The sequence below is a fragment of the Talpa occidentalis genome, unplaced genomic scaffold, assembly GCF_014898055.3.
Source record: "Talpa occidentalis isolate TD23 unplaced genomic scaffold, MPIMG_talOcc4v2.1 talOcc4.13, whole genome shotgun sequence".
NCBI lineage: Eukaryota > Metazoa > Chordata > Mammalia > Eulipotyphla > Talpidae > Talpa > Talpa occidentalis.
The window spans coordinates 45,286,496-45,350,595 of NW_023601322.1; the positions used below are offsets into that span (position 1 = coordinate 45,286,496).

At 39.8% G+C, this 64,100-nt stretch overlaps 1 long non-coding RNA gene and 1 pseudogene across 1 annotated transcript; both read right to left on the reverse strand.

The window, feature by feature from the left end:
• Positions 1 to 13,791: 13,791 nt before the first annotated feature.
• LOC129145603 (uncharacterized) lies at positions 13,792 to 48,146 on the reverse strand. Its single transcript, XR_008551393.1, has 3 exons — positions 48,071 to 48,146; positions 19,220 to 19,317; positions 13,792 to 13,840 (listed from the first exon to the last, which is right to left on the reverse strand). It is a non-coding gene; the product is annotated as an uncharacterized LOC129145603 (long non-coding RNA).
• Positions 48,147 to 48,752: 606 nt separating this feature from the next.
• Positions 48,753 to 49,850, reverse strand: LOC119242818 (pyruvate dehydrogenase E1 component subunit beta, mitochondrial-like; annotated as a pseudogene).
• Between the last annotated feature and the right edge of the window lie 14,250 nt (positions 49,851 to 64,100).

Genomic DNA, 64,100 nt, shown 5'->3' on the forward strand with positions numbered 1-64,100 from the left:
TGTAGTTTTGATTTGCATTTCCTTGATTACAAGTGATGTTGAACATTTTTTCATATGCCTATTGGCCATTTGCATTTTTTCTTCAGAGAAGTTTCTTTTTAGCTCTTCTGCCCATATTTTGACTGGATTATTTTCTTTGTTTTTGTTGAGTCTCATCAGCTCTTTGTAGATTTTTGTGATCAGTCCTTTATCGTTAGTCTTGTGTGCAAAAATGTTCTCCCAGTTGGTGGGGTTTCTCTTTGTTTTGGTTATTGTCTCTTTTGCTGTGCAGAAGCTCTTTAATTTGTTGTAGTCCCAACTGTTTATCTTTGCCTTCACTATCACTGCTTTGGGTGATGTGTCTGTAAAGACATCTTTGAGGTGCATGTCATGTAGTGTTTTGCCTATATTTTCTTCTACATATTTTATGGTTTCAGGTCTTATGTCTAGTTCTTTAATCCATTTTGAGTTGGTTTTTGTGCATGGTGTGAGGTACTGGTCAAGCTTCATTCTTTTGCATGTAGCGACCCAGTTTTCCCAGCACCATTTATTGAGCAAACTTTCCTTGCTCCAGCGCATATTCTTTGCTCCTTTGTCAAATATTAGTTGACTATAAATCTGTGGGTTTATTTCTGGATTTTCTATTTTATTCCATTGGTCTGTGTGTCTGTTTTTATTCCAAATACCATGCAGTTTTGATTATTATGGCTTTATAGTATAGTTTGAAGTCTGGGGGGTGTGATGCCGCCATTCCCTTCTTTTTTTTTCAGGAGAGCTTTGGCTATTCAGGGTTTTTGGTGATTCCATATAAATTTCATCAATAATTGTTCTATTTCTTTGAAGAATGTCATTGAAATTTTTATTGGAATAGCATTGAATCTGCATATTGCTTTTGGTAGGATGGCCATTTTGATGATGGCATTCTTAACAGGTCTTTTAAAAAAAATCAATACTATATTTAATTTGGAGAAGTTCTTTATAAAATTCTATTGTTTGAAAACAGTATTTAGAATAATTTGAGTTTTCATTGGTTAATGTGCAAATAAAATATAAATTCTTTTAAAAAGAAGAGACATTTAATATGTTCACATTTCCCATTCAAGGGAGCTACACATTTCAAATTTCCTGTTGAAGAGTTATTTATTTACTAATATGTTTGTGTGGTATCTGTAGCAGTCATATACTGCTATAAGGTAGCATTAGAGCAATGTTCAAACAAAAAAGGGTAGCTATTTACATTAGAAGTTTCTGTTATTTTTAAATAAATTTTAAATTTTGGAATACTTTTAGATTTATGGAAAAGTTACAAAGATAGTACAAAGTACTCCTGGAATTTTGGCACCTAGTTTCACCATTGTTAACATCTTGTATTATTATCATACATTGGTTCAAACTAAAAATCTGAACTAAACTCCAGATTTGGATTTCACTCACTCAGGATCCAATCCAGGGAGGATCCCACAGTGTATTTAGCTGTCCTTTTATCTGGTCACCTTTTCTTTGTAAAAAATACTCCATCTTTTCATTTTTTCTTAACCTCTGCAGGTGTTATGTTACCACAGCACATCTACCACCTAACCACCCACAATCCCCCCAGCAAGGCCCATTGGGTCCCACCCTCTTCATTCCCCATCTTAAACCTCCCCCTCTGGTAGCCTTTATTAATTCTTTTTTTTAAAGATTTATTTATTTATGCATATAAGAACTGCGGTATAGGCCAGAGGTGCAGGAGAGGTGAGAGGATTTACCAAAAACATAGTGGGGAACAGAACAGGCAGACTGAAATACACTGCTGAAGGGAGCAGCAGGTGAGACTTAGCTCCCTGGGAGGAGGGGGGGCATGATGGAACTCATGCTGCAGATAGCTTCACAGTGCTGTGCTTAACCCCTTGCACCACCAGGGAAGCCCGCCTTTATTACTTCTAATATCTGAAAGAGTTTTGCAGGGTACATTACTTTGGTTCACAGTGTTTATCTTTAAGTATTTTGAATACATCATTACTTTCTCTCCTTGCTTGTAGGGCCTGATGAGAAATCTGAGTAAACCTGCTAGGAATATCTTTATAAGTTACCTGCTTTTTCTCCATAGTTAATTTCATTATTCTTTCTTTTCTTGAACTATTGATAATCATAATGCTATGAGTCTTGTAAAAAGGCCTCATTTCATTTAGGTAGCCAGGTTTCCTTTTAGCTCATGGATTTTGGTATCAATACCTTCTCTAACATTTAGAATTTTTTCTCTATTATTTCTTTGAATATACTCTCTGTTCCCATCTCTCTTTCTTCCTCTGCTGGGATGCCTGTTAAATTTAGATTCCTTTTCCTAATAGAGTCAGATATTTCCTTAAGTATTTTCTCATATTTTTGATGTTGTATTTCTCTTTAACTCCACCTGGGTCCTTTCTGCAATATAATCTTCACTGTCATTGATTCAATCCGCCATTTGTTCCATTTTACTTCCATAACTTTCTCTAAAAATTTTTATCTTATTTGTTGAATTTTTACTTCCTGGATATGTCCTTTCAATTTTTGTTTTGTGTTTATAATTTTGTTTCTGAGCTCATTGTTTCTGAAATTTGTTTTATCTCTTTGATTAAGTTTTCTGAATTTTCTCATAGCACTTTGACTCACCTTTCTGAGTTCTCTTCTGTTTCTTTGAGCTCCTTTGTTATAGCAATTATGAACACTTATCAGGGAGGTATAATCTTACCTGTCTTTGTGGCTGGATTCCGGAGATTTATCCTGCCTTGTCATGTCATGCTCTCTTGAGGTGTCAAGTTGCCATGTGTTGTACATTTTTTTTTTTTAAACAAGCTTGTCTCTGTTTTTCTTTTCTTTTATTTATTTATTTTTTTAAAGATTTATTTATTTATACAAGCACTGGGTACAGTCAGAAGCGCGGGAGGGTGAGAGAATTCACCAGAGCCAGAGCGGGGAGCAGAGCAGGCAGAAGGACCGAAGTACACTGCTGAGGGGAGCAGCGGGCGGCAGGAGAGGTCTGCGCGCCATGTGGGACCCTCCTCCGGTGGCCGGGGAGCAGCCGGGGATCGAACCGGCGCCGCAGAGGCTGCGGGCAGCCTCGCAACCCAGCGCTCCACTGCTGCGCCACCGGGGAGGCCCTGTTGTACATTTTTTTTAAAGATTTATTTATTTATTTATACAAGCACTGGGTAAAGTCAGAAGTGCAGGAGGGTGAGAGAATTCACCACAGTCAGAGTGGAGAGCAGAGCAGGCAGAATGACAAAGTACACTGCTGAGGGGAGCAGCAGGCGGCAGGAGAGGTCTGTGCACCATGTGGGACCCTCACCAGATGGCCGGGGATTGAACTGGTGCTGCAGAGGCTGCGGGCAGCTTCACAGCCCAGCGCTCAACCGCTGGGCCACCGGGGATGCCCGTGTTGTACATTTTTGTCTGCCCATATTGCTCCTAAAAATATCCCCTTTTTTACCCCAGAAATGTCTAGTAACTTAGAGGGTTGAACTAATTTTACTTTTTGGCATTTTGGCTTTGTTTAATTTTATTTGATTTTTTTTAACTTTGTTGGCTTCTGTGGTTACTGAGACCTGATTTGCTGTTGTTGAGTCAGCAAGGTAGTGACTGGCCTAGCTACTGGTGTAAATAAGTTGGGGTGGGGGGCAGCTTTGCTTGGTGGTGTTGTCGATATCCCTCCCCTCTAGGGTTCACTTGTTAAAGAATAAAGATGTAGGAAATTTAGCTGAGAATAAAGTAGTAGATTGATAAGTACAGGAATAGCAGGTGCAGTGCTAATAATGTTTTAGAAGACAGTCATCGTTACTTTGACAGAAATAAGTACAGAATAACAACTAATGTAAGACACAATGGTTTGTAGGGTTTATTCCATTTCATGTCACGCAGCAAACTGATTTTTAACTTTTGATTTAGAAAGACTGCCAAAGTTTGTTTCAGGTCTTTCAGAGGGAAGGGACTTTCACATGTCTACATTTGAGGAAAGCAAATTGCAAAATATTTGAAATTGAAGACTGAATATTTTCTCTTCTGGCCCCTAACAAGTCTCTACCCCTCAGAGATATCACTTCTCTAGTGGAAACTGCAAAATCCTGGTAATATCTGAAAGTTGAAAATATTTTAGTATCTGAGATTTAAATCAGAAATAATTTTTCTATATCTACTGACAAGAGGGAGATTGTTATCTTCTTAATAGCATAAGGTCTATAGAATGGGGTTTATCTGATAACTTATCTTCATTTTTAAAAAAGATTTATTTTATTTTTATACATATAAAAACTGGGGTCTAGGCCAGAGATGCAGAGAGGTGAGAGGATTCACCAGAGACAGAGTGAGGAGCAGAACAGGCAGATGGACTGAAATACAGTGATGAGGGGAGCAGCAGGAGAAACAGGAGAGGTCTACTGTGCCATGTGGATAGCTCCCTGGTGGGGGATCGAATTTGTGCTGTAGTGACTGCCGATAGCTTTATAGTGCTAAGATTTAATCCCTTGTGCCACAAAGGAGATCCTAAGTTATCTTCAAAAAATCTTCATGTAGAGTGCTGATTAGATTTTGAAATTTAAATCCAGCCAATCGGTATGCACTGATACCATTCAGATTCCATTTTTATTTATTAAATTGATGTAACTTTAAGAGTAGGCAGTCAATAGTAAATAGAAGCAATTACTTAATTTCCTTGTCAATATTTTTATTTATTTATGCTGACTCATACATTTCTTGATATGGTCACATCAAACCAACTCTTCCTTTATTTGCATGCGGTCACAAGAAGGAATTATGACTCTGAAATCACAGCAGGAAAACTCTCTGTTAGCTTTGGTGACTCCATTGATGGCTGGGTTGTCATTTATTCATTTTGCCTGTACTATGTTTTTTCTTCCCACACAAATTGCTTGCCAAATGTTTCTGGAAGTGGCATAGTTGTATTTTCACTTGGAACAACACACTGTTGGATGCTTATATTTCTTCTGCTGTCAAATTCAGAAGTTTGGTCAGAATTGCTATAGCACTAGTCACAAGTAAATGTGAAATTTCTCTCTTTTATTGTTGAGGTGTTAAACGCAATCTATTCTCATAAAATGATTTATTTCCCTCCTGAATAGCAAGGACAATAACCAACTATATCCAAAATCATTATAATCACCACAGCAGCTAAATCAAACTAGAATTTCAGTTATCTCTAGAATCCTTCATGGATCCCAAGTCCCTCCTTTTCTCACACTGTTTGTCTTAGAAAAACATATATTAATTTCAGTTGTTTTAGTTGAGACAGTAATTATGATTTTTTTTGGCACAGTATCATTAAATTAACACTCATATATATATTTCACTTGGGTCCCCTAGAAAACATTGTCAGATTGGCTAGCTGGTATTTTAGAATTGGAGAAACCAAGATTTGAAAGCTAAATGACTTGTACACAATAATGGCCATTCTGATGGTAAGAAATGAGCATGATTTGATATTACATGAGAAAATACAATTTCATACATATATATAAATTTGCAGAAAAACTAATAAACATTCTAAAATATTAAATCATTTCTGAAATCATGGGCAATGGCTTTCTTTTTAATATTTATTTGGAATTTAATGAACATACATTGTATTTATTCTTAGTAAGTTATCAGGTGTGTGTATGAATATACATATACATCCACTTCTAAGACTTCATGATGGGGAAAATCATATTACAGGCAATGTATAATCAGTAAAGGGGGGAGGAAGATTGGGTATCAGGGTGTTACTGAAGATGGGGTTAAGGATAAAGTAAGGCTCCTGTAGAAAGTCACTACCCCACTGTTCACTCCATTTCCCAACATACTGCCCACAAACATTAAAGTTTGAGGAAAATCTCACTGACTTCTATTCTACCACTTGCTTTCCAAAATCCTCCTCCACAAACCACAGAAAGAAAGCTCCAAAAATCGCTGGAGTCCACTCTAGGAATGTAAAATAATTACATGGAGAGGAATGGGAAAAGGTTGAGGAAATTAGTTTAATAACATACTTCAGTATCACTCAGAAATATGTTCAGAATAAAGCCCCATTTGCTAACTTGAAATGAGAGTTCTATCAGGAATGATTAAAAGGATTCACTTTGGAGACATTACAGTGTGCTGGATTTGGATTTTGTGAGAGGGACAACTAGAACTCTGAGGGTCCTAGATTTTCTTCCTTCAGAATTATGTTTCTGCTTCCTGTCATGCAGCATCCCAGTCCCTGTTCAGGTGTACCTATTCTGTGAAAACTACTGAACACCTCACTTTCTTTTTTTAAAGATTTATTTATGCATACAAGAACTGGTACAGGCCAGAGGTGGGGGGAGGGGTGAGCAGATTCACCAGAGACAGAGGGGAGAACAGAACAGGCAGACTGACTGAAATACACTGCTGAGGGAGCAGCAGGTGAGTCAGGAGAGGTCTGCCATGCCATGTGGGTAGCTCCCTGCCTGGGGATCAAACTTGTGCTGCAGTGGCTGCAGATAGCTTCATAGGTTGCATCTTAACCCCTTGTGCCACCAGGGAGGCCCATGAACTCGTCACTTTCTCTGCCACCTGTGGAGCAGATTCTGGCCCAAGGATAATTCCATAGGAGTCCACGGACACAGGGACAGGGAAGGAGAGACACCCGTGAAGTGTGAGCTGAGCACCCTCGCTGTTAGTGAAGGTCATGTTGATGCCATGTTTGAGTTAAGTGGATCCTGAGTAGGGCTGCCTGATAAAAATACAGGATGGCTCTGGGAAATTTGAATTTCAGGTAACTAACACATTTGTATGCAAGTATGCACACTTACACTGAAAATTATTTGCTGTCTGTTGTTATCTGAAATTCAGATTTAACCCAGGATCTTATATTTCATTTGGTAATTTTAGTAACTCTAATCCTGAGTAAGGTGATGATGTCCAACAACAACAAAAAATGGTAATCCACTTCAAACACTGTTGTTATCCTGGTTCTTATAGTCATTTTAAAAGAATTTTTACAGGCCTCTTTAATTTTATTGTTCATTCATATTATTTGAGGATTTGTAACTTTAATGATATCTTTCATTCAGTGTACTAGAAATGATTTTGATAACAATTGTGATCATTTGTATGACATATAATTATAGTTAAGTACTTGAAATATATTCCTCCATATGTAAGTATAATCCATTCAGCAGCAGGTTCTTTCATTTTTCAGAAGTAGCCTAATAACTATTGAGAGAGAATGAAATGTCATTCAATTAAAAAAAGGGGCTGGATCAGGTACATGCTGTTATATTTTCGGCATGTCCATCAAGAAGATAGTGATTAGAATTTCTGTGACATTATCAGCAAGTAGTTTGTCTCTTGCTATTTCACAAAGGCCATAATCTTAGTGATGACTATCTTTTCTCAACAAAGAAGACAAAATCAAGGGGAAATTATTCAAAGTGGGATGAAAGGAATTGGCATTAGAAAGGGCTATATAGTAACTGAAAAAATAGAAAAAGATTTTAAATGTTCTCCATGGTGGGGCACACTGCATCGCTAGCCTGGTCTTTTCTAAAGTTTTCATTTCTATTATGTTAGTGTGGTTATTCCCAATGTCTGTAGAAAGCAGAAAGAGAAAAGTTTTCAAAGTACTAATAGGTAAATCAAGCAGCTCATGTTTGGATGAAGCAACCAGTTACTCAGTATTGGTCAAAAGCAAGGTCAGAGGCAAAGCAAACTTGCCTTATCCAGGTTGGCTAATGATGCTTTCTAGTGATCCACCAAGGAAGTTAGTGCCCAAGGGCAAAAAAAAAGATAGAGGGACAGAAAATCCAGGTGGTGCCATGAAAAAGTCATGGGATTTACAAGTTCTGAATTTTGGACACCACTGCCAGCAACTAGCTTAATTGTGACTTTGGACAAGTTCTTTAGCTTCTCCTCTTAGAGACTGAAGAAGTTGAATAGGACTAAGTTGTAAAACTCTGTGTTTGTCAAAAATGCAAAGAATTCAATTCATTTTTTCAAAACCCTCAATTCCCTCGCCCATCTTTTTCTCTCATATCTGCCTGGCAAAACTCTAACTTTCAATCAACCCAACTATTGATTATCTGAGTTATCACTTTTCTCCCATATCTGGAGATCGAGAAGCATGGGAGAAAGTGACACAACAGAGGTTAATGCCACCCCAGCTCCAGAGCCAGCAGCCTCCACCCAAGAGTCCTCTCCTAACATTAGAGAAAACAGAAAAAGTTTTCAAGACTCTGCCTTCTGCCTGTTATGCAGACCCTCTACCACTGCAATAGTTGGCGTCTTCCTGTCTCAGTAGAAGGATCTTGCCCTAGATGTCATTCCATTGATGATCATTTCTCTAGGGTATAACTTCTATTCTACTGGAGGATTTCCTCAGCCTAAAATGTTTATTAATCTATTGACAAACAGCCCTTTCTTACCTGTCCAAATTGCTGATTCCTTTCTTAAAAGTTTAGTTATTCAAAACAGTGGTCTGTAATGATCAGCTACTCTCTTATGCCAGTTTTACCTTTCAGTCATTCTACTTGGTTTCTGCACCTGCCACTCCAGCAAACACCCCTAAAGTCATCACCTGACTCCTCATTGCTAAAACCAAAGGACACTTTCCAGCCTTCAGTCCTAACTGCATTTGCACTGAATGTCTGCTCTGAAATTTCCTCTCTTGGCACTTAATGACCTCTCCCTTAGGTGCTCATGTGCTATCTCTCACCTTCCCTTCCCTCTCTTCCTCACTCCCTGCTTCCTCCTTTTTCTCTGTCTCTATCTATCCCTTGACTGTTGATGTTCCTTAGGGTAGTATTGTAATATCTCAGGCTCTTCTTTCCAGGTTGGATTTACTTAAAAACTTTCTAACCTGTTTCATTTTTTCAAAACTGAACCAGTATCCTGTATATAACTCACACTCAAATGATTCAACAAAGATGCTGCTATCTTTATATTCTCTGCTTTTTTGATTTTAAGGCTTAATCTCTGATGAATGCATCTATTTCATAGTTGACTTCTTGGAAAAGAAATAAGGTTGAGGTCTTAACCGACACCTATCAACATTATTTGAAGGCTAAAGTTTTCATTTTATTTATGTAAAACAAATGTATTGAGGAAACACTAGTTTACATCACTGTTTGTATTTTGAAAGTATAGGACCACCCCTTCCAGTGACGTTAACAATAGTGCACCACCACTAAACACCCAGAGTCCATTGTGCTCCCTGAGCACTCTGAGCTTGTCCCTTCCTTTACCCTCCCTCTCTGAATGCCTCAGTTCTATAGAAAGCTATATATTTTTTTTAATGACAAGGTAACACATAAGGAGATACAAATAAACTAATGGAAGAAAAAGAAGAGTGTGTAAACAGACTCACATATACGAGGGACCTGATTGACAATGCAGTGGAAAAGAGGGTGCTGGACCAGTTAGATATCTTTACAGAAAGAATGAACTGTGACCTTCATGTCATCAAGTAGGAAAAACAATTCCAGTTGGATTGTACATCTGAGTAAAAATTAAAACAGAGGGAAAAATATCATGGAGCCTCTGGAATATATTATGGAACAATCTACTCAAGATCCTCAAACAGGGCACAAATGTACTATCTTTAAAGGAAAAGACTGTTGAACTGGATTTCATTAAGACTGGATTTCATTGGGAAAGAAATTCATTAAGAACTGGATTTCAGGGCCTCCCTGGTGGCGCAGCGGTTGAGCGCTGGGTTGCGAAGATGCCTGCAGCCTCTGCAGCGCTGGTTCGATCCCCGGCTGCTGGGCGAGGGTCCCACATAGCATGCAGACCTCTCCCGCTGCCTGCTGCTCCTCTCAGCAGTGTACTTCATCAGTCTGCCTGTTCTGCTCCCCGCTCTGGCTCTGGTGAATTCTCTCACCCTCCTGTGCTTCTGACTGTACCCAGTGCTTATATAAATAAATAAACAAATCTTTAAAAAAAAAAAAAAGAACTGGATTTCATTAGGAATTTTTGTGTTAAAATGTAAAAATGCAGGTCTCCCCAGTCGTGCAAGGGGTTAAGCACAGCACTGTGAAGCTGTGCGCAGCTTCTGCAGCACAAGTTCAACTCCCAGCCAGCCAGGGAGCAACCCACATGGTGCAGCAGACCTCTCCTGTCTTGCCCACTGCTCTCCTCAGCAGTGTATTTCAGTCAGTCTGCCTGTTCTGCCCCCTGCTCTGTCTCTGGTGAACCTTCTCACCTCCCGCACCTCTGGCCTGTACCCCAGTTATTGTATGCATGAATAAATAAATCTTTAAAAAACTGTGAAAATATAACACAGAATATAAGAATATATTTATGATACATATACATATGATGAGACTCAACAAAAACAAACATCTGTAAAACATCTGTTTTTAAATATATAAAGACATCATAAGAACAGACAATCTTACAGAAAATTCATGAAGCTGAATAGGTACATCATAAATTAAAGTCTGTGAACAATAAGTATATAAAAATGACAATATCATTAGTCATCAGAGAAATAGAAAACAATCATTAGTCACCAGAGAAACAGAAATAAATAATACTATAACCAGTATTTGGATGTGGAGTAACTGCTTGGTTTTAGTTAGTGATGTTGGGAGTATAAGTTGGTAAAAATACTTTGGCAAACTGTTTGGAAATAAAGATAAACATCAACATACCTTATAAATTAAGCAATTCTGATACTAGATATAGCTCAATAAAAATGCATAAATATGGGTCACCAAAAAAAAATGAACACGATGTTTATCTGAAAAAAAGAATATTTGCTAGACATTATTTGTAATAGCACCAAAAACTGGAAATACACAAATTTCTGTTAATAATAGTAAATATATAAATATGATGATAGAGTGAATATAAATGCAATGGAATATTATACAGCTACATGTAACTAGTAAGGGTGACTCTAACAAATACTATGTTGAATAATAAGGTCTAGATACAAAAGAACATATACTGTATTTTTCAATTTATATAATATTCAAAAAGGTAGCCAATCTAATCTATGGTGGTAGACTTAAAATGCTGCCTACCTTGGGGCAGGCTAATGCATAAGATGGGGCATGAGGTAGGCTTCTGAAAAGCAGGTAATATTTCACGTTTTAATTTGGGTGATGTTTATATTAGCATATTGCTTAATGATAATTCTATGTCGGTGTTTATATATTTTTCTGTATTAATATTTTATTTTAATAAAAATTGTATAGAAACAAATAGTTAAAACAGAATGGAGTCAATCATGGTTCCTTGGAACTGGGGCAGGCTGAACTTACCTTACTATACTTTCATTCATTTAATATAGAAAATTAAGAATAAAATCAGGGTTCTTCCCAAATAGCCAAAGCTCTCCTAAAAAAAAAAAAAAAAAGGAAAGAAATGGAGGTATCATACTCCCAGACTTCAAGCTATACTACAAAGCCATAATAATCAAAACTGCATGGTATTGGAACAAGAAAAGACACACGGACCAATGGAACTGATTAGAAAATCCAGAAATAAACCCACAGATTTACTGGAAACTAATCTTTGACAAAGGAGCAAAGAATATGCAATGGAACAAAGAAAGTTTGTTCAATAAATGGTGCTGGGAAAACTGGGTCACTACATGCAAAAAAATGAAGCTTGACTACTACCTCACACCATACACAAAAACCAACTCAAAATGGATTAAAGAACTAGACATAAGACCTGAAACCATAAAATATATAGAAGGAAATATAGGTGAAACACTACATGACATACACCTCAAAAACATCTGTAAAGACACATTATCCAAAGCAGTGATAGTGAACGCAAAGATAAACAGCTGGGACTACATCAAATTAAAGAGCTTCTGCACAGCAAAAGAGACAATAACCAAAACAAAGAAAAACCCCACCGATTAGGAGAAAATTTTTGTATACAACACTAATGATAAAGGACTGATCACAAAAATCTTCAAAGAGCTGATGAGACTCAACAAAGTAAATAATCCAGTCAAAAATGGGCAGATGATGGGCCTCCCTGGTGGCCCAGGCGGTTGAGTGCCGCACTGTGAAGCTGTCCGCAGCCTGTGCAGAGCTGGTTTGATCCTGGCGGGCCCACGAGGGTCCCACATGGTGGGGCAGACCTCTCCTCTCTCCCCTGCTGCTCCCCTCAGCAGTGTATTTCGTCAGTCTGCCTGTTCTGTTCCCCTCTCTGTCTCTGGTGAATCCTCTCACCCTCCTGCGCTTCTGGTCTGTACCCCAGTTAGTGTATAAAAAATAAATAAATAAATCTTAAAAAAAAAAAAAAGCTAAAAAGAAACTTCTCCAAGGAGGAAATGCAAATGGCCAACAGACCTATGAAAAAATGTTCAACATCACTTGTAATCAGGGAAATGCAAATGAAAACTACAATGAGATACCATCTTACACCAGTGAGAATGGCACATATTAAAAAAACTAGCAACAATGAATGTTGGCGAGGTTGTGGAGAAAAAGGAACTCTCCTGCACTGCTGGTGGGACAGCAAACTGGTCCAACCACTATGGAAAGCTGTGTGGAGATTTCTCAACCTGCTAAAGATGGGTCTACCATATGATCCAGCAATCCCACTCCTGGGTCTTTATCCAAAGGACACAGAAACACTAATTCAAAAGGGCACCTGCCCCTCTATGTTTATAGCAGCACTATTTACAATAGCTAAGCTTTGGAAACAACCCAAATGCCCAAAAATAGATGACTGGATCAAGAAGATGTGGTACATATACACAATGGAATATTACTCAGCAATCAAAAAAGATAAACTCATGCAATTTGCGGCAACATGGATGGAGCTGGAAGGGATTATGCTCAGTGAAATAAGTCAGAAAGAAAAAGAAAAATACCGGATGGTCTCACTCACAGCAGGAATTTAGAAAACCTAAATAAGGGGCCAGGAAAAATACTAATTATAATAAAGTAAAAATCAAAATCAACAAGCAATCATAAACTAGAGACACAATGGAGGGGAGGAATAGGGAGAAAGGAGTAGGATGAAAACAAGGGGGGTGGAAATTGTATGGGGACTATAACCATGACGAAAATGAACACATTGTGCAAAAATAAAAAATTATGTAAAAATATATAAAAAAACAAAAAAATCAGGGTTATGTTTGCAGGGAAGAAGGAGAGAACGGCTGTCAAGTAAACAGCAAATAATGACTGATAAAGCTGTTATTTTAAAAGTAAATAATTTCCATTTTCATTGCTCTGGATGAATATGCACTATGAATTTCAAAGTAAGAAAGATAAGAGACTAATATTCTCATGCTATTAAAAATACCCTTCCTGTATATATACTGTGTTCCCAAAGGCAGGTGGGTGGGATAAATGAGGGGGGAGCAGAGTTTCTTAGGGTTTTTTCCTTTTTGTATTATTGCGCTAACTGGAAGAAGCCTATGCACCTTTGTATTTTTGGAAGTAGAATTTTCCAGGAAGTTTAAATTTAAAAAGGTCAATGACCTAGTACATGAGAAGCTAAGCCACTAGGAATGGGTGAATGAAATATTAATCATTATAGAGTGCATGGCTGTGGAACAGGAATACTTCATAAAGCAGAGTGAGTAGAGAGAGGAATAGTCTTAAGGGCCTGGTGGCAAAATACTCCTTTTTGTTCTTGGCATCTCATTAAGAAAAGCACTGCTTTAGCTGATTGTCCCCTATAAGCCATAGAACTAGATGGCAGGCTCTTTCTAAGTGCTTTTGTTATGTGAGAACCATTTCTAGAGTATAGTTTCAAAATGATTAGCACAAAGACTCTTGAGAAGCAGAATTCTCAGTTGGATTCAATTTCTTTCCGTGTCTTGGGTAGTAAAATCTTGTGGTGAAGAGGAAAGTGGGAAGAAGTTCAATTTTGTCTGGCGACACCCACACCTGCCGGAAGCATTTGTTTCCTGGGAGGAGAAAAGACACCACCACTCTGAACAAAATCAGTTTTCTGCAATCTGGTTCACAGATGTGAAGAACAGGGCATTCACAGAAAGCTTTTTCATTAGCTAGCTGCTATCATTAGCATAATACAATCTAATAAATGCTAATTAATATTGACATGACAGCATCCAATTCACTTTCATACTTTTTCTCATTTATTGAGGTTATTTTAACTTTTTCTATGGTATGAAACAAGTTAAATTGTTAAAGAGCAAGTTAAATAGCAGTAACCAAATTAAATTGGATTGCCCTGGGTTCACTAGTGGAGCTACTCATTTTTGCGTTCTTCTTGACTAGGATTTTATATTAAGCAATGCATAAAACAGGTATGCAAATGTAATTCTTTTTAATGAGTGTTTTTTTTATTATTTTTATATATTTATTTTATTTATTTATACAAGCACTGGGTACAGTCAGAAGCATGGGAGGGTGAGAGAATTCACCAGAGCCAGAGCGGGGAGCAGAACAGGCAGAAGGATCGAGGTACACTGCTGAGGGGAGCAGCAGGCAGCAGGAGAGTTCTGCGCGCCATGTGGGACCCTCCTCCGGTAGCCGGCGAGCAGCTGGGGATCGAACCGGCACTGCAGACGCTGAGGGCAGCTTCACAACCCAGCGCTCAACCGTTGCGCCACCAGGGAGGCCCCAAATGTAATTCTTCATTGTCAAACTTGTGTGTATCTCCTAAGAATGTTTTTATTTTTTAATTTTTTAAGTTTTTTAAAAATTATTAAAAAAATATTTTATTTATTTATACAAGAGCTGGGGTACAGGCCAGAGGTGCAGGAGGGTGAGAGGATTCACCAGAGACAGAGCAGGGAGCAGAACAGGCAGACGGACCAAAAGCACTGCTGACGGGAGCAGCGGGCGAGACAGGAGAGGTCTGCTGCGCCATGTGGGTATCTCCCTGGCTGGCCGGGAATCGAACCCGTGCTGCAGAGGCTGTGGACAGCTTCACAGTGCCAAGCTCAACCTGCTTCGCCACCGGGGAGGCCCTCTAAGAATGTTTTTAAAGGAAACACTTCTGGAATTGTAGGCTTAATATTCCTTGAATTAGAAGTAGGTCCTTTTTTCAAGTTGGTAGGTAATATTGATAAGAATCCAGTTAAGGTCAGTTATTATTTCACTCAAAATTAGAGTCTGCAAGCATGCAGATTGGGGGGTACATCAGGACCCCCAAACTTGTATGACTTAAAGGGACCTGGCCATTTGCGTGCACAAAGACAAAACATATTTAGTGTGAAAGAACATTAATAGAATTAGGGTACATAGAGAGAAAAGAATTTTTCAATAATTTTTCAAAATTTTTCAAAAATATTTTTCAATATTTTTCCAATAACTCACCCAAAGTGAGCCATCCCCTCATGGGTAAATGCCCAGCCAAAGAGGGTTGACCCAAAGCAAGGCCGCTGAGGCCCAAAAACTTGCCGCAGGTCTAAGGCAATTCCTGGCAGGGAACCATAGGAAAGGGGCAGAAGAGGGCTGGCAATTCTGGGATGAAAGCAACGAAGTCAAAGTGCAAATCAAGCTAAAGGCTGCCATACTCAGCTTCCCCATGTCTCTCACCGATGTGTCTCTTTCCAGTGTCTCTACGTGTCTTAGCTCCTCATGTTTCCTTCCAGGACCGCCAAGTGCCTGGTGTGCACAAGTGCTTCTCCACATGTCCACCTCTTGTCTTTCCCGTGTGTGTCTCTTCCCCTGTTCTCTCCCTATCTCCTTTTGCCTCTCTGTTCTATGGCTTTACCTGGACACTTAGCTCCACCACTTATTAGGTGAGGCAGAAGAGATGCATGGAGATATTTAGATTAAGATATTCAAGTGGGCCTCCCTGGTGGCACAATTAGTTACGTTTCAGCACCATGAAGCAATAGGCAGCTTCTGCAGCACATTTCGATCACTAGTCAGGGAGCAAGCCGCATGGCACAGCAGACTTCTCCTAACTCACCCACTACTCCCCTCAGCGTGTATTTCAGTCCTTCTGCCTGTTCTGTTCCCCACTCTGTCTCTGGTGAATCCTCTCACCCCATCCTGCACCTCTGGCCTACACCCCAGTTCTTGTACACATAAATAAATAAAACAAACAAACAAAAAAAAGATATTCAAGTAAGACTTGGACTTGAGTTTGGTTTTAATCTTCAAATTTCAGAATATTTTCCATTGTTACTAGTTTTTGCTATTAGTTTTTTTTACTTTTTATTTATTTATTTTTTAAAGACTTATTTATTTATGCATACAAGAACTGGGGTACAGGCCAGAGTTGTGGAGGGTGAGAGGATTCACCAGAGACAGAGTGGGGAACAGAACAGCAGATTGACTGAAACACACTGCTGAGGGGAGCAGTGGGCGAGACAGGAGAGGTCTGCTGTGCCATGTGGGTACCTCCCTGGCCAGGGATCAAACTCTTGCTGCAGTGGCTATGGATAGCTTCATCAGTTGCGTCTTAACCCCTTGTGCCACCAGGGAGGCCCTTAAGTTTCTACTTTTTAGTGGTTAAACTATGATAAACATAGCAGTTAAAATATATAATGAAAAACATCTTTGTTCCACAGATGTTCCCTTATTCTCCTCCCAAAGGCATCCTCTGACACTAATTTCAAGTACATTCTTTCAGAAAAATTCTATGCATATAAAGTACTCATATCCCTCTTCTCCTAAAAGCCCACAAATGACAGCATATTAGACACACTTGTTCTGTCCCTTCCTATTTTGCTTAATAATATATCTTAAAGATGATCTGATATTAACACAGTGTTTGCATTCTTTATAGTTGCCTAGGATTCAATAATCTCTTTAAATAAAACTCTCAATTATTCCTCAAGGATTTATGATTTTATTTATATGAAAAGTCAACAATAGATAAAAACACCAACATTTTGTTCTTTTGAACAATGCAGCAATTAAAAAAAATCACACATATGTCATTCTGCACGTATATGATTATATCTTTTAAATTACCAGAAGTGAAAGTTTTCACTTTTAATTTTGGTTTATAGGAATTGTTCTTGCTTGTCAAATTTCATACTTATTATTACTATTTAAATATGGAAGTTGAAAAGGAGCAGAAAATAGTCCATCACACAGATTCAATCACTGGTAATATTTCAGTCTGTTTCTTTCCAATCTTGTTTCTTTTTTATGGGTTTTGGAATAAAATAGTCCAAATCTTTGCCCTGTTGATGTTTAGGTGTATGACTTTAGGGAAATTATTTATGATCTCCAATCCTTAGTTTCCTCATCTATAAAAAGGGGAGTATCTACCTGTATTTGTTATGTGAGTAGGTGGGAACACAGGAAATGACAGTATATTAATTTATTATTTTGTATATCATGAAGTTCATACATTTTTTAAAATAAAGAAACCTGCTAGTTGGCTTCAATTTTTTATACCATGTTTTAAAAATATTATTCAAGATTATTTTAACAGCTACAAAATATTTCTTACTTATTTCACCATTCCTCTATTGTTAAGCATTTAATTTATTTCATTTTTTGTTATAAATAATGTAGTAAATATTGTGAATATAACTTTATCTGCACATCTTAAAATTTTCCCAACATAAATCTTTAGCAGTAAAGGTGGAAGTGCATAGTAGTCTCTTTTAGAAACTCATATTTACTAAGGTATAATTTATAATAGTATAAAATTCACAATTTTTTGTATTGAGTTTTAAAATTCCTGATAAACATTCACAACCATGAACCCACCACCATAATCAAGACATACAGAATATCCAGCACTAGGCAATAACTAATCTAACTTTCTTTCTCTGTGGATTTGTCTATTCTCACTCTTTACATAAATAGAATCCTAAAATATGTGGTCTTTTGTGACTGGCTTTTTTTACTTAGCACAAAATTATCAAGATCATCCATATTACATATATCAGTATTTTTCACACACTTCGTTGTAAAGAGATGCTGTATTTTATTATTCCATCAGTTGATGGACACTGGATTGTTCGCACAGTTTGGTTATTATGAGTAACACTGCTATGAATGTTCATGTACAGGTTTTTTTTTGGGGGGGTATGAAGAGACATGATGTCATTGGTTTTGATTGTATAACTAAGAGTAAAATCTCTAGGCCATATAGTAATTTATGTTTAACATTTTAAGGAACTACCAAACTGTTTTTGAAGGCTGCTGAACATTCTCACAAGCAATGTATGAGGGTTCCATTCTTTCTATATCCTTGCTAACATTTGCTATTACCCATCTTTTTATTTATTAATATTATTATTATTATTGTCATCCAAATTGTATCTCACTGTGGTTTTAATTTGTGTTTCTCCAATGACTATGACTGAAGTTACAGGTCTCCCAAGAAACAACCAATAGGATATTGCTATATCTATATATCTACCTATTTATCTCCCTCCCTTCTTATCTATCATCTATCCATATGTCTATCTATCTATCTATCTATCTATCTATCTATCTATCTATCTATCTATCTAAAGATTTTAAAGAATTGGCATACATGATTGTGGGCTGGCAAGTCTGAAATCACCAAGGCAAACTGGGCGGGCTTCAACAGCCTGAAAAAGTTGACACTGCAGACCTGAGTGCAAAGGCAGTCCGAAGGCAGGATTATTTGCCCCTCAAAGACCTCAGTTTTTTCTCTTAAGGCTTTCACTGACTGGGTGAAGTCCACCCACATTGGGAGAATAATTGGCTTTACTCAAGGCCTTTTGATTTATAAGCTAGTCATGTCTCAAAAAATACACTCATAGCAACTTCAAGACTGCTATTTGTCTACAAACAGGGTACTACGTCTTGCCAAGTTGACATATAAAAATAAATACCACAGCCCACCACTTGTCAACATGGCACCCATACTTATTTCTCTAAAGCATTCATCATCTCCAAGTAAAGACAGAGACAGGATCACTCAATCAATTCCCAGTGAACCAGTTTGTAGACTCATAAAACCTAGACTGAAGGATCACTTTGAGGAAGACTCCATTACACTGCCAAATTTTATACTGTTAATCTTTAAGTTATTCTTTCCCCAAAGAGACTTGTTACCTTTTGCCAAGGTGACTGTGCACAGGGGAAAAGGAAATCATCAGAATTTTCAGGGATTATTGAGAACAGGCTCTGATCTGACACTAGTTCCAGGAGACCCAAAATATCAGTGTGATCCACCAATCAGAGGTTGAGTGACCATCCGATGGCTTTTCCCCAACTCCAGAATGCATAATTGCAATGACATTTCAACAAGTTTTACAATTCCCACTTTGGTCTCCTGAGCTGTGAAATGAGGGCAATATAGTAGGAAAAGACAAGTTGAAACTACTAGAAATGTCTCTACTTAGGAAAATAGTAAACTAAAAGCTACATACCTGGAAGAAATATTGTAGAGATTTGTGCCATTATCAAGGATTTGAAGGATGCAGAGGTAGAGATTCTCACCATACCCCACTCAACTCATATTTTCGGCCTGTGCAAGAAACAGATGGATCTTGGAGAATGGCAGTGGATTATTACAAGCTTAACCAGGCATCAACTTTAATTGCAGCTGCAGTACCAGTTGCAACTGAACACTTAATCATGGGCCACTAAGTGATCTTGTGACCTGCACTACCCATCATGAACTGGGCATTGTTTGAACAACCAAGCCATAAAGCAAGGTGTGCAAAGCAGCACCACGTCACCAACTTGAAATGGTCTCGAGTTGAGATTGGTCTCAAGCAGTTCTTGAGGGCACATGTAAGTTACATGTAGAAGTGACCCAAATGCCATAGTCTCCCCACCTTGGCTCACCTCTCTTGGCTTCATGACTCATTTCCTACAATCAGATGACACAAAGAGAGAAAACTTGGGTTTGATTTATGGATGATTCTTGTTAGAGTTTTGATTACTTGGCCCAGAACTCTTCTGCTTATATAGATCAAGTAAGACTGGAGTACTTCCTATCTCTTTCTCTTCTAGGAATGTCATGATAAATTAGTCAATCCTTAGGTCTCTTGAATCAGTCCATTGTGATTCTGCCATGACTCTGTTGTCCCTTGAGGTGACCATGCCTATCTTGCCTTTGGTAAATAAGAGCATCACTTGGCTCTGCTATCCTAGGGCCCAATTAACCCCCACTGCACAATTTGATGGTAGCAGTTCCCCTATAGCAGGACATAATGGATGTGAATTTCCAAATTAAAAAAAATTTTGCTGAAGATATTTTGAAAGTTAAAACTATGTTATCCTACTTCTAGTAGTTAAAGAGCATTCCAATTTGTATTCTTGCTAATGTTTTCTCCTTTTTTTCTAATTAAAAAATTATCCTTTCTGATATGTATATATAATGTATAGTATATGATAGTTTTAATTTGTATTTTCCTATTTATTAATTGTATTCAATATTTTCACATTATCTGTTGGCCATTTGGGTAGACTCTTTCATGGAGTGCCCATTCAAATGCTCTCTCCATTTTTCTTTTTTTTCTTTTTTTAAAGATTTATTTATTTATGCCTACAAGAACTGAGCTACAGGCCACAGGTACCGGGGTTGAGAGGATTCACCACAGACAGAGTAGGGAGCAGACCAGGCAGATTGACTAAAATACACTGCTGAGGGGAGCAGTGCGTGACAGGAGAGGTCTGCTGTGCCATGTAGGTTAACTCCCTGGCCCGGGATCAAACTCGTGTTTGATCATAGTGCTGTGACTTAACCCCTTGTGCCACCAGGGAGGCCATCTTCTCCATTTTTCCTTCTTAAAAATTGACTTGTTAAGATTTAAAATTATATATTCTAATTTGGGGAGACAATTGACTTTACAAATAAGTTTGAGGTGATGAAAATAATGTTTAAATCAACAAGTCAATGGTAAAATAAGAAAGCTTACATTTCAAGCTACACCATACACAAACTTTCTATATACTATTTCTACTGTGTCTTCAGGGCTGTGGGCTTACAGAAAGCATTACATAAAGGACATAGCAATCTTTGTGAAAGTTAGGATTTCAGCACTGAACAATTATATAATTTTGGGCAACATAATAACTGGCAACATAATAACTGGCAATATTAGATAAATACTTTATTTCAGGCATTAATGCTAATGCATTTACTTGTATTACAATCTTCCTGGTCAGTAAGGAAGATGAGGAGATGAGCTGAGAAACATTAAGAAACTATCCTCCATGAAAGATACTAATAATTATAGTTTTGTGATTTAAACATAGATCTCTCTACTTCAAAACTCATGCTTATTAAAAATAAAATTATGTATTCTAAATCCAAGTTCATTCCTACACATGTACATGTTTTTAATAAGTCAATTATCTGTCATCCATACAAGAATAGGACTGGTTGAAGATTCTCTGCCCTATCCCTTTGGTATATTTGGCCATCGTGGCAGAAAAACAAAATGCTGTAGTTTTGTAAGAAATGTCGTTATCAACTAGAGAAAAATCTTCCTGTTATTTTTCTTCAACATTATCCTCAAAATTTTTGGCATCTTGCATTTCCAAATAAAATTTAGAATTAGGTTAAAATTTTCATACAAAGGAAATAAGCTAGCATTATTTATTGAGATTATATTGGAGAGACCGGACTTCCTTAACTTTAATTTTTAATTTGAAGTCCAAGTCTGAAATCTATTAATCCAAGTCTTTAATTATTTATTTAGGTGTCAATAACTTTTCTTTAGATAAGTGAAATAGCTTTGCACATTTTTCATTTGACTTATCCCTAAAAAATTGATGTATTTGATGCTATTTTGAATTAGGTTTTTTTTTTTTTTTTAAGATTTATTTATTTATGCATACAAGCACTGGGGTACAGGCCAGAGGTTCGGGGGGTGAGCGGATTCACCAGGGACAGAGTGGGGAACAGAACAGGCAGATCGACGAGAATACACTACTGAGGGGAGCAGCGGGCGAGACAGGAGAGGTCCGCTGGGCCATGTGGGTTGCTCCCTAGCCGGGGATAGAACTCATGCTGCAGGGGCTGCGGACAGCTTCATAGGTTGCGTCTTAACCTCTGTGCCAGCAGGGAGGCCCTGAATTAGTTTTCTTAAATCATATCTTCTAATGTTTATTGAGGTGTGAAGTAATACATTTGAGTTCCTGATGATTTTGCTAAATTCGAATAGTTTATCTGTTTATCATTTTGGATTTTTGGCATGCATTATTATGTCAGCTGCAAATAACTTTTGTTTTCTTTCCTAATCATTGTACCTTTTCTTTATTTCATTTATTTGTTTGTTGCATTACCATACTGGCTAGAATACTTTACAATGTTAATTTTAAGTGGTTAGGGTGGCTCCTTGTCTGTTTCCCTATCTTAGAAGGATAGAGTTCTTTTACTGTGAAGTATGGTGTTTGCTATAGGATTGTTGGTACTCTTTATTTTTAAAATTTTTTTTTTGTTATATCCAAAAGGCAGGTTTATATAAAAAGGGAGAGGACAGTAAAGTACACTTGTATAGACACAAGCCCTGCAAGAGATGGGTTTGCTAAAAGGGAGGCCTGCATAGGCACAGGCGGGTAGTCTTGGGAAGACAGCTGCCTCTGCTGCTTTGCAAAAGGAGAAGGTCAGTGAAGAGAAGCACCTGCATGGTCGCAGGTGGGCAGGAGGCTGCTGCTGCTGCTGCTGCTTTGCAGCGGTTAGATGCTGGCAACAACGAACACCAACACAGGCACAGGTAGGCAGGAAAGTTGCTGCTGGTACTCTTTATTTTTTTTTTTTTTTTTAATTTTCTAGAGGCATGTCTTATTTATTTATTTATTATTTGTTTGTTTGTTTGGTTTATACATGCACTGGGTACAGTCAGAAGCGCGGGAGGGTGAGAGAATTCACCAGAGCCAGAGCGGGGAGCAGAGCAGGCAGAAGGACAGAAGTACACTGCTGAGGGGAGCAGCGGGCAGCAGGAGAGGTCTGCGCACCATGTGGGACCCTCCTCCGGTGGCCGGGGAGCAGCGGGGATCGAACCGGCTGCAGAGGCTGCAGGCAGCTTCGCAACTCAGCGCTCAACCGCTGCGCCACCGGGGAGGCCCTGGTACTCTTTATTTTATTAAAGAAGTTCTTTTCTGCTAGTAGTTTGCAGAAAGTATTGACCCTGGATACATTTCCCTGTATATTTTCCTATGACTATATGTTTTTCCCCTTTATTATAAAATGAAATGAATTGTTATTACTTTTGAATGTTAAAACAACCTGTGTTCTTGGACTAAAACCAATTGATTTGGAGTGAATTACCATTTTTACATAACTTGGATTTGATTTTTAAACTTTTTTGTTTAGGATTTTTATGTTTTTTATTCTTCTTCTTCTGTGTTTTTTAGAAGTATTGACTATCCATATTACTTGCTTTTATTACAACTTCCCCAGAACAACAATAATTCATTCTTTTTCCTAATAGATCTTTTTGTATGAATGAAAATATTCTCACCAGCAATTCACTGAATTGTATCCCCTCAAATTCCCTCAAAATTCATGTTGAAAGGTCATGTTGAAAGGTCAACCCCCAGAGTGCTGTATGTGGAGAGAGGGTATTTATGAGATAATGAAAATTAAATGAAGTCATAAGAGTGGGGCCTTAATGCAATAGAACTGGTGTCCTTATAAGAAGAGGCATCTTGGGCCTCCCTGATGGTGCAAGGGGTTGAGCACAGCACTATGAAGCTATCCACAGCCTCTGCAGAATGAGTTTGATCCCCCGGCCAGGGAGCTACCCACATGGTACAGCAGACCATTCCTGTCTTGCCTGCTGCTCCCCTTGGCAGTGTACTTCAGTCAGTCTGCCTGTTTTGTTCCCACTCTGTCTCTGGTGAATCCTCTCACCCCCGCCCCCACCCCCACACCTCTGGCCTGTACCCCAGAGCTCTTGTATGCATAAAATAAATAAAAAAAAGAAGAGGAATCTCTGTCTGTCTCTCTTTCCCCCCAGTCCATCTCCCCTGCCCGCTTTGCCTGTACAGAGGAAAGGCCATTTGAGAACAGAGTGACAAACAGCTATCTATAAACCAGGAAGAGAGCTTTCATCAGAGATCGATTTTCTGGCACTTGATGATGAAATTTAGCCTCCAGATCCATGATAAAATAAACGTTTGTTGGTTAAATTACCAAGCCTGTAGTATTTGTTTTGTTATAGCAGCCTGAGCAGACTAAGACATTGCCTATATCCCATGAGGAGTGACATAAAATCCCACCCATTACATATCTTTCTCTGGGTGTTGTTAATTATTTTTCTAGCTAGCTTATTTACAGTCCAACCTGAATATTTTATAATGCAATGACTAAATTATAAAGTTAACAACTATGAAAGTTCTTTATACCAAGTAATAAAGTTAAGGAAGATGATGGAAAAAAAAAATTTAAAAATGTAAATTAATGCACTACATGCATTTGCCTAGCTGCTACAATCCTCATTTCTATTACTGGATGCAAGGCTATAGTTTATACTTATAACTTCATTTTTCCACCTTCCAATTCCATGGTTCCTGGGCTCCCAGCCAGCACCTAAGATAATTGGGAATGCTTATTTGATGGAGTAATCTGAAGTTTATTTCTGAAGGGCCTGAGTTTTTAATGGTTCTGTCATTGTTGGGTTGTAATAGTTTTCTGTTAACCTCTATTAATGAATAGGGAAGTAGTACGAGGTACTCCAGAAAAATCTTCTCACTTCCAGACATTACCTGATGCCATTTCATAACAGAAATATTCCTTCCATTTTCATGGTAAGCAGAATCACATTTCCCAACTAGTACAGTCAAGTGAGGACCCTGAAATGACCAGATGGTAGTCTCAGCTTCCAATATATCCTTTACATGTCTAGTGGTGGAAACATTCTTCCCTTGGGACCTAAAACCATTACCAGCAGAAGTCAAATGTGTAGAAATTTGAAGCAGAAATTCTGGGAATAATTTATCAGGTTTAAGAGTGAGAGAAGTCACTCCTCATCATTTGCTGACCCATTTATTATGACAATTACAGAATTTGGCATCATATATTGGGTACTATCTCAAGGCATATAAAATAGGATAATGTCCAATCTCATACAATTTTGTCTCTTATTGCACCATACTGAATCTTTAGGAGGCTACCCAATAATGTTCTTCAGCTAAATGCTTCTAGGAATAGAGTATATGGTAAGAAGAGTAAATTTTACTACTGCTCTTCCCTTGCTTTTAATAGCTTTTCCTCATCAGAAACAATATTTTGTGGAATACTCTAATATGAATAAGGTGTTTCCTGTTTCCATCAAAAATATTTGTATTTGGGGAAGATAAAGTCAATCAGAAAAGACTGCAGTGGTGATTGCTACTTCAATGTAATGACAGCTATGTAAAGCACATTAAAATTATAGGTAACATGACACCATCAAAGGACCAAAATACTTTTCCAGTAAGTAAACCCAAAGACATGGAAGTCTGTGATTTACCTGATAAAGAATTCAAAATAACTATTTAAAGGAAGCTCATTGAGCAATAGGAAGCAAAGTAAGATTGTTCAATGAAATCAAGAAGTCAATGAGGGCCTCCCCGGTGGCGCAGCAGTTGAGCGATGGGTTGCGAAGCTGCCCGCAGCCTCTGCAGAGCCGGTTCGATCCCCGGCTGCTCCCCGGCCACCAGAGGAGGGTCCCACATGGCGCGCAGACCTCTCCTGCCGCCCACTGCTCCCCTCAGCAGTGTATTTCGTCGGTCTGCCTGTTCTGTTCCCTGCTCTGGCTCTGGTGAATCCTTTCACCCTCCCGCGCTTCTGACTGTACCCAGTGCTTGTATAAATAAATAAATAAATCTAAAAAAAAAAAAAAAAAAACAAGTCAATGAACAAAATAAAAGGTTTATCAAGGAGATAGAAATCATAAAACACACCATAAAAAGAAAACTTGAAGCTGAAAATACTAAGGATAATACTCACTCCTATCTTATAAGGAATTAATATCCAAAATACATTAAGGAACTCATATAATCAATAGCAATTAACCCCCCATCTGATCTTAAAATGGGCAGAGGATCAAAATATTGCTAAAAAAAAAAAAAGGCATCCAAATAGCCAGCAGGTACATGAAAATATGTTCAACATCACTAATCATCAGAGAAATGCAAATTAAAAGCACAATAAGATATCACCTCGCACCTATTATTAGACTAGCTATTATCAAACATTAAGAGATAAATATTGGTGAGGATGTGAAGAAAAGGGAAGTGTTATGCATTGTTAATAGGAATGTAAATTAGTGCAGAAATCAGGGAAAGCAGTATAGAGGTTCCTCAAAAAATTTATTATTTATTTTTTTAATTTTTATTTTTATATTCCCCATACAATTGCAACCCCCTTATTTTGACCCCAATCCCTCCTTTCCCCACCCCACCCCCATAGTGTGTCTCTGGTTCATAGTTGTTTGTTGATTTTGATTTTTTCTTTCTTTTTTTTTTTAATGATTTTTTTTATTTATTATTCAAGCACTGGGTACAGTCAGAAGCGCGGGAGGGTGAGAGAATTCACCAGAGCCAGAGGGGGGAAGAGAACAGATAGACGAAATACACTGCTGAGGGGAGCAACGGGCGTGGCAGGAGAGGTCTGTTGTGCCATGTGGGACCCTCGCTGATAGCCAGGGATAGAACCAGCGCTGGAGAGGCTGCAGGCAGCTTTGCAGCCCAGCACTCAACCACTGTGCCACCAGGGGAGGCCCGATTTTTTCTTATAGTTATTCTTTTTCCTGGTCCCTTATTTGAGTGAGACCATCCAGTATTTTTCTTTTTCTTTCTGGCTTATTTCGCTGAGCATGATCCCTTCCAGCTCCATCCATGTTGCTGCAAATTGCATGTGTTGATCTTTTTTGAATGCTGAGTAATATTCCATGGCGTATATGTACCACATCTTCTTGATCCAGTCATCTATTTTTGGGCATTTGGGTTGTTTCCAAAGCTTAGCTATTGTAAACAGTGCTGCTATAAACATAGGGGTGCAGGTGCTCTTTGGAATTGATGTTTCTGTGTCCTTTGGGTAAATACCTAGGAGTGGAATTGCTGGATCATATGGAAGCTCCATCTTTAGCAGATTGAGGAATCTCCACACAGCTCTCCATAGTGGTTGGACCAGTTTGCACTCCCACCAGCAGTGCAGGAGAGTTCCTTTTTCTCCACATCCTCACCAACATTTGTTGTTGCTAGTTTTTTTAATATGTGCCATTCTCACTGGTGTAAGATGGTATCTCATTGTAGTTTTGATTTGCATTTCCTTGATTACAAGTGATGTTGAACACTTTTTCATAGGCCTGTTGGCCATTTGTATTTCCTCTTTGGAGAAGTTTCTTTTTAGCTCTTCTGCCCATTTTTTGACTGGATTATTTTCTTTGTTTTTGTTGAGTCTCATCAGCTCTTTGCAGATTTTTGTGATCAGTCCTTTATCATTAGTGTTGTGTGCAAAAATGTTCTCCCAGTTGGTGGGGTTTCTCTTTGTTTTGGTTATTGTCTCTTTTGCTGTGCAGAAGCTCTTTCATTTGATGTAGTCCCAGCTGTTTATCTTTGCCTTCACTATCACTGCTTTCCTCAAAAAATTTAAGATAAAACTTTCATTAGACCCAGCAATCCCACTTTTGGGTCTATAAGAAAAGGACATGAAAGCGAGAGGTCAAGAGACATCTGCTCACCCATTCTCACTGCAGCATTATTTACTATAGCCAGGGCATGGAAACAACCTAAGTGTCCAGTGAGTGGATAAAGAGAATGTGGTATTTATAGAATGAAATAATTTTCAGACATAAAAAGAAGGAAATCTTGGTATTTGTGAAAACAGAAATGGACCTGAAAGGCATTATATTAAATGAGACAGAAAAATAAATAACGGTATGATCTCACTTACATGTGGAACCCCAAAAAACTGACCTGAGAAAAACAGAGTAGAGTAGTAATTACCAGGGTCTGGAATAGTAGGGAAACTGGGGATATGTTGGCCAAAGTATACAGTTACAAGGTGAATAAATTCTAGGCTTGTAATGTTCAACATGACTATAGTTAGCACTATTGTATTATATAACTGAAAGTTGCTAAGAGACAAAATCTTAAATATTCTACACACACAGAAAAGGTAGTTATGTGAGATGATGAGGTTTAACTTATATTGGTGTGGTAATCTGCCACAATATACGTGTGGGTCAAATCATCATGCTATATGCCTTAAACCTGCATGCCATGTCAATTCTCTCTCAAATCTGGGGGAAATTTTTTTTCAAGATTTATTTATTTATTTATTTATTTATTTATTTATACAAGCTCTGGGTACAGTCAGAAGCTTGGGAGGGTGAGAGAATTCACAGAGCCAGAGGGGAGAGCAGAACAGGCAGACTGATGAAATACACTGCTGAGGGGAGCAGCGAGTGGCAGAAGAGGTCTATGCGCCATGTGGGACCCTCGACCGGTGGCAGGAGATTGAAAAGGAGCTGCCTCGCAACCCAGAGCTCAACCACTGAGCCACTGGGGAGACCCTGGGGGAAATTTTTTTAAAAGAAAAGGCCTATGACAACTGTAAGAAACTAAGCAGAGAAAAAGAAGCTCACAAAAAATTAGAAAAAGCACCCCATCAAATGGGGAGAAACAAGAACAGTGGGCATTGTAGCAGCTAAGTAAATAAAATATTGCTGCATGGGGTCTTGCTGCTCCAGCCAGGTAAAACACTGGCAAGCAGCTAAGAAAAAGGGCCTCACACCATGGGGCCAAATTTCAAAGAGCCTCACACCGTGGGGCTGAAGAAAAAGGGTCTCACACCATGGAGTCGAAGATTTCCAAAGAGCCTCATGCCATGGGGCTGAAGATTCCTTGTGCCTTACACTGTGGGGCTGAAGATTAATCTATAACCTATAAGCATCCCTTTGTTGTTTGTTCTTGGTCATAAAAAGAGAAAAACATCTCAGAAAATACATTGGGCAATAAAGTATATGTATAAGAATATTATAAGCACATGGCACAGAGAAATAATACCTGCTTAAAAATCAAATACTGTAAATTTGGCCTGCCTGACAATGGGAAAGAGTTTGTTATACATGAACATGCCTGACAGGCAATCCAGGACAATGATTATAGTAAGTCCTTCTTTTGCTTTTTTAGAAGTTTCTTAGGAAAGTTTTTAAATGAAGTTAATTGTATTAAGGAGTTTTCTAGGTAGAAAAGTTCTGATAGCTGAGAAGCAGCTGGTCTCCGGCTGAAGGCCAATGAATAGAAGAGTCTTAGGCTTTAGCTGATAGGGGTGTACTGGCGGCTATCAATTGTCTTAGGTAATTGTCTAGCTGAAATAAGGAGTTTTAGTGTATGGCTTAGTTTTTTATCTATTAACCTTGAAGGTTGCCTTCTGGCTGAGAGCATGTAGTAGCCAAAAGTCCATGGGAATAGAATACACTGATTGTTTCTGCTTTGCACATGCTGATGTCATCTCATTGCTTGCAAAAAATGAATAAATAAAGACCTGCTGAGCCCCTCAGTAGAAGATATTTGCACTCATCGAGTGTCAGTGTTTCCTCACTACCTCATCCCCTTCCCCTCAGCCCTTAAGTTTTCGCCGACACCGTCTCATCCTTTCAGGAACCCTTGACACAACATTTTGCCGAAAGCTGGTCTGCAGCAAGTGGCACCTGAACAGGGACATGAAAGGTAATCCTTCTTTCCTTTTCGGGATGGCTAGGATCTGCTCGTGGGTAATGCGCATACCCCCCCTGGAAAGACTAAGCAGGGTTAAGAAGAGCAGTAATTCAGAACTAATAAGGCACGTGGGTGTCTTATTATTATTGAGAAGTTATGGGCCATGTTGAGTCTAGGGAAAGAGGACTCTTTATTAATATAATTAAGTATACACTTGCTAAGAGGGGCCTTAAGACCTCTCATGCACAATTGGCTAGTTTCCTAAATTTTGTTGAAATGTGTTGTCCTTGGTTTCCAAGGGATGGTGCTCTGGATATAAGAACTTGGGCCAGAGTAGGAGAGGAAATGACAACCTATTATACTCTCCATGGACCCAAGAAGGTCCCCATAGATGCCTTTTCATTGTGGGGTCTGCTACAGGATATGCTAGATCAAGGGTCTAAATTAGAGAAAATAAATAAAAAACTCAGAGAATTACGGCTGCCTGCGCCTGGTATTTCTTTATCCATAGAGGACATCAAAGAGTCCTCGACTGACAGCCCTGTATTAACAAAACAATTGCCTGAACAGATAGGTCATTTTTGCCTGGCTGGAGGCAAAATGAGGGGAGCAGCGGGCAGCAAAAGATGTCTGCGCGCCATGTGGGACCCTTGCCAGGCAGCAGTGGATCAAACTGGCGCTGCAGAGGCTGAGGGCAGCCTCGCAACCCAGAGCTCAACCACTGCACCACCAGGGAGGCCCTGGGGGAAATTTTTTTAAAAGAAGAGGCCTATGACAAACTGTAAGAAACTAAGCAGAGAAAACGGAGCTCACAAAAAATTAGAAAAAGCACCCCATCAAATGGGGAGAAACAAGAACAGCGGGCATTGTAGCAGCTAAGTAAATAAAATATTTTTTTAAGATATATTCATTGAGGTAATGTTGAGTTACATCACAGTATACACCTTAGGGGTATAGGTTTACACCTCTACAATTGCATGTTATTCCACCAAACCCAACACCAATTACAACACAGAGTCACTAGATAATGAGGAATGATTGATATGGCAAGAAGGAGGTCTTTGACCTTGGCAAAAGCAGTTTGGAGGAGTGGTGAGGGTGGATCCCAACAGGGAAGCAGTGGGCAGAAATTTGGAGGAGGGGAAGTAGTGGACAGTCGTGGTCAGAGTGGAATGTGTGAAGCCAAGCCAAATTTCCTAAGTTAACTTTGTAGTTCTTCCTCTACTCAATGAATCCCAACTCCCACTTCAAACCACCCCCCCCCAAATTCCACGGAAATTATTTGTGGTGGCAGTGACCTCTTAAATCCTAAAATTAGGTGATATACTTCCTAGACATCTTTCATCATATGTTTGCTCAGTCACACCCCACAGCCACAGACCTTTTTGGGCTCAGCTGGGTTATTGTGGGTAATCTCCCAGTTGGCTTCCCTACTGCTAGTCTTGTTTGTGTATAGGTGTCTGTGAGACCCATTTCCAGTTGGGGTATCTACAGGCTTCTCTACATCAACAAGCAATTTTTTAAAAAGATTTATTTATTTATGCATACAAGAACTGGGGTACAGACCAAAGGTGCAGAGGGTGAGAGGATTCACTAGAGGCAGAGTCGGGAGCAGAACAGGCAGATCTACTGAAATACACTGCTGAGGGTAGCAGCAGGCGAGACAGGAGAGGTCTGTTGCGCCATGTGGGTAGCTCCCTGACTAGCCAGGGATCGAACTCATGCTGCAGAGGCTGTGGGTAGCTTCACAGTGCTGTGCTTAACCCTTTGAGCCACCAGGAAAGTCTACCATAAAGCAATTTTCAGACACCAGCAGGGTGTCTAAAATTCAACACAATTTGGCTCCATTCTGATGCTGTCTATCTAGACATGGTATCAGATCCCATAAGCAAAACTCTCAATATCCCAGGACTGTCCTCTCCTTCAGACAGGAGCCACAAGTGCATGATGTTACCTGTGCTCCTGACTGACTGATTGTAAATCAGAGATTCCCAGGACACCCTGTTTGACTATGTTGCTGGAGTAGTTCATAGAACTGAGGAAACTCTTTTACTTACCAAATTACTAATTGTTACAAAGGATATTATTTAGGAACAGTGAAATGGAAGGAATGCAATGGAGAAAGGCTGCAGCCTCCCCTAGGTGTGCCATTCTCTCCAACTCCTCATATTACTAACCTAGAAACTCTGCAGACCCCACCCTTTTGGACTTCATTACATATGCGTGACTAATGAATTTATTGGCTTTTGGCACTTGAACCTAATCTCCAAATCCCTTCTCCTCCCCTGAGGTCGGGGGGCTAGAACCAGAATTTCCAATCCTCTATTCATTAGGTTAGTTCCCCAGGCAACCAGCCTCCATTCCTACTGTTGATGGTTTTTCTAATGACATAGAAAGAAACCTCATGACATAGTAAGAAACACCTTTATCATTCTCAACACTGAGGGAATTTGGAGCTGTAGACAGGAACTGTGGATGAGGACCAAATATGTTTGAGAGATATACACTGATCCTCTGAATGAAAGTATGCATGTATGTAATAAAGTCACATGTCATTGTTTCCAATCTGCTTTTCAGACAGCCCCACCACCAACAACTTTTAAAATGTAAATATGATTATCCTCCCCCACTACTTAAAACACTTTAATGAGACTCAGTGGCATGATAAGTGCAAACTGCTAAGCACAGCCTCCTAGGTGGTCCAGGTCCTAGTTCCTGTCTCTCTGTCCCCTCTTGGCTGCATTGATGCTCCAACAGTGCAAGACTCCTCAGACTTTTCAAACTAACCATATTCACGTGTGTCTTTTTTTTCTTCAGTTGCTTGGTAGAATCTCATCTTTTAAGATATTTCTCAAGCATGTCTTCCATTATAATGTTTCCCTTTGTCTCTTCCCTGTCCACCCATGCTTTATCCTGTCCTTGGTTCTTATTTATTTCTGTTATTGTTCTAGTTATCTTTTATCCAACACATCTTTTACTGTATTACATGTTTACTTTTCCCAGGGGACTAAGACTTCCTGAAACACAAAAACTATCATATTCATCTTTGTATTTCTATTGCCTGGCATGGAGAATGAATCTTAAATTGCTGTATCACTAGGGCAGCATACTAATATTTCTAATATCAGCCTCACTGTTTTACCAATATCAGAGGTATGTCTGCAAAGGGATAATGGTTGTATTTTTTTTTTTTTTTTTTTAGTCACAATCAAAATCATGGGTGTACCTGGACTCCATTGAGCAGGGATCCCTTCCAAGCAATCTGGATCTTTTGTTCAAGTCTGCCTGGGATTTATAATCCCTTTTAGCCCATAGTAAGGACTTTCAGGTTCTAGTCTCATCCAAAATTTCCCTGAGGAGCATGGCCTACTTTATTGTAAAGCAGACTAGCGGGTATACCAGGGCATTTCCATCCAATCAACTCAATGGGGAATCTGCCCAAGAGCCCTGGAAGGAAATCCATGGCTGAGTATGAAGGGGATTCCTGACTGTCTCCCTACTTAGGAATCAATGGCCAAATAAGATATTTGTCTTTGGGGATTACGTAAGGTGCATTAACAAAAGCTGCTATAGCATCAATATGGCCTTGGTAAAACTCATAAACAAGAATTATTCCAATTCCACCTACCTTTTTTTTTTTTTTTTAAAGATTTATTTATTATTTATACAAGCACTGGGTACAGTCAGAAGCGCGGATGGGTGAGAGAATTCACCAGAGCCAGAGCGGGGAGCAGAGCAGGCAGAAGGACCAAAGTACACTGCTGAGGGGAGCAGCGGGCGGCAGGAGAGGTCTGCGCGCCATGTGGGACCCTCCTCCAGTGGCCGGGGAGCAGCCGGGGATCGAACCGGCACCGCAGAGGCAGCGGGCAGCTTCGCAACCCAGCGCTCAACCGCTGCGCCACCGGGGAGGCCCCTCCACCTACCTTTTACTCCTTGTTCCATTTGATTATATTTTTCTCCTTTTATCTTGTACATACCTGCTTTAGACAAATTTACGATTGACACAAATTTAATTTTTTCTTGGTTACTAATTCCAGTAAATCATTTTCATTTAGCCTGGTTTGCTTCATAATTTTTCCCATTGCTTGCTATTATTATTTAATTATTAAATTCTGATAGCAAAGAAGAAAGAAAACTCCATGCTGATGTCCTTCTTTTGATCACTTAGGCGTGACCGAATTCCCATTGACTAAATTGGTTCCAATATGTAAGTCATTGAAGACCATTCTTTTTTGTGCTGTTGTTTGAGACTTAAATTTTTTTAAGTAATATTGGTTTATAACATTATGTAGGTTGTTTCGGGTATATATCTCTGTACATCAACATCAGTATATACTATATTACATTTCTGACAAAAAGTCTAGTTTCCATCCTTTACCATAAAATTGATTCCTTTTACCTGATTTACCCACCCCTCCCCTTTTCCATTCCTTTCTGGTAATGTTAGCATGTGCCTGAGGGGTACCAAGGGACCCCAAGTTGTTAAGGAATGCATACTCAAGAAGGAGTCTGGCCACCTGTGTGTGCAAAGGCAAAGGAAACAGACTCTTAGTAAGAAAGATTTTAATAGGAGTAGTGTGCAGAGAAAGAGAAAGAGAGGAGAAAGGATTTCAGATGCAATTGTTTCCCAATATATTTCCCCAAATTACCCACCCCTCATGGACAAAATGCCATGCCCAACAGTCTTGGCCTGAAGTAGGGCTATGAGGCATGAAATTTCACCACAAGTATAAGGTACCTTCTGGCAAAGAACTGCATGGAAGGGTTTAGGCAAGTCCCAGAGAGCTAAGACAGAAGGAGAGGGTCAAAATCTAGAATCTACCACATTACCCAAGATGAGGTAATGAGGTATCCAACACAAGATAGTGGCTACCATGTTCTCTGCCAAGGACCAGGTGCAGCCTCCCTACATGATTCTCACCCACATGTCTCACATACATCTCCTTCCATGCATCTCCTTCCAGCAGTAATAGTGTGACTGTCAGAGTCAAAAACCAAGAGTCTCCAGTTATAAGCCACCATATTCAGGAAGTCCGGTTTCATGATATGCTGGGAGTTATAGTTTCTAGCACCCAAGATCTCCTAGGCATGGAGAAGTGGAGTATAAACAACAGGGAGTGAATTGTTCCTCAGTAACTACTACTTTGTTTTTATGGTCAATAGTTTGTTTTTGTTTTGTTCATTAGTTTTATTTCTTTACCTTCCACATTTGGTTGAAATTGCCAGGGTGCAAAAGAGATCATTCTGTATGCCTCTGAATTTCTCTTGGACTGGATGAGTAATCAAAACAGCATCAGATAGTTAAGCAAAAGAAAAACATTGATAACATAGATATGCACAATTTACATAAATTCTAAAGAATAATAGTATGGACCAGGATTATTTATCCTGCATTTTGTGACCTGGGGTATCACGGATGGGAAGGGGAGGCTTCACATGTAATAATATAAATAAATAGATACATAGTTAAAAAAAGAAAAAAAATCATTTGCTTGTATTCTAAGGATATGGTCAGAAAAGCCCAGAGGTACATTTTTATGGCTTTGCCATCATTTCTTCCCATAGAGTAAAAGTTAGATGTGGCATGAAGTGGGAGATGCCAAAAAGGAAATGGTTTGTAAGGCATGACATGATTACTTTTGTAATCACTTCCAGATTGAGCCTTTAAAACTATATGTTCTCTCTATGTCACAGCAGGGGACATGAAGGAAGAGGTGAAAAAATATATTAACTTATTGAATAGAATCCTTAATACATTGTGGGCAAAATGACTGCATTTCTATACCCTAACAATGAACTATCCAAAGAGGAAATGCTTGTGGATCATGGAAGAAATGTGTTTAGGGACAAGAAAGATAGAAAGACTTGATGAATTACATTTACTATCTTTTGTGTAATATAATATTCCCTTATAGCAATACTGGATTTTGTCATTATTATTATTTTTTTTAAAGATTTATTTATTCATTTATACAAGCACTGGGTACAGTCAGAAGTGCGGGAGGGTGAGAGAATTCACCAGAGCCAAAGCGGGGAACAGAACAGGCAGACCGACAAAATACACTGCTGAGGGAAGCAGCAAGCGCAGCAGTAGAGGTCTGCGCGCTATGTGGGACCCTCGCTGGTGGCCTGGGATCAAACTGGTGCTGCAGAAGCTGCGGGCAGCTTTGCAGCCCAGTGCTCAACTGCTGCGCCACCAGGGGAGGCCCTGTCATTATTATTTTATATCTTGTTTACCTCTTTACTTTCTCCCATCCTGGAATACAGCTTTTTGAAGATAGAGATCATATGTGTCTAAATTCCCAGGATCCCATGTATAGAATGAAATGCAGCCTATAGTAAATATGGAATATGAATTTGCTGAATACATGATTTTTATCTCCAACAGTACCTACCATGGTACTTTATGGTAGATTCTTAGTAAACAGTTGATTTGATGATGTAGACAAAAGAAAAAATGATGTTAGTTGAGTTACAAGTTTATGATGGCACAAGAAGGCTGTCACTGATACTGCAAAGAATTGTTATTATATTTTACTTAAGACATCATCGACTTTAAGATGAACAATTATTTTGGGAAAACTTAAGAAAAAAAAAGTTTCTGATTAAGCCATAACCTGTCATCAGTTGCAATATACATCTTGATTGCAGAGATTTTAAGGATGTGAAAATGTGCATTTTAGGATTTAAGAAATATGGTCAATACCATAAAATTTTCCCTAAGACTTACTGTAATTTTTCTTTCTTCATGAAAATCTTAGAATGAAAAGAATCCTAAAAGGCATTAGTCTAAATTTTCATACAGTGCTAAGGGAAATATTTGTTCATGGAATAATGGCAATGAGATGAAGTCCACATAAATTCAGTTATGTTCAGGCAACATTTGAGATAAGGAGAAAGTCATAACTGAAATGTTTCCCCTTTTCAAGTCTTACTGCTTTATCAGATTCTGGGTGCTCATTCTTAAGAGAAGGGAGAAAAAGCAGATACAGAAGGGAGGATGACAGGGGTTTTGATCAAGTGACCATGGAGAACCCAAGGAGGCTGCAGAGGAGGCCATGGTAGACTTCCCAGTGGGCTATGTTGGTAGTTTGAACTGCATGATGGAGGTGGGGTAGGGAGAATTGTACAGACCCTTGAGATCCTGTAGAGGTGACATGGACAGCATTTTGTGATACAATGCTTTGTTTTTCCTTTTTTATGTATTTATTTTTTAAAGATTTATTTATTCATGCATACAAGAACTGGGGTACAGACCAGAGGTGTGTGGGGAAGAGGATTCAACAGAGACAGAGTGGGGAGCAGAACAGGCAGTGACAGAAATACACTGCTGAGGGGAGCAGTGGGCAAGTCAGGAGAGATCTGCTACACCATGTGGGTCACCGCCCTGGCCAGGGCATCTTAACCCCTTGCGCCACCAGGGAGGCCCCTTGTTTTTCCTTTTTTAAGCTGTCTTTTTAAATTGTTTGGCAAAGACTTATAGTGATAGATGCCTCTGATTGTGAGTGTAAACAATAATGCACACTGGGAGACATGATGCGTTTAAAAAAACATATTTCACCACACTTATTTTAGTTAGAAATAATAATAATCCCCGAATTTCTAAGGACATTTTATATTTAATTGATTCATTTTTAACTAATAGGCTTCTTAAAGCCAAAAAGATTTCCCAGTGTTAGATTGGCAAAAACTAAAACGTCGTGCTGTTTGTTAGAAGGGCCTAACTTTGGGGTGCATTGAGAAGTTAGGGAACACATCTGCCCTCTCAGATCTGTCCTCTCTGCCCACCATGCTGCAGTGGTCAGGGCTACATTGGATGCCTTTACAAATCTGTATGGTAAATCCTCATTGTACTAAGTGTGAATTATCACTCCACCTTTTTGATACTCTCAAATGTGCTCATGTATAAGAAGTAACATAGAATTCAGTCTAAAGGTCCATTACACATTTATTATAAAGGTAAGGTAGCAGTAAAGTAGGTGCCTCAAGAATTTTAGCTCCATCACCACCTGGATGTGACTTTGTTCCTTTCATTTGCATCATACACTTTCCTCCTGCATTTTGACCTAGATTATGAATGTATTTAAAGATAAAAGGTAAACTGAATAAAATGAATAAAGCTATGTGTGTGTTTGTGTGTGTGTAATTTAAAGTCAAATCTTGCAAGAAGAAAAAAAAAGAACTAGCATAGTTCCTATTGAGTATAAAATAATAACAAATAAAACAATGGGGAATTTATATTTTACAATAATCCTCTGTGTGTGTGTGTGTGTATCTACATATTACTTACACAGGAAGTAGAAAATGCTAGAGGCCATCCTTTCTTGCTGATAACTTCAGTGAAATCTGATAGAGGGGCTGAATTTTCAAAGACACAATACAGTTACCAAACTGTAACTGAAGCATTCTTGTTGTGGGACAGAGCAAGATTTTCATGGAGTCCTTTGTGGGTATATTGTACAAGGCTCCTTTCAAGTTAGATTAGAGCAGGACACTTGATTACCCTGGGGCAATACTGATGTGCTTTGCCACCCAGAGACTTATCAGTGGAATGCCTTGTTAATAAGATTGGAGCCATGGGTGGGAGTTTGGTGTATCCTCACCCTCCCTAAAGCCCAAAATCCAGTGTTCAGTTTGACCCACCCTTCTCTGTCAATAAAAAAGCCAGGATCCTTCATCGAGCAGCATCTTGCTGCTCCACCACTCCTGTTTCTTTTCTTTATCACGGTGGTGGTGTTTACACAACAGTCCTCCAACTCAAGGCAGAAGTTCCTTCCACAGAGGAGATTTTACTAGAGATCAACATCATTGGGATGGTTGACAATGGGATTTTTTGCTTTCTTTCTCTCTAATTATAGTCTTTTTTTAAGATGTAGGAGTATGGCTCATTTCACTTATTTTCTCTCACTTAATTTTTAATCTTTACTTTGAAAAAAGGTTTCAAGTATATTTAAATATTAAATTCTACTTAGGCTGAACACCTGTTTTTTCTTTGAAGGGGATTAAGCTCTTTACTCACATCTGCTATAGATTGAATTGTGTTGTCTCCAAAAGATATATTGAAGTCCTAATCCCAGTACCTGCGAATGCCACTTTATTTGGAAATAGAGCCTTTACAGATGTAATTAGTTACAGTGAGGTCATACTATAGTAAGGTGGGCAGGTGTTGTCATGAGAAGAGAAGAGGCACAAACAAATGAGGGAAGAATGCAGTGTGAGTAGAGACTGAGCGCTGCTTCAGCTAGCCATCAACACCCAAGAGCACCAGCAAAACACAGATATTGGAAGAGAAAATGAAAGATGTTCACTGCAGGTTTCAGGGGGAGCATGATCCTTCAAACACATTAATGACAGTCTTCTAGACTCCAGAATTACAGTCTGTGGTAACACAGCCCTAGGGAATGAATGTTACCTATCTACCCATCTATTTATCCATCTAGCTATCCATCCATCCATCCATCCATCCATCCAAATGACATTTGTTTAGCACTTTCTCTGTAACAGGTACTTTGTAGTGTAGTTCCAAGGAGGCAAAGATGAGATATAACCCATTTCTGGTATTAAGAATCTTCTAGTCTCACCCCCCACTGATTGGGAAAATATCTTTGCACTCCATTCAATTGATAAGGGACTGATCACAAAGATACACAAAGAACTCACATGGCTCAACAAAAACAAAATAAATAATCCAGTCAAGAAATGGACAGAAGAACTTAAAAAACATTTCTTCAAAAAGGAAATGCAAATAGCCAACAGGCATATGAAAAAGTGTTCAATATCCCTTATAATTAGCTAAATGCAAATCAAAACCACACTGAGATACTACCTTACACCAGTAAGAATGGCACATATCAAAAAAACAAGCAACAACAAAGGTTGGAGAGGATGTGGTGAAAAAGGAACTCTCCTACGTTGCCGGTGGGAGTGCAAACTCGTCCAACCACTATGGAAAGCTGTGTGGAGATTCCTCAGTCTACTAAAAATGGAGCTACCATATGACCTGGCATTTCCACTCCTAGGGCTCTACTCAAAGGACACAAAAACATTGATTCAAAAGAATACCTGTACACCTATGTTTATTGCAGCACTATTTACAATAGGTAAAACCTGGAAACAACCCAAATGCCCAAAAATAGATGACTGGATCAAGAAGATGTGGCATATATACACAATGGAATATTATTCAGCAATGAAAAAGATATACTCATGCCATTCGCAGCAACATGGATGGAGCTAGAAGGAATTATGCTCAGTGAAATAAGCCAGAAGGAAAAAGAAAAATATCGGATGGTTTCTCTTATAACAGGAATATAGGGGGAACCAAATAAGACATCAGTGTAAAAAAAAATAACAGTACAAAAAACAACAAAGCAAAAAAAAGACAATTACAAATCAGAGACATCCTGCAGGGGAGGAGGAGGGAGAGGGATCAGAGGGAGGGAGGGAAGAGAACAGGAGACCGTGGTGATGGTGCACGGGTGCCTTGGGAAAGGAAATTCTATGGGGACTCAACTTGAGGGGGTAGGGGGAAGCAAATATTGTTTAAAAAAATAAAAAAATTTAAAAAAGAATAATCTAGTCTCAGGAGGTAAGGTATATTGGCATGCAGAGAGGAAGGACTTAGTGTTCTTGTTGTGTGGAAGTGGGGGTGAGTACTGGTATAGAAGACTTAGCTGAAAAGGAACTTAAGGATTGAGAAGATAGCTATGATGAAAAGAATTGTTGAAATGTTGAAAGGGAATTTAGAATTTATCAAACATTTTAGCTATAAGAAATGGATGCCCCTACAGGTGTGACCAGCCTGCAGTCACACAGTTAATGGTGGAGGCAGGATGGGTATCGCCAAGAAGAGAACCTGCAATGAGCTATGCATAATGCAATTGGACTATCTTCCTTAAGCCTGCCCCTCCTTTCACAAACAAGAATCTTTAGGCCCAGAGAGGTGAAGTTCTTTCTTAAGTAAAGTGAATTGCTCATTAAAATGGCTGGAGGTGCTTTCAAAGACTCAGGTCCCTGCATTGTGCAACATTCCACAGGTTTGAAAAATTCTGGATCCCGTTTTCTTTCCACATTCTCATATTGCCTTGCAACAATTTATAAAATATCAAATTAAAACCAGACATTTCTCTGGCATATAAATTAAAATTCCTGGAAAGAAATTAGAATTAAGAATGCAATTGTGCCTCTAGGCCTCACATTCTTTTAGCCTCAATAGACTAAACTATTCATAAATCATGTGAATGTTACAAGAATATTCATGTATTCACATAAATATTGAAATTAAATTACCATTCCTATTGTCACTGCAGTCATCACAGATATGGATAAGATTTAATTCCCTTTCAATTTTTAGAAGCAAAATCTAATAAAAATTATTGTTATACATTGATGTGCAGAGTGGGTCTGATACTAAGATGATTTATTCCCATGAATATTTCCAAACAAATTTATTTTGGATGCATATTGATGGTCTTAGAGCATTCAAGTGTATGTGCAATTTATTAAATAAAGAAGGACTCTGAATTATTCGCCTAATATTGTCATCCTAGGGTTAGCATGTATTTTTTGGAGCTTGAAGAAGAAACAGAGGAAAAATAAAAATAACATTACTTTAAAGAAGAGTAGTATATTTATGAAAGCTATGCCAAAAGGTAAAGTTAGTAGAAACTGATATAATGTCATCACTTTCTCAGACTTTTCATGCAATAGTCCATCAGTAACTCTACAATGTAGACACATGGCTGAAATCTTTGCCAAAGCCTTGGGAAAATGAATGGGCAGGAGCTACAGAGAACCTTGACACTTAAGAATCTGCCTTAGCAAATCTGAGCAAATCTAGTTGATGCATCTTCAGCTGACAATGTACTACACAAGCCCTTTCAACTCTGTTAACTGAGGCCTTTTTAGTATTTGCCAAACATGGGTCATTTTGAAGACCTCTATGTTATTAGAACCTGTAGCATAGAGTAGAAAACCTCAAAACAAAATGAGTTCTTTATCTGATCTCCTTGAAGCTTACTTTTCTAGATTTCATTTTCTCTTGACTAACCCCTTTCCTGTGGCCCCACCTAGAAAATAATCACACCTTCCAGGAAGAATTAAAGGTTTCCTTTCAGAGCTGATGGACTTCCCTAGGAGGTTTCTATAGGCTTTCATTATATTCGACAGGAATAGATGCAAAATCCTCACATTTGCATAAAATAGTCACACAGCCCCAGTACCTGTGGTGGGGGTGTGTCTTTCACTGAAAGGAGTGTCGAATTTTCTTGCAGTGTTCAGGAAAATGAAGAAATTAACATGCCTATCCTTTTGCATTGCTTGAGAGTTTTAGGTTATAGAATTTGTTCCTATGTATGTATTTCTTAACTGAACTCTTAAGGGAAATGGATATATATTATTTGACTCTAAAACATGTAACGGATTTTCATTGCTGGGCTTATAGAAACCAATAGTTTTGCTTAAAAGCTGTACCACTTAATAAGCGAATCCTCTTATTTTTGCTAAAAATTATTTCCTGAACTATCATTAATCTACTGGATTATGGTATCCTTTTCCAACAAATGTTTTAAAAAGTCTTTTAAAGAAATAATTTCTGGGGCCTCCCCAGTGGTGCAGCGGTTGAGTGCTGGGTTGTGAAGCTGCCCGTAACCTCTGCAGCGCCGGTTCGATCCCCGGCCACCGGGCGAGGGTCCCACATGGCGCGCAGACATCTCCTGCCGCCCACTGCTCCCCTCAGCAGTGTACTTCGTCAGTCTGCCTGTTCTGTTCTCCGCTCTGGTCTGGTGAATTCTCTCACCCTCCCACGTTTTTGACTGTACCTAGTGCTTGTATAAATAAATAAATAAATAAATCTTTAAAAAAAAGAAATCATTTCTGGACTTTAAAAAAATAACTTCTTCCTAGCTGCTGAGTTATATATACAGTTTCATAGAAGTTCTTGTAATTATTTTATTGTATACAATTAAGACATTTGTGTATATGACATGAATTTTTATCTATGACTAAGTTGGAGGCTGATTTTTTTCTTCCAGGAAGATTCCCACTTATGCCAATACCACTTATTAAATAAACCATTTCTCCCACAGAATAAGCTTCTTTCATATAGTAAATTTTAATTTGCTAATGTTATTTTTTACTCCTGTTCTATTCCACTGATCCTTTTTCCACTCTTACCCCAACACCATCTTGTTCTGATTGTGGGGGTTATACTCTAGATACAAATCCATGGTCTGCTGCAGGCAGAGTACACTCAGATCTCCTCCCACAAGGTCTTGCTGTTCAGTAGTGAGAAGGAGAGCTGTCAGTGCAGTGTTGGGGCTGGGCAGCTCTAGCTAATGTCTTACACCATAGAAATACCATGGCCTGCCCACTTCTGTCCACTCCAATGGCAAAACTTTTGCTCCAGAGCTTTTTACTGGATTGGCAGAGATTTTATCATATCTGCTTGGCAGCCAAAAGTTCTTCCTGCTTTTGTCCATTTATCAGTGTCAGATCTCATCAATGGCTGAAAGCTTCCTCTGCTCAGACCTGATTCCATCTCTTTACAGGTGTTTGACCTCCTTCCAATAAGTCTTTTCACTCCTATCTCTGTCCATGGATGGCAGCTTTCCAAGGACTCACAATGATACCTAAAACAAACTCACCAAGAACAGCAGCATAGCAAAAGAAAGAGAAAGTTCAAATTACATGCCCCTCTTGCAGCCAAGTGAACTTGTAAAACTTACCTTTTTGTTTCTAAGCCTCATCTCTGTACTATCTATAATGATGCCAAGGCCACCTTTCAGCGCTGATTCTTTTTTTTTTTAAGATTCATTTATACAAGAACCTGGGTACAGGCCAGATGCATGGGAGGGTGAGAGGATTCACCAGAGACAGAGTGGGGAACAGAACAGGCAGACTGATGAAATACACTGCTAAGGGGAGCAGCAGGTGAGGCAGGAGAGGTCTGCTATGCCATGTGGGTTTCACCCGACTGGCCGGGATCAAAGCCACGCCGCAGAGGCTGCGGACAGCTTCACAGCATTGCGCTCAACCACCTGTACCACCAGGGAGGCCCTCAGCACTGGTTCTTAATCAAGCACACATGCATCCATCTCACTCAGAGGCCTTTCGTTTTACTTTTAACTATATATACAGATACCCACGTCCCAAGATGGGATGGGGCCCAGGTGTGTGGATTTGCAACTTTGCTCTGATGATTCTGATGTGGACTCTTATCAGTCAAGATGGTAAATAGCTTATGCTGAAGCAATAAGGGAATTCTGAATTTCAGATGATTTCACACAAACTATTTCTTATTCATATTTTACATTCAGTGTGGGTTGTGGTGGAGAAGGAGACTGCTCCATAGTTACCCAGGACTCAGAATTACAGAGGACCTGCTGCCCAGAACTTTCCATCATCACACAGGGCAAAATGCAAAAAGCAATTAAATGTTTGCCCTGGAAGTAACCTGTACTACCAGCTCAGAACCCTTTAGAGAGAACTAGTCACATGACTACAAGAGAATTGGAATGTGAGAGGTGGAAAGGGGTTTAATTTCTAAAACATATAAATAATTCATGCAACTCAATAAAAAATAGAAAAAAATGGGTGAAAGACCTAAATAGACATTTCCCCAAAGAAGATATTCAGTTGGCCTGTAGACACTTGAAAAAAGTTCAGCATTACTTATTATAAGGCTAATGCAAATCAAAAACACAGTAAGATAACACTTCACTCTCCTGTGAATAGTTTATATAAAAAAGATTAGAAACAACAAATGTTGGCGAGCATGTGAAGAAAAAGGAACACTCACTCTCTGTGGGTTGGAATGTAATGTGGTGCATCCTCTATGCAAAATGGTATGGAAATTCCTCCTAAAAACAGCAAAATTCAGGTCTCCCTGGTGGCACTGGGGTTAAAGTCTCAGCACTATCAAGTTATTGCCAGCCACTGCAGCATGAGTTTGATCCCTGGCCAGAGAGCTGACCCACAAGGTGCAGCTGACCTCTCCTACCTTGGCTGCTGCTCCCCTCAGCAGTGTATTTCAGTAGATCCACCTGTTCTGCTCCCCGTTCTGTCTCTGGTGAATCCTCTCACCCCCCTGCACCTCTGGCTTAAACCCCAGTTCTTATATGCATAAATAAATTTAAAAAAGCAATGGTAGTACCATATGATCTAACAACAACACTCCAGGGTATTACCCAAAGAATATGAAAACAGTAGTACAAAAAGATTTATGCACTCCTATGTTCAAAGCAGCACTACTCATAGTAGCCAAGCCATACAACTGACTTACATGCCCATCAACACACAGCTGTATAAAGCAACTGTGGCATATATATTCAGTGGAATACAACTCAGCTATATAAAAAGATGAAATAGGGCCTTCTGGCACAGAACATATCGATCTTGAGGTGATTATACTAAATGAAATAAGCCAGAATATGAAATGCAGTTAATAGAGGTTTTCACTCACTTGTGGATTACAAATAACCAAAGAAAAACTGGTAAACCACAGCAAAAATAATTCTTAGACTCTGTGAAAAATATGTTGGTTATCAGAGGGAATGGGGCTGAGGGAAGAGGGAGAGAGGGTAGCATACTGACACTGGAATTTTGGTGGAGAGTGAGTGAAACATTTGCACATATGGAGGTGCAAAATTGTACTCCAAAAATTAAAAGGGCCTCCCTGGTGGTGCAGCGGTTGAGCGCTGGGTTGCGAAGCTGCCCACAGCCTCTGCAGCGCCGGTTCGATTCCCGGCTGCTCCCCAGCCACTGGAGGAGGGTCCCACATGGCGCACAGACCTCTCCTGCTGCCCGCTGCTCCCCTCAGCAGTGTACTTCGTCAGTCTGCCTGGTCTGCTCTCCTCTCTGACTCTGGTGAATTCTCTCACCCTCCCGCTCTTCTGACTATACCCAGTGCTTGTATAAATAAATAAATAAATAAATAAATAAATAAATCTTTAAAAAAAAAACAAAAATTAAAAAATTGTGTAAACAACCAACAAGTCAATTTTTATTTTTATTTATTTATTTATTTATTTAAAAGATTTATTTATTTACACAAGCACTGGGAATAGTCAGAAGCGCGGGAGGGTAAGAGGATTCACCAGAGCCAGAGCGGGGAGCAGAGCAGGCAGACTGACGAAATACACTGCTGAGGGGAGCAGTGGGCGGCAGGAGAGGTCTGCGTGCCATGTGGGACCCTTGCCCGGCAGCCGGGGATCAAACCAGCGCTGCAGAGGCTGCAGGCAGCTTCCCAACCCAGCACTCAACCACTGCGCCACCAGGGAGGCCCACAAGTCAATTTTTAAAATGCAATTCCTCAGTCACAGGAGACTCATATCAAGTACATAACAATAACATGTGCCTGTGGCTACTCTATGGGACAGCTTACACATGAAGGATTTCCATCACTGCAGAAAGTTTCTTTGAATAAAGCTTGCCTAACATACTTTGGGCTCCTTTCCCTTGGGGACCATGACTCCATGCTGTGCCCCAGCTTAACAGAAATGCTCTGACAGGGGTGCTGCCCACTGTTCAGAAGCTCGCCACAAGGAAGGGCTAGACTTTCATACAGCAGAGAATGTAGACTCAGGACTAAGGGAAGGTATGGGGTACATTTCAGGTTAGCAAAGCTCATGATAAAAGGATAGATGAGAAAAGTATACAATAATAAAATATACATAATAAATATACAATATAAATTATTGTATATAAATATACAATAAAATATACATAATAAAAGGGTCATGTGGAAGATGTGTGGACACAAACAAAGATAAAAAATGGTTGCAAAGGCAAATCTGTAACAATTACATTATGATTCAATACATAGAGAAGGCAGAAATGATTTTACATGTTCTTGCAAATATGTCTGTAGAGTAAATGGACTAAAATCTATCTTCTCTGAAAACAGATTGGAAGGTGATGGGGATAAATTTATGGATGAGGAATTTCATTTTATGTATAGGGTAGGCTGTATTAGAGTGAAAAATAACTGTACAAATACTCATCTATAATGTTGTAAAATTAAATCTATACCATATTCTTATAATATGAACAACACTGTATTATCAGAATATGTGAGAAAATATGGCATAAGTTTTCTGAATGATTGTTCAATGCCTCTTCTACAGTTATGATTCTCTTTGGGGGGCCCTTGCATATATAGTGACACGAGATTCTATAATTGTTCAGGACAGCAGTTCTCACAGTGTGGCCCAAAGACTCCAGGAGATCCCTGATGATTTTCAGGTAAAACTACTTTCCTGATAGTACTGAGATGTTACTTACTGATGGTGTGAAAGCTTTCTGGCCTTTTAGAACAAAACCAGGTAGTGGGACAAAATTGTTTTAGCAGTCATGTTTTTCAACACACTTGCAGAAAAAACAAATCCAAATTATTTTCACTAAGAATGCCTTCCTTGATGAAGCGTTAAAAATATACTAACTTTATTTAATCTCGACCCTTGCTACGTCTTCATGGTGAAATTAGAAGATGTAAAAAGCACTTCTGTTGCACACAATGGTTGCCTGGAGGGAAAGCACAAATGTGCTCATATGTGTTGTAAATCAAAGTAGCTGGTTTATTTTATGGAAGATGATTTACCAAGAGACAAACTGTAGCTATTCAAGTTACCCAGATTTGGGTATTTCAGACATTTTTCCAAAAATAAATGAAGAGCTTGCCACTAACTAAAAGACATAATTCCTTGGAAAAACAGTGCAAAAAAGTATTAGAATTAAATAAGTAGATACATAAATTGCTCTTTACCTGCTATAAAAGTGTTTCGGGGCAAGTTTTCTTATTAATATAAACTCTCCTATTTTACTATTTGTAGTAGGTGCTTTTTTTAAAAAATTTAAAGTCCATGTCACTTTATAAATACGTGAGATGAAACAACAACATGTAATTTGACAGGATAGTTGTTAAGTGTGAATTCAGGTACTATAATAAAAGCATCCAAAAATAACTACATAAGTGAGTTTTGTGCTAAACTCTTCATGCTGGTAAAAGCTTGCAGTTACTATTTTAGAAATGATTTGTGATCTTTTTTTAAGGTACCACTACTCAATTTCAATATATTTACTATGTAGTATTTTAAACATTTCCTCCATCATTAAATAAGATGTTTCTGACAGATTTCCAAGTGCTGTTAGATAATTACATCCAAGTGTTGAATCCATTTCTCTTCTTTGAGTTACTGATTGAACTCATAACTTGTTCTTCCAACAAAAAAAAATTGAATAATTTTAAGTAATTTTATGATAAATGATGTTTCATGTTTGTGAGCTCTTGGGGACTGTAATAACCATCCAGTGGTATCTTCATGTGAGCAAGCAGAATGATGTCAATACGTAAATATCTAAATGCCGCTTTAATGTCAATTCTAACAATGAAGTTTCCAAGATACACAGTTTTGGAAGAGAATGACCAAATACAGGAAAAGTAGGGTGATCTTGTGAAAACTTTCTGAAGCCCAAGTGGCATAAAACAATGAAGCCAGTACCGTTAATTTATATGGAAAAATTGTGACCGTTCCAAAATGTTAAAAAATAACCTGTCAAATCATAGTAACCTAAAATAACACTAACCTATAGTAAAAGCAGGAAAGATGCCAATTACACACCTGTATGAAGCAGTTCCTGGGAAGGAGCAGAAGGAGTCTCTCTTGCTTGCTTGGGGCACAGGCTCTTTATAGAACAGCTGCTGCAAAACAGGGAGGCGGAATGGAGAGCTTTACCACGTACAAGCAAATTCAGACTTCCTACTGCTAAAATATGTGTTGCTGCTTTAGAGATAATACTATGTCAAAAGGTATATATTGCAATTTGTATAAAGTGTCAGCAAGTATTTTAAGTAAATCACAATGACTTGAAATTCAAATCCAAACTGGATATTTACTGTTTTCTTTATTGCAAATATGTCTTTCACCAGAGTTACAGAATTGTCTTCTAATGACTATCCAGGAAACTAAATGCATGGCCTTCCACCACCCTGGCACAAATTTCAGTTCCTACTCTAAACTGTGGCTAGCCTCCTTTGCATGGTTATGAAGATGATTTTTCTTTCTTTTTTTAAAGATTTATTTATTTATTTATACAAGCACTGGGTACAGTCAGAAGCGCCAGAGGGTGAGAGAATTCACCAGAGCCAGAGCGGAGAGCAGAACAGGCAGAAGAACGGAAGTACACTGCTGAGGGGAGCAGTGGGCGTGGCAGGAGAGGTCTGAGCGCCATGTGGGACCCTCGCTGGCAGCCGGGGATGGAACCAGCGCTGCAGAGGCTGCGGGCAGCTTCGCAGCCCAGCGCTCAACCGCTGTGCCTCCGGGGAGGCCTGAGATGATTTTTCTTTATGACATTAGCTTCTATTGTTTCAATGTCCATTATTCTGATGTTATGCAAATTTATCACCTCACATTCAATTCCCCTTTTAGATAGACCATTGCAGCTTCTAAGCAGTGGCCCACAGATCTCAAATCAGAAATTATGCTTACATCTATCCCTTCCCTTTCTATTTTGGCTTTTTCAATGGGCACCAGAATATCTTCTGATTGAGCTTCTGAAAGAAATCAAAAGAAAAAGAAATCCTACATCAATTCATTCTCTAATACCACCACTGGATGGTTATCTGGAATGCCTGATTTAATAAGTCCTTTTGCATCCCCTGAACTACAAGGGCTGACCTCCTTTAAGCCCAGGCAGTGCCCATACAAGGGAACAAAATACTGTGTTGAGCTGCTTTGCCTGATGAGGTGTCACTGGGCCCCTGAAGACTATGGACAGACTCTGACATGTAGTGGATCCTGGAAGCTGAAATTATAACCTAGTCAATGGTTTGCATAGAGAAATAGAGGGTTATTAATTCACAAATGGGTCACAACCTAGCTGCACTAGAGCAATTCCAGCAAAGTACATCTTAGAATTTCTTCTATAGGCCTCGACTGACTTTGTAAACTAACCCTGCATTTTCTATCATGCTGGTAACTTCTCCCCCAAGCAGAAATATTTTCTTACCTCCTTCCAGTTATTCATTCATTTCTTGATTTAATGCATCACAAACCATCACCAACTGTGGAAAAGCCTCCTCAGCAGCCAGAGACCTGCTGAACAGCACCAGTGCAGACCTCTGCCATCCTCACCATGTCCTCTTGAAACTGGGGTCCCACAGCAGGACTACAGGGCAAGATTGGCATTTTCCCACTGCTGCTCAGCAGAAGTCAAGAGAAAAACATGGCGGATTTTAGCCCCTGCACCAGAAGTTACTGCCTGGGGGGAGCCCCGCCCCTGTGCCAGCGGGGTTTTGAGTGCAAAGCCAAAGTGGGAGATTCCGGCTGGCTGCCCAGAGCGGCCCCTGAGCAGAACCCAGGCTGCCCTGCTGCAGAAGACTGTGGGAGGGCTACTCCCAGGTCTAGAAATGTTGGGGCTTGGTGGTGGCTGGTGTTAGCCTTTTGATATTTGGTGCCTGGATGGTAGACTAGACCAATGAAGTGTGAGCTAAAACAATTGTGCTCGTTAGTTAATTGTTCAGGGCCAGATGGGCTGATTGGTCCTAAAGTAGTCCAATTGATCACTTAGAATTGCAAATGGAGGCCTCCCCGGTGGAGCAGTGGTTGAGCACTGGGTTGCGAAGTTGCCCGCAGCGTCAGCGCTAGTTCAATCCCCGGCTGCTCCCCGGCCACCAGAGGAGGGTCCCACATGGCGCGCAGACATCTCCTGCCGCCCGCTGCTCCCCTCAGCAGTGTACTTCGGTCCTTCTGCCTGCTCTGCTCCCCGCTCTGGCTCTGGTGAATTCTCTCACCCTCCCGCTCTTCTGACTGTACCCAGTGCTTGTATAAATAAATAAATAAATCTTAGGGGAAAAAAAAAAGAATAATTCTTATAAAAAAAAAATTGCAAATGGTCTAATTAGGCAGGTAACAACTAGGATGGGGGTCCTGAATGAGAATAAGGCAGGGTAAGAGCCAGCTTAGGAGCCCTCACTCCCAGACTCGCAGACACCTCCCATTGTGTTTCTGGTCTTGGAACAAAGAAAGAAGACCACTTCCAAAGACCATGTCTACAACATTCCAAAGGCCAAATGATACATCATGCTTATAGCTGCCATTATTTGCTTAGAATCTGATTTTCTATTCATTCATCTCACACTCTCAGATTCAATCTACTCTCTTCCCTCATTTCATTCTACTCTTCCTCCATATTATTCTGCATGTCTCCATATGGAAATCAACTTGATACAGACAGCTGTCTTCTAAATTGGTTCAGAATGCCTTGACCACAGGCTCTTTTAATTAGGAGAACCAGGTATGCAGAAAGCCAATGTTACTGTTTTTCTTAATAATGACATGAGGAGATTCTATCTACGAAGGAAGATTGAGAGGAATCCCAAAGGAAGTTTCTGGGGTTTTGTTTCAGCAAAGGTGGAGGAATCTTTTCAAGTAGAGTGCATGCCTTCATGGCCAGGACATTAGTTGTTCCAGTCATGAAGAAAGAAAATTAAGGGCAATCTAAATCTCAGAAGCTTTCAACACATGCAGTTGCAGTTGAGCTTTATGGATGCTAGTGGTCTGCAGGCAAGCACTATCAGTGATTAGAGGTTTCAGGTACTATAGAGAATGACTAGAAGTGTTTCTGGGGAAATCTAGGAGCTAGTAATATCAAGGCTGAGCACTCCTGTTCAGACAATGCACATTATAGAGGAGCTGGCTGGCACATGATCAAGGCATCTGATGACAACCCAGCCAGCAGTAAATTTGGAGCATCTGGATGGCCTCAGAAAATGTATGAATTATTAGTCAAGACTCAGTTCCACCAGCACCTCCATCTAGACTTGAAAGAACATTCAATAATCTTGAAATGTCTTCCAGATTCAGCATTAGATCATTTGGAAAAGCTGGGATAAAGGACATCTCTATTTAGGTCCACAAGGCACAGCTGGTTGAATTCTCTCCAATTAACCCCATGCCCTTGAGTTTGCTCAGGTGAGCCTTCACTCCTGCCCAGATCCTTCACTCAGCATCAGGATCTGACAGTACTTAGCCTCAGCTTAAGTCACTCAGCCATGACTTAATAAATATATGCATATCAGGCATTGTGCTAGCTGTGGCTAATCCAAAATCGACAGGCTGTGGAGTTTTTGATTTCTCATTGGGGAACCAGGACTGATCCTGGGAAGGAAATTCAAGCAACGAGGCAGTCATTGCTTAAATTCACTTTAAAGAGCAGTATTTTGAACAGGATCATGGCCACCTTCTTTTCGTTGAACTTATGAGAGGTTGGTTTGCAGCCTCCCTATGTCTAGACAACTGGGGTGACCTGTTCATAGTCCATGTCTAGGGTCATCGTCTAAGGAGTAGCCTCCTTCAAGATGTCAGTAGATTTGAGCCATACTTCTGGAATAGCAGAGTACAGCTATCTTTTAAAATATAGCCTAACAGTAGGAGATAATGACAAAAATCTACCTTACTGTCATGGGGGAGGGGCACTCTGGAAGTCCAAGCTTTGTGGAAGCTCAGTCTTGGGTGTGAAGTGAGGCTGCAGCCTCTCAAATGGGGAGACAGCAAGCTCAGTGTCCTTGTCCAAAAATGCCTTGTGTCATTTAGCTGCTAAATATTTGAGGACAAATCTTCTGAAATTAAAGTAGGTAGCACAAGAATAAATTCAAGCCTTCTGACAGAACTGTTAAAAGCAAAATGATCCTGGAATTATAGCAATGTCTTACAGCATTACTGCAAATATTCTGGAAAGTGAAATGTGAGACAAATCTGGCAACATTTAAGTTTAGAATGTATGTGATATTTGTGTGGGCTAAACACACACAAATGAATTACAAAGAACATGCAGAAGATTCTAAAACCCAGTCCTAGTATTTTCTTTGTTCAGAGTTAGGTAAAAGAATTACACCACTATTTGAATTATCTTCATATGCAAGTTTCTGTATCCATAAAATATAATTGCTCACTAAGTTTGCATTTAGGATAAAGTTTGGAAATGCACAGACTCTCTCTGTGTAAAAAGAAATCAAAGTTATAAATACACACACTTATCTTACTGGATACAAAATGAAGACTTTGATGGAGGACAGCCAACTTAATTTTTTTTTATAATTTATTTTTGTTTAATGCATACAAGAACCGGGGTATAGGCCAGAGGTGCGGGAGGTGAAAGGATTCACCAGAGATTCACCAGAGATTCACAGAGTGGGGAGCAGAACAGGTTGATCTATTGAAATACACTGTGGAGGGGAGCAGCGGGCAAGACAGGAGAGGTCTGCTGTGCTGTGTGGGTTACCTCCCTGGCCAAGGATCAAACTCATGAAACTCATGCCACAGTGGCTGGTAATAGCTTGATAGAGCTGAGACTTTAACCCCTGAGCCACCAGGGGTGCCTCAGCTCACTTAATTTCAATGAACAAAAAGGAGAAATACAGACAGTGAGTGGGTTGTATCCCTACTGTTATCAGGCAGGGTGAGGGACACCCTGAAGACTCCAAACCTGCCTGCTCTAAATAGGTTCTGCTATCTACCTCATCAAGACAAAACACACTCTAATGCTTAAGACCTTCACTATAAAAGAACTTTAATACAATTAGTGTGTAATAAAGAAAAGAGAAAGAATATAGTTCCCAAATCACATACCCAAAGTTACCCATCCACTCGCAGATAAATGTCCAGCCCAATAGGTTTGGCCCAAAGCAGGACTGCTGAGGCCTGAAATCCTGCTACAAGTCTAAGGCACCTCCTATTGGGAACCCATAGGAAAGGGGCAGAAGGACCAGACAAGTCTGGAAGGAAAAGAGCAAAATCAGGGCCTCCCTGGTGGCGCAAGGGGCTAAGCACCGCACTATGAAGCAATCCGTAGCCTCTGTAGCACGAGTTCGATCCCCGGCCTTCCAGGGAGCAACCCACATGGCGCAGCAGACCGCTCTTGTCTTACCCGCTGCTCCCCTCAGCAGTGTATTTCAGTCAGTCTGCCTGTTCCGATCCCCATTCTGTCTCTGGTGAATCCTCTCACCCCCCCACCCAACTCTGGCCTATACACCAGCTCTTACATGCATAAATAAATCTTTAAAGGAAAAAAAAAGAGCAAAATCAAGATAAAGGCTGCCATTGTTAACCTCCCCAGGCATCTCTCACCCATGTCTGTTTCAAATGTTTCTATGCCCCCCAAGTTCCTGGTACAAGTCCAAGGTTGAGAAGCAAGTATAGCCTCTTCACATGTCTCTGCTCTACCTGCCTGCTCCAGGTCTCCTTCTGGCTCTCATCCGGCTTCCTTCCTTTTCCCAATCTCTTCTTCAACTTCTCCTCACTGCCCAGCTACACCCTTCCTTAGGGTGGGGCAAAGGACCTGAAACCTCCCCTTCCCCCGAGGATTACTCTGTTACAATACCTCTTTCCTAGAGACAGCTAGATAATTTTGATCTTCAGTCTGAGCTGTTTGCAGTTCCCCTCTGTAGAGTAAGGAAAAACGTCAGGCTTTTCTGCCCTCCCGCCATCAGGATAAATGATGGATCCTTGCGGTCCTGAATGCATGCCTGATGGCAGGCACCTGGAATTAGGGTGTGGGCATAGGTAGATGGGATGAACTACAGTTTATAGTTGCTTGTTGCTTTGGATTTTTACTTTATTATAATTAGTATTTTTCCTGGTCCCTTATTTAGGTTTTCTAAATTCCTGCTAAGAGTGAGACCATCTGGTATTTTTCTTTTTCTTTCTGGCCTATTTCACTGAGCACGATCCCTTCCAGCTCCATCCATGTTGCTGCAAATTACGAGTTTATCTTTTTTGATTGCTGAGTAATATTCCATTGTGTATATATACCACATCTTCTATATCCAGTCATCTGTTTTTGGGCGTTTGGGTTGTTTCCAGAGCTTAGCTATTGTAAACAGTGCTGCTATAAACATAGGGGTGCAGGTGCCCTTTTGAGTTAATGATTCTGTGTCCTTTGGGTAAATATTTAGGAGTGTAATTGCTAGATCATATGGAAGCTCCATCTTTAGCTTGTTGAGGAAGCTCCACACAGCTTTCCATAGTGGATGGAGCAGTTAGCACTCCCACCAGCAGTGCAGGAGAGTTCCTTTTTCTCCACATCCTTGACAACATTTGTTGTAGCTAGTTTTTTTTTAATATGTGCCATTCTCACTGGTGTAAGATGGTATCTCATTGTAGTTTTGATTTGCATTTCCCTGATGACAAGTGATGTTGAACATTTTTTCATAGGCCTGTTGGCCATTTGCACTTCCTCTTTGGAGAAGTTCCTTTTTAGCTCTTCTGCCCATTTTTTGGCTGAATTATTTACTTTGTTTTTTGTTGAGTTGCTTCAGCTCTTTGTAGATTTTTGTGATCAGTCCGTTATCATTAGTGTTGTGTGCAAAAATTTTCTCCCAGCCGGTGGGGTGTCTCTTTGTTTTGGTTACTGTCTCTTTTGCTGTATAGAAGCTCTTTAATTTGATGTAGTCCCAGCTGTTTATTTTTGCCTTTGCTATCACTGCTTTGGGTGATGAGTCTTTTTTTTTTTTTTAGATTTATTTATTTTATTTATACAAGCACTGGGTACAGTCAGAAGCATGGGAGGGTGAGAGAATTCACCAGAGCCAGAGCGGGAGCAGAGCAGGCAGAAGGACCAAAGTACACTGCTGAGGGGAGCAGGAGGCGGCAGGAGATGTCTGCGCACCATGTGGGACCCTCCTCTGGTGGCCGGGGAGCAGCCAGGGATCGAACTGGCACTGCAGAGGCTGTGGGCAGCTTCGCTACCCAGCGCTCAACCGCTGCGCCACCGGGGAGGCCCTGGGTGATGAGTCTTTAAAGATGTTGCTGAGGGGTATGTCATGTAGTGTTGTGCTTATATTTCCTTCTATATATTTTATGGTTTCAGGTCTTATGTCTACTTCTTTAATTCATTTTGAGTTGGTTTTTGTGCATGGTGTGAAGTAGTAGTCAAGCTTCATTCTTTTGCATGTAGTGACCCAGTTTTCCCAGCACCATTTATTGAACAAACTTTCTTTGTTCCATAGCATATTCTTTGCTCCTTTGTCAAAGATTAGTTGCCCGTAAATCTGTGGGTTTATTTCTGGATTTTCTATTCAGTTCCATTGGTCTGTGTGTCTGTTCTTATGCCAATACCATGCAGTTTTGATTATTATGGCTTTGTAGTATAGTTTGAAGTCTGGGTGAGTGATGCCTCCATTCCCTTCTCTTTTTTTTTTTTTTTTCAGGAGAGCTTGGCTATTCGGGGTTTTTGGTGGCTCTGTATGAATTTCATCAATATTTGTTCTATTTCTTTGAAGAAAGTCATTGAAATTTTTATTGGAATAGCATTGAATCTATAAATTGCTTTTCTTAGGATGGCCATTTTGATAATGGTAATTCTTCCAATCCATGAGCAGGGGATGTTTTTCCATTTCTTTGTGTCTTCTATTTCTTTTAACGGTGTTTTATAATTTTCTTTGTATAGGTCCTTTACCTCTTTTTTTAGGTTTATTCCCAAGTATTTGATATCTTTTGTTTCGATAATAAAAGGGATGGTTTTCTTGATTTCTACTGCTTCAGACTTATTGTTTGTGTATAGGAAGGCTACTGATTTTTGTGTGTTGATTTTGTATCCTGCTACTTTACTGAACTGATTGATTAGTTTAATTAGTTTTTATGTGGAGTTTTTGTGGGTTCTTTATGTATATTATCATATCATCTACAAATAGTGATAGTTTGACTTCCTTCCCTATTTGGATTCCTTGTATGTCTTTCTCTTGTCTTACTGCTCTGGCTAGGACTTCCAGCATTATATTGAAAAGCAGTGGTTATCTTGTTCCAGATCTTAATGGAAATACTTTTAGCTTTTCACCATTGAGAATGATATTGACTATGGGCTTGTCATATATGGACTTTATGATGTTGAGGTATGTTCCTTGTATCCCGAGAATTTCAAGGGCCTTTATCATAAATGGGTGTTGTATTTTGTCAAAAGCTTTCTCAGCATCCACTGATATTATCATATGGTTTTTATGTTTCTTTTTGTTGATGTGTTGGATTACGTGTGATTGATTTTCGGATGTTGAACCATCCTTGTGTCCCTGGAATAAATCCAACTTGGTCGTGGTGAATTATCTTATGGATACATTGTTGAATTCTGATAGCTAAAATTTTATTGAGGATTTTTGCATCAGTGTTCATTAGAGAGATTGGCCTGTGGTTTTCTTTTTTTGTGTTGTCCTTGTTTGGTTTTGGTATTAGTGTAATGGTGGCTTCATGGAATGTGTTTGGTATTATCCCTTCCTTCTCAATTTTTTGAAAGAGTTTATGAAAGATAGGCACTAATTAGTTTCTGAATGTTTGGTAGAATTCATTTGTAAATCCATCTGGTCCTGGGCTTTTGTTTTTGGGAAGGGTTTTGATTACCGTTTCAATTTCACTGCTTGTAATTGGTCTGTTTAGGTGTTCTATTTCTTCTTTATCTAACTTCGGGTGATTGTAGAGTTGTAGGAATTTGTCCATCTCCTCTAGATTGTTGAACGTGTTTGCATATAACGTTCATAGTAGTTTCTGATTATTCTTTTGATTTCTGCTGTGTCTGTTGTGATTTCTCTTCTTTCATTTGTGATCCTATTTATTTGTGCTTTCTCTGATTTTCCCTTTGTGAGCCTGGCTAGGGGTTTGTCTGTTTTATTTATTTTTTTGAAGAACCAACTTTTGGTTTCATTGATCTTTTGCATTTTTTTATAAATTAATTAATTATTTTTTGTGGGACCCTTGCCGGCGGCCGGGGAACAAACTGGTGCTGCAGAGGCTGTGGGCAGCCTAGCAGCCCAGCACTCAAATGCTGCGCCACCAGGGGAGGCCCTGGATTTTTTTTTTTTAAGATTTATTTTATTTATACAAGAGCTGGGGTAGAGTCCAGATGTGCAGGAGGCGAGAGGATTCACCAGAGACAGAGTGGGGAACAGAACAGGCAGACTGATGAAATAACACTGCTGAGGGGAGCTGCAGGCGAGACAGAAGAGGTCTGCTCGCCATGTGGGTTGCTTTGAGGCCAGCAGGGATCGAACTGGCACTGCAGAGGCTGTGGACAGCTTCACAGTGCTGCGCTCAACCCCTTGCGCCACCAGGGAGGCCTGATCTTTTGGATTTTTTTTTTTAGTTTCTATTTCATTTATTTCTGCTTTGATTTTTATCATTTCTTTTTTTCTGCTGGTTTTAGGGTTTTTTTTGTTGTTGTTCTTTTTCTAGTTCTTTGAGATGTGAGATTAGGTTGTTTCTTTGAGTTCTTTCTTGTTTCTTGATGTGAGCCTGTGTTGCTATATATTTTCCTCTTATCACTGCTTTTGCTGCGTATCCATGAGGTAGGAGAGTTCCTTGCCTTTTTATGGCTTATTTCTAATTTGATGCCTTCATAGTTAGAGAATATGGTTGGTATGATTTTTTTTTTTAATAGAAGCATGTTTTATTTATTTATTTATTTATTTGTTTGTTTGTTTATACATGTACTGGGTACAGTCAGAAGCACGGGAGGGTGAGAGAATTCACCAGAGCCAGAGCGGGGAGCAGAGCAGGCAGAAGGACCGAAGTACACTGCTGAGGGGAGCAGCGGGCGGCAGGAGATGTCTGCGCGCCATGTGGGACCCTCCTCTGGTGGCCGGGGAGCAGACGGGGATCGAACCGGCGCCGCAGAGGCCGCGGGCAGCTTCGCAACCCAGCGCTCAACCGCTGCGCCACCGGGGAGGCCCGGTTGGTATGATTTCAATCTTGGTGTATCTGTTGATATTTGTCTTGTGTCCCAGTATGTGATTGATCCTGGAGAATGATCCATGTGCGCTTGAGAAAAATGTGAACTCAGATTTTTGGGGGTTTAGTGTTCTATAGATGTCTGTTAAGCCCATGAGCTCTAGATCCTTATTTAGAGCTTTAGTGTCCTTACTTATTTTTTGTCTCGTTGATCTATCAATTGTTGATAGTGGTGTGTTGAAGTCTTCTACTACATATGTGTTTCTCTGATGTCTGTTTTCAGAGATGATAATAGTTGTCTGATATATTTTGCTATGCCTTCATTTGGTAAGTATGTGTTAATGAGTGTTCCTTTTTGAAGTATTGTCCCCTTGATCATAATGTAGTAACCATCTTGGTCTCTTTTTACCTTTTTGAGTTTGAAATCTGCTTTATCTGATATAAGTATAGCAGTTCCTGCCTTCTTTTTTGGTCCATTTGCTTGTAGGATTGTTTTCATTCTTTTACTTTCAGTCTATTTTTATCTTTTGTAGTTAAATGTGTTTTCTGGAGGCAGCAAAAGTTTCGGTTTTGTTTCTTAATCCAGCCTGTGACTCTGTGTCTTTTTATTGAAGAGTTTAGTCCGTTTACATTTAGAGATAATATTGATATGTTCGAGTCTGTATTTGCCATTTTGTTTGTCTTTTCTCTGGTTTTATTATTAATTAATTTTTTATTTTGTCATTTCATTCTTATTCATCCCTCTGTTGGTTCTGGCTTTAGGACTCCTTGTAGTATTTTTTGGAGTGGAGGTTTAGTAGTATTGAAATTCTGGAGTTTCTGTTTGTCTGGGAAGGTCCTTATTCTTTCTCCATAGAGGAAGGAAAGCTTTCTGGTATAGAACATGCTTGGTTGGCATTTGCTGTCATGGAGTTTGTTGACTATGTCCCCCCACTCTCTCCTTGCCTGTAGTGTTTCTTTGGAGAAGTCTGATGTCAGCCTGATTGGTTTTCCTTTGTATGTTCTGTGTTTCTTCCCTCTTGTCATCTTCATTATTTTTTCCTTGTCTTGGATTCTTGGGAGCTTTACTATTATGTCTCTTGCTGTATTTTTCTTTTCATCATTGAAGTTTGGTGTTCTTCTCGCTTCTTGTATGTCTATTTTTAGCTCCTTCCTCATGTTTGGGAAGTCCTCTTCAATTATTTCCTTGAATATTTTCTCTGTTCCTATGTCTCTCTCCTCTCCTTCTGGGATTCCTATAACTCTTATATTTCATTTCCTCACAGAGTCAGATATTTCCTGAAGTCTTTCTTCATTCTTTTTCCTTTGTACTTCTCTTTCCTTTTCTGTTTTGGTTCTTTTTATTTCTGTGTCTTCGAGAATACTTATTTGTTCTTCCATTTAATCTATTCTGCTTTTACTGCTTTTCCCAGAGTTCTTTAGCTCCTCCATTAATCCTTTGCCTCCTACATTTCTTTCACTTCCCTCTTTAGGGACTCAATTCATTCTTCTGATCTTTGATTATTTTCCCCTTATCATTGTTTTCCTTTATGACTTCTTCCAGTTTTTTAATCATGGCAATTTTTTTAAAGAATTATTTATTTATGCATGCAAGAGCTGGGGTACAGGCCAGAGATGCAGGGGGTAAGAGGATTCACCAGAGACAGAGTGGGGAACAGAACAGGCAGACTGATTGAAATACTCTGCTGAAGGGAGAAGCGGGCGAGACAGGAGAGGTCTGCTGTGCCATGTGGGTTGCTCTCTGGCCAGCCGGGGATCGAACTCGTGCTACAGAGGCTGCGGATTGCTTCCTAGTGTGGTGCTTAACCCCTTGCACCACCAGGGAGGCCCTAATCATGAGAATTTTAAATTCTCTATCTGGAAGATTCAGTAGTTCTTCTAAGTCACTGTTGTTGCATTCTGGTGGGTGATTTTCTTTTTGTGGTGTGTCTTTTCCTTGAGGACTTGCTTTGTTGCCTGTAGTTTTTCTTCTCCGTGCTGCTTGTTTTATAATTTGTCCTATGTGTTGGGACAGTGTGTAGCTGGTACTGGCCGGCATCTTTTTGGTGTGCTCTTTCTGGGATGTCGGAAACTTGTGGTCCAATTGGGTCAAGAACTGTTATGCCAGAAGTCCAGTAGGACAGTAGTGTTATGTATATGTTAGTGGTCGCTGTCACAGAGAATCTCTTCCTTCTGTATTTGTTTAATTCCAGGGGTGGGTCTTGCAGTCCCACAGACTGCCCTGGCCATGGCTGGATCACCCAATGGGCTCCAAATTGCTGGATCCTCCTCTGGGCTCCAACTGGCAGCCAGATGGGGCCTGGCTTGTGGGGGTTTTTCAGTTCACCTCTGGCTTGGGGGCAGCCCTTTCCCAGTTCCATGCAGTCTCAGCGGATTCTGGACACAAAGATACCTTGTCTAAATTGGCGAGTCAGGAGGGCATTTCCCTGTGCCCACAGTCTACTCTGGCGGTGGCTGGATCCCCCTCTGGACTCTAACTGGTGGCCAGACAGGCCTGGCTTGTGGGGACTTCTCAGCTCACCTCCGTCTGTGGGGGCAGTCCTTTCCCAGTTCTGTGAAGTCTAGGTGGGTTCTGGACACAAAGATACCTGTTCTCAAATCAAGAGAATTTTTGATATGAAAGATATGTCGACTCAAATTTGGGGGAGCACGAATTGAGGCAAGAATAAATTTTCTTCTATTCATGTGTTCAGATCTTGGCCTGAGGCAAAGGGCCTGGGCCCATCCAGCTGTTCTCAGTCTGCCCCCATTTCCTTCCTTCCTTCCTTCCTTCCTTCCTTCCTTCCTTCCTTCCTTCCTTCCTTCCTTCCTTCCTTCCTTCCTTCCTTCCTTCCTTCCTTCCTTCCTTCCTTCCTTCCTTCCTTCCTCCTTCCTTCCTTCCTTCCTTCCTTCCTTCCTTCCCCTCCTCTCTCTTTTTCTCTTTCTCTCTCTCTCTCTCTTTCTCTCTCTCTCTATCTTTCTCTCTTTCTCTCTCTCTCTTATTTTTTTTATAAAGATTTATTTATTCATTTATACAAGAACGGGGTACAGGCCAGATGCATGGGAGGGCGAGAGGATTCACCAGAGACAGAGTGGGAAACAGAACAGGCAGACTGACGAAATACACTGCTGAGGGGAGCAGTGGGCATGACAGGAGAGGTCTGCTGCACCAGGTGGGATCCTCACTGGCTGGCTGGGATTGAACCGGTGCTGCAGAGGCTGCGGACAGCCTCACAGCACGGCGCTCAACCGCCTGCGCCACCAGGGGAGGCCCTGCCCGCATTTCTATGCACATCTTTGAGTTAGCTCTTCACTGCACTTTATTTGGAGGCTTCTTTTGTTTGCTTTGCTTTAAATATTTTTTTGGAGGAGGGGACATCACAGTTCAACTTGATGAAGAGAAACATTTCTATAGTCCAGAGGTCTTTTGTTATTTTTTCCTCACAGCTATCATGCTGTGAGCTCACAGGGCTTGGGTTCAGCTACTCAAGCTCCTTTCCTTGGTTCTCACAAGCTGTGCTCTCCGGCTGGAGCAGGCTGGTGCTTTCGTTGAACCCAAGTACCTCTCCTCTTTGCCATCCTCTTTTTTTCTGATCCTTTTCTTTCACATGTTTAGGAAGCTATCTCAACTTTTAGAGTGCTTACTATGCTCAATATAAACATTCTCTCTTGGCAAGAATATTGCCCTTTACTTGTTTACTTACAATAATGCCAAGTGCATGTGGGGTAATATTATAGACTCCTCTAGGATTGTAACAGGGTGGTCCCCAGGAAAAGGGGAAGTTCCAGGTTCCTGCCCCACCCAAAGGAGCTTGGAGCTAAAGAGAAGGGAAGAAGCTGAAGAGACTGAGGAAGGAAGGAAGCAGGATGGAGAGCCAGGAGGAGACCTGGAGGAGGCACATGGAGCCGAGAGACACATGAAGAAACTGTGCTTGCCTTTTGGTCATGGACTGGGTGACACAGATGTGGGTGAGACCCGTGGGGAGGTGACAATGGCGGTTTTTGTCTTGATTTTGATTTTGCTCCTTTTCTTCCAGACTTTTCTGGTTGTTTCTGAGCCTTTTCTGTGGGGCCTCACTGAAAGGTGCTTTAGACTTGTGGCAGGCTTTCGGGCCTTGCTCTGCGCCAATTCCACTTGGGTGGAATTTACCCATGAGGGTACGGATAACTTTGGGTGCTTGATTTAGCAACTATATTCTTTGCCTTTCCTGCATTGTTTACTAATTGTATTAAAGTTCCTTTTCATTGAAGTCTCACGTGTTTTGGGTTGATGCAGTCGATGGCAGAACCTATTTAGAGCAGGCAGGTTTGCAGGGTCTGGGGTGCCCCCTCCCTGCCCTGTAACAGTATGGCCATGATAACACGTGTGGGGTGTTCGTTTCTGAAGAGTGCCCATCCCCTTGATGTCTACAATATCACCTTTTTTGCAGACTCACATGTATGTGGCCGAAGGGACAATTCCATGTTTCCTAAAAGGCCTAGAGAACTTAGAGCCGTAGAACTTAGATCCCTTTGTCATTTTGGCAATTTACAAGAAGGTGGTCATTCTGGCCAAAAAGCTATTTTGAGTTGGGTTTTTTTTTAGAGTCCTCATTTAAGATCTGGAGTGGTTACAACAAATCAATGCTGAAGCATTTTGGGGAGAATCTTGCATTATTTTTTACTATATTGGTGCCTCCTTGGAAACTTTCAATTTTCTGGCACTTTGGTTATTCTTATCAAAGTTTACAAGCCCATTTCTGCTGTCCCTTTAAGATAGATACACTTTGTTTTATGGGAGCCTTTATTTCCAATCTATTGTTATTACCAATGATCGCTTTTATCATTCTATGATCTTTGTTCTCTTATTGTCTCTGAGAATCATTCCACTTATTCTCACAGCTCCTAATATATGTGAAGATATATCACCTTGTATTTGTATGGCCCTAGATGCCTTATATGACTTTCAGAATATTGTTTTAATAAATCTCTACAATTATTTGTATGTGAATGAGTTAATTCCTTTTATAGAAGATGAATAATATTAGGTCAGGAAACTTGCCACCTAGCTCTTCTCAGTCCTAAAAATCCTCTTCCTACTAGGCCAGTAGTTTTCAAAGTGCAATCTTGGGAGCAGTGGCATTAGCAGCACCTGAGAACTTGCTGGAAATGCTATTGCTGAGCCCTTGCCTCAGAAATCCTGTGGCAGGGGTCCAAGTTTCAACTATCTCTCATGTATTCTGAAGCAGGCATAAGTAGGAGGACCACCTCACAAGGCCAGCAAGTCTTGATGTGGCTGCACAGTAGACTCACCTGAGATACTTTTAAAACATAGTAATGTCTGCGCCCCCTTCCCCCCCAACCAATTAGTTCAGAATCTCTGGAAACTGGGCATCAACATAATTTTTTTTTTTTTTTAAACTTTTTTTTTTTTTTATAGAGGCATGTTTTTATTTATTTATTTATTTGTTCGTTTGTTTCATCAACATAATTTTTAAAACTTCCATTGGTTCTAATGAGCAGCTAGATTTAGAACATGGCTCTGGGGGATGTAGAACTTATATCATCTGTGAAATTTTTCTGCTTTAGTCCTCAGTAAGCACCCAGAAAAGGTATCAGACTTGAACCTTGCCAAGCACAGAAATGTTCTATGGGATTTCAGAATGCTAACACTTTTCCACTTTCTGTGTATTCACACAAAACGTGTCTGCTATACAGAAAATCACAACAGCTACTCCCCCAAATGCGCACCCCTAATTAGATACTCTCACCCAACTAGCACTGTAATTATCACAGTCACTTGCATGTTTAGGTTCTGGATACTCTACGTGATTAATATTGCCAGCCACTGTGCTAGTTGCTTGATTGGCACCATTTCACTGGCAATATTAACTAAATTCTTGCCACAGAAAAGCATGCACCGCCTAAATGAAGGTAACCATACACACTGCATTTCTTTTGTCCCACTGAACAAAATGAAAAT